General features: G+C 36.0%; 2 protein-coding genes across 2 annotated transcripts; one reads left to right on the top strand and one right to left on the bottom strand.

Moving 5' to 3' along the window:
• Positions 1-1,568: 1,568 nt before the first annotated feature.
• On the top strand, positions 1,569-21,851 carry LOC128993949 (uncharacterized). The gene is made up of 9 exons (XM_054418092.1): positions 1,569-1,714; positions 6,426-6,558; positions 14,339-14,589; positions 16,071-16,253; positions 16,666-16,841; positions 17,883-18,124; positions 18,391-18,473; positions 18,779-19,003; positions 19,313-21,851. Exons 2-9 carry the CDS (start codon positions 6,435-6,437, stop codon positions 19,541-19,543), a joined length of 1,515 nt encoding a protein of 504 aa, XP_054274067.1. The 5' UTR covers positions 1,569-1,714; positions 6,426-6,434; the 3' UTR covers positions 19,544-21,851.
• A 5,180-nt stretch (positions 21,852-27,031) lies between these two features.
• LOC128994083 (uncharacterized) lies at positions 27,032-54,138 on the bottom strand. The gene is made up of 6 exons (XM_054418321.1): positions 53,533-54,138; positions 51,209-51,460; positions 35,103-35,249; positions 34,211-34,325; positions 30,178-30,333; positions 27,032-29,838 (listed from the first exon to the last, which is right to left on the bottom strand). The coding sequence occupies exons 1-6, from the start codon at positions 53,845-53,847 to the stop codon at positions 29,195-29,197; spliced, it is 1,629 nt and encodes a 542-aa protein (XP_054274296.1). The 5' UTR covers positions 53,848-54,138; the 3' UTR covers positions 27,032-29,194.
• Between the last annotated feature and the right edge of the window lie 6,810 nt (positions 54,139-60,948).

The following is a 60,948-nucleotide window of genomic DNA, read 5'->3' as shown; positions in this document are numbered from 1 at the left end:
GTATCTTGATGAATTACTTTATTTGTGACAAACCAAGGTGCTTGTAAAATTTTGGTATTTACTCAGGGGAGGTATAGAAGAGGCTACGATGACAGCTGTGGGCTTCTTATTAGCTGAGGGAACGCCATTACCGTAACAAAACGGTCGGTAGCCATCGGCCTCGGTGGTCCAATGGTTAGCGTGCCGGGCTGATATACTGTAGGTCCCGGGTTCGAATCCCGCTGGTAGCATTAGCTTTTTGTCCAAGATTTTTTTATTATCATCAAGTTTGGTTGGTTTGGTTCGGTTATTACAGTTTAATTTTATTATTAAGTCATTATAAAATTTTAATTGAGCAAATTCTAGTTTTATATAATAAACAGAATTATTTTTCCGATTACTAAACTTTTGTTATATTATTTCTTTATCAGCAAGTTTGGTTAGTTCGGTTAGGTTATGATAGTTTAATTTTATAATTAAAAATAATAAAATTGAATTTGAGACATTTATAATTTTATCTTATGAACATAACTATTTTTGCGATTAGTAAACCTTCATTGCCAAAGTGCTCTCTACTACAGCGCTGTTCACGGAGGAATTTTGAACTAAATGCCTCATTCGTACCTCCCCTAAGTCAGACCCTAAAATTTTTCTCAGTGTTTTCGATTGAAGTGGTATAAATTGAATTTCTTGAAACACGAGATTGTATGCATTAGACCATATAAACCATAATCCCTTGTTAAAGTTCTAAGGTATGCACGACTAAACAGATATAGGATGACAAATTTGTTTTCGATAAATAGAAACTATATTGAAAATCAAGACACTTCAGTTAGTGTTAGGGAAAAAGTATCATCCGTGGTTAGTTTATTGCAGCTAACCCCTGTAAATGGCATAGCGAGAAAGTGGAATAAATTGAATTTCTACGAGATTGTATGCATTAGACCATATATAAACCATAATCCCTTGCATACTGTACAATATGTTCAGCTAACTTTTACTGGCTTGCAAGATAAACCAAATGACACAATACGTAAGTGTTGGTCTTTGGTTGCTTCGCTTATCAATCAATAGTCAACTCTCTTCTAACTCATTGTACTCAACCCCAAAACCGTTTTTTCGATCCTATCTATCCTCAGTTATGAGTTATAAAACAAAACAAATAACGTCTAGCAGTAGCAAACATCAACATTTTTATAATTAATTAATTAAAATAATGCCAATTTCTTCAAGCCACTTTTTGTTTAATTGATCTATTCTCGATATTCAATAACCTTGGATTTGAGTTATTTCAGGAACTCAGACAGAGAAGAGAGCCAAAGGCCAAAGTCAAAGCGCCATTTTAATTCTACAGTAACCGAGCCAAAGCCGGTAACTAAGATGACAATCGGTCTGGAATGGTGAATTCCGTTATCTTATCTCCTATTAATGGAAATATAATATAAAATTAGAAGCTTTACTAAATAGTGTAAATGTTATTAATTTGTTTGTTGCTGATCTAAAATAACTGTCCCTTAATTTATAAGATGACTTATTTGTTTACATTCTGTTACAATGCTGTGAGCTGCTCCACCAATCATATCGTTGCGCGGATAAACTGTTTGGATGTCCAGCCAATGGGAGATCTCGATTTAAAAATCGTACCTCTTTGTGTGTAGTAGAGGTGTATCTCTAGTAAACGAACCGCAATTTAGGTTACTACAATTGTTTAATTTTCACTTATTGGAGTCTTTAGGTGAGTGAACAATTATTATTTAACTAGGATATTTCAAATTTTTTCAAGAGATAATCTCTTATATTTTCTAGAGACCTGAAATTCGAGTGTTAACCTAGCTCTATAACCCTATTCTAGATTCCCTTTGTAGTTGGTATGTCTCTATACCATATTACATTCTCTTACTAGTTTTAATCAATTTGAAGCAACTTTATCAACGCCGTGATTTCTTATTCTACCAGTCGTTTAATATGCACTTTATTTTTCAAACATAGGAATTGTTATTATTTCATTGAGGCGGGAACATTTTCAAGGTCATTCACGCATAGTAGGCGAAGGAGGGAAAGCAGCATTCTTCCCATTCAAATCCGTTGCTAGGATACATTTGTTTATGCATTACACATTTTATGAAATATTTCCGTTTTAATAACTTATAGAGCATCTAAGTAACTTAACTTACCATTTCATGAATAGTTTTTCTAATAACACTTAACTCTATGGTCTAGCTCTTGTTTAATGTAATGTCCAAAAGTCATGAGCCTAAGCCTAGGCCTGGTCAAAATTATTATTCATGTAAACAATGTTACCTCATAATGGCCTCGATAGTACTGTACCTAAGTTTTATACAAAAGTAAAACTAGCCTAACTTAATAAAGTTTAGACAACTTTGAGTTTCATCTTTCATTTTAAATATTATTATTTAAACTCTACCTATTTTGCTTGTTCAATTTACTTATGGTACTTAAGATAGGTCAAGCTTAGTTTTGTATTTCTCACCCAAGCTAGGCAATTAAATCTTAGGAATGATATATCGGGCCTCGATCGTAACTTATGAGGTTCAATCGAATGAAACCATCACTGTATCAAAACAACAACCGAGTCAACCAATACTAACCTAACTTAAATGCCCATTTAAACTCACACGATCGAAAGTCTCGCCGGAACGATAACTTATACTTAACTTGTCGCTTAGGCCTAAGTTAGCGCTTTTCGGATGAAACGCAAACTATAGGTAAGTTACCGGTACCGTAAGTTTAACTTAACTTACTTTCCTTTTAAAGGGAACATTCATTATTATCAATGATTTCTTTTGGATCTGATATATTGATATTTTTGTTTTAAAGACCTTTCCCTCGCGGTGTATGTTGGTCCAGAACCGTCTCACCGCTAGGTCGGCTTGTCTCAGCGCAGGTAGGCAGAGCAGCAGACTGCACACTTGTGATGTTGACGTGTTCGGCCTGTCACAAAAACAATATACTCATCAATACTTACTTTTTGATCGGTATTCCTTCTGTTTTAGGCTAATATACCTTCAAACGCATTTTAAATTACAAATTAATAACTACCGTAACCTTGTTTTAAAAGGCAAAACTAATATCCTACATAACTTATTGGTTTAGGAAATGAAACTATTCTAAACTAACCAAACATAACTAATCTTAACCAAACTTGCTGTAGGCTAAGTTACGATTTAAAAATTCGGTAAGTTTTAATTATGTCGAACTCCAGTCAACGCTCTAAAAAAATTTTTTTTTATCTGTTCGTTTTTTAGTGTTGATTCCAAAAATGATAGGCCTACTTAGTAATTTTTTGCAAAAAAGCTCCGTTTTCCGGAAAAACTGAAAAAATGCTTTTTTACCCAAAATAAGTTAGGGCCTACATGTTGTGGGTAGGTACTCAAATTGTGCAGAATTTCACGACAAATTCAACGGTATATTTCTCATTATGATCCGACCAATATTAAGTTAACATCATAAAACGGAAAAAACAGAAAAACACCTTTTTGTTTGTTAAGTTAAATTATTAGGATAAACTTAGGCTAACTGAAAGATAACCTAACCTATACTAACCCAACCTAACCTAACCTAACCTATAGGCTACTATCCTAACCTAACCTATACTAACCTAGCCTAACCTAACCTAACTCAACCTAACCTAATAAAAACCCGTTAGGTTATGTTGGGTTAGGTTAGGTAAGTATAGGTTAGGTTAGGTTAGTATAGGTTAGGTTAGGTTAGGTTACAGGTTATTAGATGAATAGTAGGGCCTAGTCTACTTACCACAAACGAAGTTATGGTCGGGGTTCGTAGAGTTCTGCAGCGGCAGAGATGAAGAATAATGTGGCCGGTATTCCTCGGAGTATCTGTCTTTGAACAAAAATTCTGCGAGATACCCCAAAAAGTGCTTTGACGATTTGCCGTACTTAGGTATATGTTAGCATGTATCTCTCTCCACCGGTGCTCAATGGTGTTTTAATGAGCCCCGGACTCTGAGTCGACAAAGTTCCTAGAGTGGTTCACTGTCAGGTATCTAAAATGGCTTTTCAAGGTGTAATAAGCCCGCCAGCAATCTGTTATCACCACCGACCCTGGACGGACCCACTTCCTCACCAATTTCACTAACGTCTTTGTAGAACGGTCATGAACCGGTACAAAAAAACTCTTTCATGTGCCTTGTCACACCTCCAAGAACCCCCTGCCCCTTCACTATCCTGCCGCGATTGTATTTTCTTTTGCCAAACTTGGCTTCGTCAATTTCTACATTGCACCCTGGCCCTCCTATACGTTTCGCATTATCCACCTTCTATCAATGATACATGCACCTAATTTACAAACAAGAAAGAGGAAGTTACAAGCAAGATTAAAAACAAACATTCCATTATAAGGGACAGGGTTGGGGGGATAGGGCTAGGACAAGTTTTTTTCCGGTTTCTCATTTTTTTAATTTGTCGTGAAATTCCGCAAAATTTGAGTACCCACAACATGTATTTTCCGCAAAAAATGTCTATCATTTTTTAAATCGGCCCTAAAAAACGAACAGATTTAAAAACAAAATTAATTTTTAGAGCGTTGACTGGAGGTCGACATAATTACCAAAAATTCTGTTTGATAACGGAAAAGGCATTGGGAATAGGCTATCAATCAGAATTTTTTAATGTTAGGCTACAGCAAGTTTGGTTAAAAGGCAAGTTTAGAACAGTTTCATTTCAATATAATATTTTTTTATTGTTTGTTGAGACTGAACAATATTTATTTAGGCTGTACTTTAAGTAACCATGTTGGAGCAAAAAACAACTGTTTTAATTTACTTGTGCACCTGTTGCTCGAATTCGAGTGATTAGAAAGTACAGTAGACTCCCTCTTATCCGGACCTCCTCAGGCCCGGAAATTTATTTAAAATTAAAATTTTGAAAATTGAAAATTTTTATTTTTAAAACTCTATGCAAGTCTACAACTTGAAACTTAGAGAATTTGGAGTACACACCTATTGTTATCAGATAATAAATAACAAACACATAGTCAATTGCCTTTATGTAAAGAAAAATTGTTTAAAGTCAGTTTTTGTTACATCGTTGTGTTAAACTTAAAGCAGGTAACCTATATATTTAGTTAACAGGGGTTTTTTAACAGCATTTATTTCGGGTTCAATGATGAAATTATTTACAGAAGTGTTAACAAAATAAATAAGAAATTAACAATGAGAGCATATATTAAATGTGGAATTGACTCTAAAACTCAAGAATATCAAATTAAATTTAGACAGAATAGAAAACTAGTGTTTAATTGAATCAAGGAAAAACACAAAGGTTTAGGCAATAATCAAATATAATAACATAAACATATGACTTAAATAAAAATAATAGTCACATGCTAGCTTATATACAGATCATGAGTGAAAGTCCAACCATGGCCCCACTAGAAAAACAGACCATGCTGCAGGATCCATGACGTCACACTAGTGGAAATATTTCATTGATAAATTCATTGCCATCACCATTCCCTTATGTTTTAGGGAAATAAACAAGCTGGCTGTTTGTAATGGATTTTAATGGTAAGAGTTTAGTACAACTATCCACCACTGTGACGTAGTGTTGCGCTGCCCGTGCTGCAGCATGGCCTGTTTTTTTCTAGTAGGGCCTTGGTCCAACACTATTATTGTTAATTTATTGAAAAATAATATTAAACATAACATAACAAAAACAATATTAACATCGTGGGTTCGCCCAGACCTGAAACACCCTGTAACATAATTAATTTAGATAAAATAATTAGGTAATCTTCTTTCTAAGGCTTCCTTTATCCAATAGATCTTGAGGAAGCCTATGATGTATAAATATATTACCATATTAAAATTTAGATCTTTCTGAAGATATTGGTTTTTGGCGAATTTCCCATAGGGAATAAGCAGCTATTACCGTAGTACTCATGGTAAGACCTGGTATGTAACAAATTTACCTTTTTTGTTTTGATAACCTCAGTGGTCAAAAACACCATACGTTCATTAGCACGATGACTCTAACCTACTGTACCTTTGTAAAAATTATCCAACTTTTATGAAATTTGGTACAATTGTGTAAACCTACTTTTATTCAAACGAGTTCGCAAACGAGCGTGATCGAACCATGGATCACGCTCGTTTGCGAATTCGTTTGAATAAAAGTAGATTGAATAAAGGTCAAAAATGAGAGAATCTAATTTTTACCCCATAAAAATGGAAATTTATGGGGTAAAAATAAGATTTTCTCATTTTTGACCTTGATTTTTGAGCCCTAGAGAGTAAAAATGCTACTTTAGCCCCGCAACGCATGCATTAAAAAATGGCTGGTTTTGCTGCAGTATGACGAAAAACACTTTATTACCTTCCCTGTAGCAGCAAATCTAGGCTGTCCATTAGCATGCTCCTTATTTCCTGATTGATTTGATTTATACCTACACAGCAAATTTGTTTACAGGGAACAACGATGGAAATGGATCTTTTCTACATCAATGGTCAAGATGGTATTTCACTACCTGAAATGATTGATTGGGATATCAAATTATGTGATTCAGACATCAAAGAAGAAATTGGAGTGAACAATTTTACAGGTGGGACTTGTTGGCTTTTAATTTTTGTGGAAGGCCTTAAAAATTATGATTTAAAAAATATCTATAGTTTGTTTATTTTTATTTTTACATTTCAACGGACAACTCCATTTTTTCAGTTTTGAACAATAAGAAAGAAAGAACTCAAGATACTGACGAACATGCATATAAATGTTTAACAAAAATAAATATGCTTAAATATGAAGTATAGATGGCAAAGACAAATGACAAAAGAATGAAAATGAGAATGAAAAGAATAAAATTGTGGGGTCCCCTTCTACCTTTTTTTTTTTTTTTTTTTTTTTATAGCAATATTTATTGAAGGGCAGATAAGGGGATTACAATGGTCCCTATGGGTTACATGCAGTTTAGAATGATTTTGACATAGAGATGTATAACAAATGTTGTATAGTAATATTTCATTTGAAACAGCTAGACAGTTAAGAAGTTATGCAGAATGAAATGTCTTCCCTCCGCTGCAGTATCTCCTAGACAGACAACTCATGCAGACTGGCGATCCTCCTCTTGAGCACTGGTATATTGTCCAAGAAAAAGTCAACGACGTCGGCGACGCTATTACCAGATCTCTGAAGTCGGTACATCGTGTCGTTTGCTGCATAGTTGGTACGATGTTGCTGCCTAGCGAACAGGTCTCTGGAGCGAGTGGCTGAAGGGGTCCTGAACAGGATCTGGCTCAGCATATCGGGACAGTCAATCGTGCCGTTAAGGATCTTTGACAGCAGTACAACGACGGCTGAGAATCTGCGATCTGCAAGAGTTTGGAGTCCCAGATCACGAGATACTTCCTCGATGGGAACCTGACGATAGGGAAAACCGTTCCTGACACCCACCATTCGAAGAAATCTTCTTTGGATAGACTCTAGTTCCTCTATGAGAAACTTCTGGTGGGGGTTCCATACTGGAGAGCCATATTCAAGGATTTGGCGTACCAAAGCGCAGTACAAAGTCTTTAAGGCCGTGTCGCTTAAGCCTTTTGAGAAGCGGGAGACAAATCCGAGCATTTTGTTTGCTCTGCTGCAAATGTTTCGCACATGCAACTCAGGGTTCAATGAAGGTAACAATGTGACACCAAGATCCTTTACCTGCAGTACACGAGTTAAGGGTTCACTGCGTATGTTGTACTCGTAGACAATGGGGGAGAGATTCCGGTGGAAGGTCATCACTTGACATTTCTTCGTGTTGAGTTTCATCTTGTTCTCTTCGCACCAGCGGTCAATCACACACAGATCTTTCTGGATTCGTAAGCAGTCCTCTTCAGTGGATATGATGGAAAACAGTTTCACGTCATCAGCAAACAGAAGTGAATCGCATTGGAGAGCTTCAGGTAGGTCGTTTATAAAGAGTGAAAAGAGATAGGGTCCCAGCAGCGATCCTTGGGGAACTCCAGAGTATGAAATAAATTCTGATGAAGTTGCCGAAGCGAACTTGATAAATGACCGCCGGTTTGAGAGGTAGCTTGTCAGCCACTTAATTTCCATGCTTCCAAATCCTTGATCAAGCAGTTTTCTCAAAAGTAGTGTGTGGTCTACCGTGTCGAAAGCCTTGGAGAAGACCAGATATATGGCATCCAACTGATTATTGACAGTGAAGGCTTCCTGTATTTTGGATTGAAATAACGTTAAGTTCGACACAGTAGACCTCCCGCTTGTAAAACCGTGCTGCTGTGAGCAAATTAAGCCAGCCAGTTTATGCTTTAAACGGTCAAGGAAGAGGTCCTCAAAAACTTTGGCAATTGCAGGTAGAATCGAGATCGGTCTATAATTAGCAACATCTTCAACGGACCCTTTTTTGTGGAGGGGAACAACGTAGGCTGACTTTAAAGATTCTGGGAAGACACCAGATGACAGCGACGCATTGAAAAGGTCACAAATTGGCCCCGCCAACAGACCACCACAATATTTTAAAACCACAGGGGGAATTTCATCAGGGCCCCACCCTTTGGTCTCATCGAGCTTCCTCAACTTGCTCAATACTTCTTGGTGTGAGAATCCTGAAAATGCGGAGTTTCCAAGGTAATCACCACTAGCAGGCACAAATACCTCCGCTGGCTTCGCATACACTGAGGAGAAGAAATCCCTGAACAGTTCGCACATCCCTTGGGGCTCCTTGGATTCGGCGTCATTGTAAGACATGCGTGAGGGCAGCGAGGAAGAGTTTCTAATAGAATTTACGTGGCTCCAGAAGAAACGAAGGTTCACTGATACTCCCTGATCTACTCTACTTAAGTGCTGACGGTAGTCTCTCTTCGCAGATATCTTACAAGACGCTCTCGCATTTGAGAAACGAAGGTAATTGCAGGCTGTCGGTCGCTCCTTATACTGTCTGTGTAGAGTTTTTTTTGTAATTACCAGATCTTTTGTTTCGGCAGAGAACCATCTGGGAAATGGTGAAACACCAACTCTTCTAAATGGTGAGTTCTGCTTCACTGCATCAGCAATCGTAGAGAGGAACTTTTCGGTTGCTTCATTGAGATAGTTATTATCTGTTAGTATAGTTAGTATCTTGTCTAGTGCTTATCTTACTTTGTTAAAAGTAAAAGCTCTTTAGGCCTAACTAAAATTGATTTATGTTATTTTTATAGCTGTTGATAGGCTAACTTAGCTATCCAGTGCTTTGATTACGATACATTGGTAATTCTTTTATGAATTAGCCTACAGTAGACCCCCTCTTAACTGACCCTAATGGGACTGGACCTAGGTCGGATAACTCAAAAGGTCGGTTAAAACGGACAATCCCTAAAATCATAACATAATGAAGTGCTATTCATTTGGAATTATATAATCATTATTTTGGAGTCATACTTGATCAAATAAACTACTCTTATCTCTTTTTTCGTATTTTGATACAAAAGTCACAAACAAACACAAAACACGGTCTAAAGTCAAATAGGCCTACTTTCAGTGGAATATATTATAGGCAAAAGTCAATACAAATTCCTATTTTAAGAAATGTAGTACTGTAATGTAGGCCTAATTGATGCTTTCCAAATCCATCATAATACAGTACAGAACCTTTGTCGAAATTAAAGATACAAGCAACAATTTTGTTACAAGACAGGATGTTTTATTTATAGCCTCTCACTGGAGGCTCGAGGGCTGAGGCACAAAAACTATCTTGACCTTGGAGTTGTTAACCCTAGCAGTGGCCAACCGTCGTCTAGTGACGGTATGGGCCGAAATTATTTTAACGGTAAAAAAAAACACTTATAATCTACTCAGATGAAAATAATATATATACCATTTGAAAGATCACATTCTGAACTTTCATTTTATTACACAAACAAACCCTGTAGCAGGTATATAACAATGTCACGACGATTAGAAATCAAATGAATTTTTGGCGCGGCACGACTTTTGCAGCCGACACTTGGGAACTGGCAAAACACGTCTTGTTTGTCATTACCCTGCTCGGGTAATTTTCGTCTTGGGATGTTGCGGGTGGTACCACTGGATAGCCATTGATTTTATCTTCACTGTGGTAGTGATATTTAGAACTAAATATTGATTTGACAACCGGTACGATTTTATGAAAACAGCTGTTTTCGAAATTTATAACAAATGGCCAACCGTCGTCAGGTGACGTTATGGAAAATACGAATTACATACAGTGTAAGTTATTATTACTAGTCATATAATATGTCATATTTAAGAGGAAGAAATATAGATTGTGAGAGTGGCATCCTTGCGCTCAGGGTTATTTACTTCTGCTCACATGAAGACGACGGAATTGAGTCATTACTGCTACAGCTGTCTTGTGTATTCGCCATTGTGTGTTGTTGCCGGTGAGTGTTCGCTCTCGTGTTATCCGCGATTTATTATTAAATACGTTATTAGTTCGTAGTGTTAGTGTTAGTGAAGTTTCTGTGTGTGTATAACAGTAATTTTCATGCATTTTATTATGCATAAATATTACTGAATTGTGTGAAATAGTGTTCATAAAAGTTTGTATTTTGTTAGCATCATGTCCAAAAATGACGATTCTGACATTCAGAGATTGTTGTACGAGACGGACCTTAGTTCGCCGTGCTATATATGCTATATAATGATTTACCCAAGGTGTTATACATTTGTATAAAGGTAAATGAATACACTACAACATGTTTATATTGGTTTGGGTGTACAAAATTTGGTAAAAAAGTTATATACTAAATACTGTACACTCCATTTTCTCGAAATGCGCAAAGAATTCAAAACGTTCTCAAATTGATACATAATCATAGGTGAAAATAACTTTTTACCATCATACTTATGACTTTTTTGGATTCCTTACTTCATTAGCTTTACAAATATGTACATATCATCAGCCTACATAATGTTTCACAACACAAACAAACACTGTATAGTTTACACTTATTTGCGGTTTTGCGGTTATTGTATTATTATGTCCCTATTACGTACCTACAAAAAAAATATTTCTAACATGTTATACATTTTTATGTAGGTAATTAAATACACTACGTTAAAATAATTCAGTTGCAGAGGTAGACAGTGATTTTTTTACCGAATACCATGAAATGTTTAGTGGCCTGAGTGTCATTCCTGACCCTTACACAATAACACTTAATGGTGGCGCAAAACCATATGCAATAACAACTCCTAGGACAGTACCTTTACCCCTAATGTGTCAAGTAAAAAAAGAACTAGAAAGTATGGTACAAAATAATGTAATCACACCAGTTGAGCATGCTACTGAATGCTGCTCAGCAATGGTAGTAGTGCCTAAATCTAATGGAGATGTCCACATATGTGTTGACTTAACTAAGTTGAATGAATCTGTCCAGCAGTCTTATCATCCGATTCCCAAAATTTTAACTTCTCTCAGCTCAATCTCTGGAGCTAAATGGCTTTCAAAACTTGATGCAAACAGTGGTTTTTGGCAAGTCCCCTTAAATACAAATTCCCAGGATCCAACTACTTTCCTTACCCCTTTTGCACGCTATGATCAACTCTTTCTCAAGTTCAAGATGATTGTTCTATACAACCAGTATCATTTGTATCCCGAAGCCTTCTTCCTTCTGAAAAAAAAACTATGCAAACATCAAGAGGGAGGCTACAGCTGTTGCTTGGGCATGTGAAAAGTTTCAAGAATTTATTATTGGCAAGCGAATAATAATACAAACCGATCACAAACCACTAGGCCTTCTTCAAATTTTGAAATCTTGATGAATTGTCTCCAAGAATTCAAAGAATTCACTTGCGTCTCATGAGACATGATTTTTCAATGACTTATATTCCTGGAAAGCAGCTTCTAGTTCCTGATGCTCTTTCAAGAGCACCTCTCCCATTTTCAGACACTGATGACCGTGAGTTCGAAGAAGAAACCCCAGCGTTTGTTTAAATGGTTTTGTTGTCGATCGATATAAACAACTGCATAGTTGCTAAAGTATTGGAGGAGCAAAATAAAGATCCAACTATATGTGAACTGAAGAAAATAATCATCCAAGGTTGGCCTTCTAAGGCATCATTACGAGATGACCTAGCTAAAACCATATAATTCAATTAAGGATGAGCTAAGTGTTGATAATGAGATGATACTACGAGGTTCAAGACTTGTAATTCCACCAGCTCTGCAGTCTTGGGCACTTCAAAGCCTAAGGTCATTTTGGAATTACCAAGTGTCGTTTACGTGCAAAAGAGTCAGTCTGGTGGCCAGGAATCTCTTCAGCCATTGAAAGTATGGTGAAATCATGCTCTACTTGTATTAAACATTGAAGGAACAGCCATGAACCATTGCTTCCTACACCATTCCCTAACAGACCATGGAAAACTCTTGCAATAGATTTGTTCAAACTTGATGGCGTTTGGTTTTTAACTGTGACAGATTATTACTCCCAGATATTTTGAGATAGCCGAAATAGAGTCATTAACATCAAATGAAGTGATAATGAGATGCAAAGCCTTTTTCTGTCGACATGGCATTCCAGAAGAAGTTAGGTCTGACTTTGGGTCTCAATTTAAAGTCCTTGAAAATTCAGATTTCCGCCAAATTGATTCCAAAGAAAAATGTGGAAGACCCTTATTTAGCGCTTAAAAACCCCTCATTTCCTAGGACACTAGCCTGGAACTGTTTAGCACATTACTTCGGGCTAGGCCTTTTAAACTACGCCACTAGGGCTTTTCTTCTAGTTTCTTCCAATATCCAATATCCCCAATAGTTTGATCCCTGATACATGCCCGAAAGGTGTCTCGACAAAGACGACTGAGGTTCTAACGTCGAGGCGGATGGGCTAAGTTGGCATATGGAAAAAATTGCATGGTGATCACTGACAGAGTAGTCTTCGGAGACTCGCCAGTCAGTAATCCGATTGGCTAGGTCTTCAGATGCCAGAGAGATGTCAGGGATGGTCTCTCCATATCCAGGGCGACGGAAAGTGGAAACATTGCCCACGTTTAGGATATGAAGACCCAGCCTGGCTGCCATCTCTAAAACATCAGAGTGTCGGTTCTGATATTGCTCACTCAGAAGAAAAATATTGGCGCCTTGCTCGGTTGCGAATTTGTACAGCAAACCGTCAGCTGTCCTGCTCCTTTGCATGTTAAGCTGAAGGGCGATGATCATTTCTGGGTGGATCTTCTGCTGTGCTTGCTTATAAGCAGCACAACGGCTTAATCCTGTAGCGTGCTTGATGGCATCGTTCTTCAAGCCGGCCTTTGTGCACAGGACACAACATTCAGCGGAGCTGCATACACTAGCCCTGTGATTTTGGCGCTGCACTTATAGCACATATTGCTTCTGTCGGGACCTTTGCACCGATTAGCTAGTGGGTTCCACAAGAACAGACTTGACTGCAGTGGATACCTCTTCCTCAGTCGAGTACGTGAGTTTGTCGAGGTCTCTCACTTCCAATGTCGATTTTGGCTCGAGAATTCATACCTAGGCACTTGCACCAAGGATGGATTGCAAATCGGCCCCGAATTTTGCCTTCGTCCCAGAGGAATGGCCAAGCTCTACAAGGAGACAACCAGCTCTGGTTTCTCTGAGTGATTTCATGACTGCTCCCTTCTCTTCGGGCTTCGTCTTTTGACGTATCTCACCAAGGACGTCATCCAAAAGGACGTATGTCTTTCTGCTTGTCGGCTAGATTAGAAGAGTGTCAGGGCGTTGCTTAGAGGCTCTCTTCTTCTTGGGCTTTTTTGTCATCTCGTCACCAGGCTGGACAAAAGACTGCTGAGGATGGTTCTTCTGCTTGCCCTTCTGTTTCGCAACTGTCACCTACTCTCCTGGTTTGTTTCTGTCGGCCTTCATTTTCTTCTCGGTCACAGGCTCAGCTGGGCTTGCAGTTGAGGACTGAGACGTATGTTGTCGGGGTGAGGTCTGCGTCTACGAAGAGACGAGGGTCCTTTCACATGACTTCCAAGACTTGCGGAGGTGGAGGATGTGGTTAAGATAGGACTCCAGCTTGGTAATCCCAGTCTTAACGTCTTGGTTCAAGTTCCTCTGTCTGCGTGTGAAAGAATTGGCGTGAACAGGGGAGCGACTCAAACGTGAGCTCCTCCTGAATGGGCCCAAGTCCCCTTCAGGTGTCGTTTCTGCCTCTTTTTTGTGTGTTAGGTTAGGGAACCCGAAATCTTTTCTTGCACAATTGAAACGTTTTCTTTTTGCTTGTGTTCTGCAATTTTTTTTCAATAAATATAAATAAACAAATTAGAGTACAAAATAACCTTTATGTACATCTTAAAATTAAATTACATGCTATTGTTTGATAATGACTAGGCCTAAGTACTGTTTTTCAATGATTTTTAAAATACTCTATTATTTTTAGGTCTTGGATATGAGTTACCATCTCTGGATATTGAAGAAGATCCTAATCCGATGTGGACACAACATTATTCAGCCAATTCTAATTCAAGTTTTGAACTGGACTTCCTTGGGGAAGGAGCTTCTGCTTTGATGGTCAATCCTAGTAGTGTAGTGCCATTTCTATGTAGTAGAAGACGATTGGAGGTCGAAGAGACAAAGAGTTCAGAAGCGGAAGAATATTCAAAAGTGTCACTTGTAGATACCATATCTCAGGTTGGTCTAATTCTCTCTTTGTATAGTTTCAAGTGGTTTTAGAGAAGTAGCCTAATTAGTGTAACTTAGGAAGGGATAATGCAATTTAAATTGCATGCTCAATTTGATTGTCTCTTGTATACACTTTACATTGTGTGGTTCAATTGAGGTGTGAAAGTTATTGATCCTTTTTATTGTTTAAAAAATGTCTACCTAAGTGCTATTACCTAAAGCTAGAAAATATTACGCATGCAGAGATATAGCTATCAATAAACAGAATTCTGTTTTGAAGGAGCTGAGTGTAGATGTTGGTACCAGTACAATTGTTGTGTTATATAAACTTACTAGAACCAACTACCTAGATGTTAATATAAGTAGAATTGCTGAGTTATATACTTTTTCTCACCAGCAAAGTGAGGTGAATTTACATATTTCCCTATCTCTTTCTCTGTAATTAAATTTTCACAGATTTGCACCTGTTCGTAAATTGAAACTGTGTTGAAATATATAGTAGAAACTAACTAGCCTATTACTGGTAACATATTGATTTATCTAGAAAGCTACCGGTGCATTTATTTATTTTTTTATTTATTTACAGAATGCCATTACATCATGACAGGACATTTGTCAATTACATTTTAATACTTAAAGCTAACTTGTAATATTCAAATTAAAACAAAATAATTTTAATACTTAAAATCCTAACAATTTCCACTTAAAATTCAACATTGCGTCCCTTACATAACATCGTTGTGTCATCTGTAAACTAAAAGATATCCATTTTTGACACGTTTGGTAGGTCATTTACATAAATAAGAAACATACAGGGACCCAATATTGATTACTGAGGCACACCTACTTCAACTTTTTCCCAATTAGAATATACAGTATGTCCATATTTGACCATTTTAGTCCTCATTGTAGAGGTAATCTATAGGCCTACATTAAGCCCTAATAATTTTGTATATAGGCCTAAGTGGCTTCTGGTGTGTACAAGAAAGTTTGTGTGTTGTTTCAATCATTCTCTGTTGGTTCAATCCATGCCATCATGTCCGTTTTATCTGTTGTACAAAATGAAAGATATGTTCTGTTTGTCAAAAAAGTTTTAAAGAAAATCTGCAAGTATAATTTTTATGAGTCGGTAGCTCAGATGGTAGTGTCACGGGCATCAGGCCCAAGGCAGCAATGTTGTGGGTTTTTTGGAATCCTGGTACTTACCATTACATTTGGTCAGTACAGTTTGCCCTTGCAGTATACCATCTCACCATTTGTTTTGGTGGCGATTCGTCCCAAGCACAGGCCCGAGGCATATGTGAGCTGGCAAATACTAGGTTAAAAGAGGCTGCTAACATCTCATTAAAAAAATCACAAGACATTTAAACAATAATAAGTTTGATCACACAGTTTATTTTGAATTAGGCCCAACAATCAGTATTAAGTTAATAGTTGAATGTTTATATTGAATGGCAATTTTCTAAGACTTATTGAAAAATGTCTTTCAGGTAAGTGTCAAAAAAGAGTCTGTAAAAATGGAGGAAAAAGAAAATGATACAAAAGCAACAGTTATAAAAGTGGAAGAGTTTCTTGAAGAGGATGAAACAGTTGCAACTTCAGAACAGCCACAGGACATTCTATCGATGCCTATTGAGTTTGTTAATGTAGCGATGGAGAACAGTGCTATTAAGGTGAGTTAATTTTATCCTACTGAATAATATTTTAGTCTTACCACTGACTATTTGATACTGAAGTTGTATTTATATTCAAAGGTATTACATTAAAAATAAAGGTTAATATATACTTACAGCATACTTTAGATAGTCAGTTACTGGTATTTATGTATTTTTATCTATCTAGTAAGAATTAAATATTTGATGAAATTATACGGTTTAACAATTGGAGATATTTTACAATTCTGATTTCCCCTTTTGGAATCATCAGTATCTTTGTTAAGTTCATCATTAGTATTTTCCGGAGTGTAATGTTGGTTCTTACTTTTTACTGTATTTTTATGAGAGTGCTAGTTAAAACGTTTTGAAATCGTTGGCCTTAAAATTTATTTAGCAAGTCTGTGATGAACGATAACATTTTTGTTTGCAGGTTTTAACTCCATCAAAAAAGACTTCTCAAAAGCGCCAAGTGATGCCTTGCATTGCCGATGGAAGTAACAAACCCTACCCCAAACCTGCCTACTCGTACTCATGTCTAATAGCAATGGCATTGAAGAATTCACAATCAGGATGTCTTCCAGTTTCAGAAATATACAGCTTTATGTGGTAAGTATTGTTTTATCATGCAAAACTTCAATTTTGAATGAGTGGTGAGTATGAGTAATGTTTAGAAGTAGTCGAGATGTATCGTGCAGCTTTGCTACTGGCTAAGACTAGCTTAGCTGGTCCATTAGCCAGAATCATTAATTGTAAATTATCGGTCAAACACTTAGTTGTCAACATTTCTTGTCTTCTTAGCCGAGTTCATTCATTTAGGCTGGCATTAATAAAGGTAACATGCTACCTTTAAAGTAGTAAAAAATTCTGGCACGGCTTGTCAAGGAAACCAGCTTGACATTTTCTATAAGAAATCAGTGGAGTGTTAAAATTAGGTTACTATCACCTCCTAAGTTATGTTCTTACGTGTTGGTTGTGCATTATGTGGCTGGCCTACTAATGCATGTTTTTACAACATTAGCTACGAGTTCATAGGCCTAACAGAATAGAAAATGTTATGCAGTAAAGTATATTTTTTACAGTATCTTTTTTTAGACTACAATTGTTTATACAAATGGTTGTACACGGTTTTCCTAGTTAACTTGCCCGAACTTCCTTTTTACTAGCCGATCATGTTTTTTTTATTAAGGTTGTGGGGTGGGGAGTAGTATAACACCAACAATACAAATCAATCGGAACCACTCCAAAAGCGTGTAGTCAACAATTTGGATGGTTGGATTTTTTATGGAATCCAGGATATTTTATAGGAAATAGTCAGAGACAAGCCAAAATTTCACTATCACCATCGCAGGAAGATTTTACATTTGAAAATCTTACTTTCCTTGTGATAGCAGATGATAATTTTGGTGATTTCTGTGAACACAGGAGGCGATGAAGGTGTGTACTTGACCGCAGTAAAACTTTCAGGATTTAGCCACGATCACGGATTATGCCTTGTTTAACAACAATTAGGCCTACTATAGTTTTAGGGTTTAAAAATTCTTTCTTTAAGTAATTCAGTGGAGTTTGGATGGTTGGAGTTCCATTGTATGTCAATTACCTGAATATACGCATTTGGTACCGTATTTACATCTTGATCTTGTTTTACAGCCATCACTTTCCTTATTTCAAAACTGCACCAAATGGATGGAAAAACTCTGTGCGTCATAATCTTTCACTAAATAAGTGTTTTGAGAAGATCGAGAAGCCACCTAGCTCAGGGAATAATGGCTCTCAAAGAAAAGGATGCTTATGGGCTATGAATCCTGCTAAAATCTCAAAAATGGACGAAGAAGTTGCCAAATGGTCAAGAAAGGATCCATCTGCAATTAAAAAAGCAATGGTTTACCCAGGTAATTGAATTGTTTTAATTTGCTGATATTAAAGTCCAGTCTGCTTTTTAATAGGTAAGTCTAGGCTACTTATAATTCCCCCTCCCCACCCAAAAAAAAATCGACAAATAATAAAACAAGTACAAAAAGCTTGACCATTTCATGAATGTTTCCCCAATAAAATATAAACAAATTAAGACTTTTCTTCAAGTCTCTGGAACTAACAGATTCCTAGCAGAGAACGCGGATGTTTTTAATGCAAATGTTTAAAACTATTTAATTTTCAGATAATCTAGAGCTTCTTGAAAGAGGAGAACTGAAAGACGAAGCTGCTTTTGACAGTGAAGAAGTTGAAGAGGACACTGAAGAAGTAAGCCACTTGAGACCATTGTGCATGCATATTGCATATAAAAACAATATTTTCAATAATGCAGAAGCTATAAATTAAATTTAAGATTTTTGAAATCTGATTAAGTTAATACAAGAGGTAAATCTATGAATTTATGGTCCAATTGTTATACCTATGAAAAATTCAACATAACACAAACAGGTAGCCACCCAAGCAACAAATCAGAAATACTACTCTCATGACTGCAAGGATCTTTATAAAGAATGTGTAATCTTATAGTTTATACATCCGTTGATTCATCTTCTAGTAATATTTTATATATCCAGGTTAGAGAAGAAGAGGCAGAGGAAGATTTTGGAGTTGATGCTGAGGATGAAAGGATATCTCCTATAGATGATGATAGTGATGATGAAATATCAAGTGTTCCTCCCTCCCTCCAGCCATTTGAGCCTAAATTTGCTTTACTCAACCAAAGAAAACTCACAGCAAAGACAATCAATCAAGATCAATCAGAAGAACCGGCGGAAATAAGCGTCAACATGGACTTTGAGGTAGGTACCAAACCGTTGTGGGATTAAAAATCTTGTTTTGTAAAGGAAGTATGAAACACATTTGTCTCACTTTGTTATGGTGATTTCTCTGTTTTACGATGGTTTTATAAACGTAAACTGTGGCCTTTTGTGGAACATTTTTCTCATAATGAACAAGTAAAAACTAAATAAACTAAAATGTTCATCAGAATATTGCTAACATTCACCTTGTGAGTTTAGCCATTACTTAACTCAGTGTAATTGACTCAGATCCTAGTGTTGTTTAATGTTCACTGTCTTCCAAATTTGACACCTTATGTTATGTTACAGATCAGTGAAGACGTGTATGATGAGTTGGAAGTGTCGGACACCAAAGCACTTTTGGGCTTTGACGACTCTATACCGATCTACGCAGTCGACCCCACTGATGAGAACGTACTGATAGAACTGCCGATGGTGAAGAGACCGCGAGTGCAGGCCAATTACATCTGTCAACCAGTGCTCAACATGAAGAGGCACAATATCAGTGGGTTTAGATCTATTAAAATACAAAGTCCCTGAGTCATGTAACATTTCTTGTACAAAGACTGATCACTTTGAAATTTCTAAGTCAATTATCGTCAGTGGTAACTAGCTGCAGGTTCTGGTTTTTTTGTACAAAATGTACATAACTGTGTAGCATTAGGTAATTTTTAAGATCCTTAAGAATAGTGTTATTGTGATATTACTTGTGTGATAGTAATGTACAAGATGACATAACTTGTAAGAAATTTGTGTTCACTAAAAAAGTATTATTCAGGCCTGCACACTTAAAACATAGCCTCCTACTCTATTTTGAATAATTTAATAATTATTGTTAATTTTTTTTATTCAACTTCGTAAACTAAATGTTTACCTTCTGAACTATCTATATTTGCTTTACATTTACTTTTTAATTTATGAATTTGAGAGGATCAAGTTTTAAACAATTTTTTACACATAGATATTAGAGAATAATCCATGAACATGTTATTTTAAGTATTATTAAACTGAAAACTTTCAATAGTTAGGAACTGGATTGAGATGATTGTTGTGCAGTTAATGTGTAATTAATCACCAGGCAGATTTAGATTTGTTTTAAACCACTAAGTAAAGCAATCTTACACCTAAAAATAGAAAAAAATCTGATTAGCTACTAGATTTATAAAGCAATGAAACAATTAAAAAGGTATGTTGGAACATGGAGTAACCAAGATTGGTAAAACAGCTTCTTTATAAATTCTTTAAAAAAATGTATGTTTATACAATAGTTCTAATAATCCGAACCATCTTTTGGGGAGAAAAGCTTACTGTGTTAGGATTGAAACAAAGCTATGTGTGTTGAAATTCAAACCAAGCTATGTGTTCTGCAATTCAAACCAATGTGTCCAGCCAACCAGTAAACCAAGAAAACTATCGATTGTACATGAATTCTGTATAGCACCGAAAATTTGAAATAATCACCAACCATCACCAGTGTTTTTTGGATCTCTTAAAATCATCGTTGAGTAAGAAGATTGTGATTACGAGAAATGATCATGGTGTTTTGTGACTGCGGAAGACAATGACAGTGTTTTTGTGATCAGAAGCAATTTATGGCCATTTACACCGTATAAAAATACAGTGATTCTATTTTTTTAATTCACTTTTGCTGCATTTGGACTAATGGTACTGCGAACATGGTCTTGTCTTAATTAGTTCAGATCATTGCACCTATTAAAAATAATTAACGATTTTCTAGAGATTCTTGTCTTCCCCTTTAAAAAATTTATTCATTTAGATTTTCAAAATTTACATGGGTCATAGAAGACAACTTTGCACTTAATTGTCTACTTACACTTCAATACATGCTAGTTGATGAAGTCAGTAATACTTTGCATTTAGTGTCCGGACTGGTGCGATGGCATCGCTTTAGTTGTGTGTAAGTTTTGTGAAATTTCAAATTTGAATGAATCCTCCGAGAGGAAGACAAGAAACCAAGGAGAATCGTTGAGAATTTCTTCTTTGTCATTGAAGTTAAGAGCAAACAAAATTATTTACTATTAATTATTGGTGTCAGTAATTTGCTCCTTGACTAGAAGGAAAATGTAGTTTTAATATGGGGATGTTCTAAAACCGACTGATACTCATGCCTTAGAGAAAAACTTCCCTAGCCAGTCCATAACTAACTGGCTTCTTACCTGTGTCATTGTAAACGTTCACTTGAACTGATGGTCTAAGTAACTTTAATTCCATTGACCAAACTGAGGGGGTGGGGTGTAAGGCAAGTGTATGCTAGAGACAATTAGTGATTGTAAAAAAGACTATAGGCTTGGATTTTCTTCGATGTAGAAAACTAAAAATGTTGAAACAATAACTTTCCTATTAAAAAAAAATCCCAAATATTCAGTATTTGTTACCTTTAAAAGAACATCAACTTTCATTGTAGCAAAGAAATTGAGAGACTTTAAAGGCTAGTCATTTTCAGCTTTAATGTTTTAGCCTTTATTTTGTATTGAGTACTTAAAATTAACTGTATATTTGCCATTTGGTAATAATAAATTAACAAGCTATATACTTAAGTTTTCTTCGATATTGTGTTAAAGTATCTTTGCCAACTAACTACTTTCCTTAAAAAATAAAAATACATTTTTCAATCCCCTAAAGCCTATGGGCCCTAAAGCCTATTATATGTATGTATGCACATATAATTTAACATAGCATTTCTATATACACACTTTTTTCAAACTCTGTCCTATGCTATTTGAGTGGAAATGTCAATCATGACAGCTAGGTTAGTCCTATTAAATGTTATACGTAAGATACGTAAGATCAATAGGCCGTATCAACATAAAAATACTGCAGACTGAAAAATCAGGTTTAGGTAGGTCAACAAATGTGTTTCTCAGGATTTTCTTTAACTTTGTTGTGTGTTTGGAAGCTAGGTTGTGTGGTGAAAAATAAGTAATTGTCCATTACTATTAGACTAGTGAAAAACAAGATCTCACATTTCACCACCTATGAGAGGAGTATACAAGTGTATGTAATCTAAATGCGCAAGCAAACAAATCTTAAAATTAATAAGATGTGCCAGAACCAGAATGATAGTTAATTGTTGTGTTTTGTAAAAACATGTGAAGAGGATGTCGTAACTTTCTGTACTCTTATTTAAAGTCCCATAAAGGAAAACTGTCTCAAATCATGTGCAATAAGTTGATGTTTTAATCTCTTTACTTTTCTTTGATATAATCAAATTTTCAGTAACTTTATACAAAATTGTAAGTAGCCTAACATAAGTTATGATTTAGTTTATTCGGTTTTGTTCAAACAATCGATTATTATGAATTGTAAGATGTTTTAGAAACATCAAGCAATAACAATAGTTTATATCTGGGTGTTTTTTATTTGTCCATTCATATATTAAGTATTTTAATTTTAATTAACCTGCCATTTACTGAAAGTAGAACAAGTGTTAGTTCTTTGATCGAGGTGCATTTCCTTCTTTTTAATGTTTGTAAATGAGTGTTGTGAAAGATTTGTAAGTGTATGGTTTTACACATATTGGGAAAATGTGGTCAAGTACAAAACTATTTTTAAGTTCACCTCAACTGAAATGTAAATACTGAAATTTGTACTAATAAATTTTGTACTGTTCTATAAATTATAATTTCTTATTACTTCCTTACATTTTTATTAGAATTTTTCTCAAAGGGAGGACTTAAAGAAGAAAATAATGTGGTGATTATTTTACAAAACTGTTACACCTAGCCACCCAATAACAAACTGCTTTCACTTCTTTCTTCTGATGAAGTCCCCTTGTAGAGGCAAAATATAGCGGTTCCTGTTCCCTGGTCTAGGTCTTACTATGAGAACTACGTATCAGCTTATTCCCCATTCAGAAAATCTGCCAAAAAGATCTAAATTTTGAGCGGTTTTCAACATAATAGGTTCATTTACTAAATAAAGCAATTAAATACAGAAAATACAGATTTTAAATTTTTATATTAAAATAATTCATCAGAAGCACTCACTGTATACTGCTGATAGTATATTTCATTACTAGGACCGAAAGTAGCATTTTCCGGCGCACGCTCAAGTTTCATGTGTTCGGCTTTGCCTCAAACAGGAAAACCAAATGTCATATGTGAGGCGAAGCCAAGCATGTGAGAGTCATTTGCATGTACGAGGAAAATCTAAGGATACTTTTTAATTTCATCACAATGTAAAAAAAACGGTATCAGCATTCTGACACATACTTTCTCCCATAAGCTTATCAACAACCTTTATCATGGGTAAGCGATAAGAGTAAATATGATATTTTATAGTAAAAAAACACAAAAGTTGCAATAACTTTTGAGCCATAATTGTTACAGCAATGGGGTGTTGTACTATTTTTTTATAATTATAAGGACCATACCATATTAATTTTAATCAAAGCCAGCTTTTCCCCAAAAATCAGATTTTTTTGTTATTTTATGGGAAAATAACATCATTTACAATAACTTGTGAACCGTAATTTTTACGGAAATGGGATTTTTACCATTCTGTTCAGATTTTAAAGGACTATAACATACTAAATTTATATCAAAATCGTTCTGGCCATTTTCGAGAAAATCTTATTTTTCCACTATTTTATGGGGTTTTATGGGAAAATCCCCATTAAAAATCAAAATTTCAAAAAAGTAAAAAAATTTCCAAATTTTAAGGACCATAACATACAAAGTTGAATCAAAACCGGCTTTTTTCCTAAAATCCAATTTTTTGTTATTTTATGGGGGGTTTTATAGGAAAATAACATATTTACAATAACTTTTGTACCGTAATTTTTACAGACATGGGATTCGTGTAGTTTTGTTCAGAATTTAAAGGGCTTCAACATACTAAATTTTTGAACTATTTTTGAGAAAATTAAATTTTTCCGTTATTTTATGGGAAAATTCCGATTAACAATTACAATTTCAAAAAAATGAAAAAAACACCTGGAGATACCATGGATTAGTACCTACATACCAAATTTCACCAAAATCGGACTACAGGTGTGGTCTGTAGCTCTTTACACACCCAGACATCACTTAAAAAACCACTTTTTGGGGTTCAGGGGGACCCAAAACGGATATATCCACTCGAAAACTTTGACGAAACAATATTTTCTCCATATTCTATGCATAGGGGGAGAAAGTAAAAAACACATTAATAATAAATTCAAATTTTAAATCAATTAAAGTTTTAAAAAATCAAAATAAAAGAAAATTTTCCAAAGAGATAATATAATAACTTAAAACCAGAAGTTCAAGGTTATGTTTACTATAATGTTTTCATTGTTGGTGGCAAGCACTCCATTTGTACCGTAACTTGTTTGATGCTTTGAAACACACACATGTTTTAGTTTTAATGAAAAATCTACTTCTCAATCTACAAACGTATATGGTTTCATGATTATAGATTTCTCAGATAAATATATTCTTCACTTACTTTATTTGGTTTGCCATTTTACACTTTGTAACAGTCCTAATCTTTCTGTATTCCTTTTCATATATTTCCCGTGATTTCTCTGGTGAAAGTGGTTTAGTTATCTCTAAAGCTTTTTTCATCAAATCATCAGGAATAGAGCAATTTCTAACACATACTATGCTAAAAACACATCAAAACAAACTATAGTTCGGCCGCTTAGAAAGCGACCTCCTCCCGCATTGGTTTAGCATTAGCGCGCAGGTCGTTTTCTAAGCGGCTGAACTATAATTTCTGTTTCTGTGTACATTTAGATTGTGCAAAAATGAAAACAGCTGATTTAAATTATTAAATTAAATAGTAACAAAACACTAGCGCATAGTGGGTAAATGGAGAACTAATCGAGTGCGAGGGTAAGTACATTTAGAGAGAGGGAAAATCAGCTGTTAGGGTCGGGTTTTCCCTCTTTCTAAATTAGAACTTGGGAAACAACTACTTTCTTGGATATCAGCTGTTATCGAATAGCTACTTTTGGTGTGGAGTGATAAAAACATTATTTACAGCCTTTTTAAAGATGTTGTTACTACCAAATGTTAATCCACATTTTTTTATCTAGGTTCAGCCGAACATGTGGGATTTCCAGCACAGTAACCTGTAACCTGTTTTGTACAGTAGTCGCAGCTAGTCTGGGCGCGCAGCCACGCTACGGCGGGGGGTGTAGGGGGGAGTGTTTATTGCTCATTTCCAAAAACATCTAGCCCACACGGCTCTCTGGGGTTGTTCAGCGTCTCAGCGCTGTCTTCATGGCTTTGGCGTGAGGGACGGTTAGTACACAAGGGTCCGCACACCCAGACTAACTGCAACTACTGTACTATGAGACCATGCCTCAAATCACTGCTTATGCTTTTTTCGCAAATAGTCTGGCCAGTGGCCAGGCGGTCCTGGTGGTGAGATTCTGTGAAGAATAATGGATATTCATTGAGTGCAGACATCTGTCATAGGCAATAGGCCTAACTCCCATTTGCAATTGACATGGGGCATGGTCCTACTTGTGTAGTTCACAAAAGTCTTGCACACACCTATACTCTGCACTGCATTCTACTAAAAGTGCCGATCTTCTCTTGTTGCAAATTTTTTTCTAACAATTAACTTTTTGCCCAAGCAAAATGTATTTATGTGAAAATTTTCTTGAGCGTTAATAATAGTTGTAGTTTAGCAAAGAGAACATCTTGTTTAGCAAATGAAGAGCATGTGTTTATATTCCAACTAGAGGGTTTTTAAAATATTGTAGTTGTCCTACAGAAACTGGTTTCACAATTTGTGATGCAACACCTAAATATGCATACCAGGCAGTGGCAGTGGTGTTAATTACACTCCTGCACCGCGCCGAGGTCCAACCATCCAACTGTCACCACTCACCGCAATAGCGGAAAAGGTTCCCATTGCCACGGGAGGCTTTGATGTTTTTGTCTTCAAGAGCAAAGAAGATATTCAAGATTTTGCCACAATCGCGGAAAAAGATGTTTCCGTGACTGCAGGAGACGATGATGTCTTCAAGGCCGAGGAAGATATTCATGATTTTTCCGCAATTGCGTAACAAAGATTACATCGTTTACGTGACCCCGGGAGACGAACATGATGTCTACAAGGCCGAAGAAACATCCATGATTTAGGCACTATAAGTGACTTTTTCCGTGATCTTGGGAGACTATGATGATGTCAAGAGCGAAGAAGACGTTCATGATTTTGCCGCAATCGCAGAAAAATATGTCACCATTTCCGTGACTGCGGGAGATGAACATGTTATCTACAAGACCGGATAAGATATCCAAAATTTTCACTATTGAAAACAATGCCGAGTTTCCATGACCAAAAAACGGCTCCGAGAGTTTTTGACTTTGCTGCAATCACGGATTTTGCTGATATAAACAAATAAAACATAAGTGGTGATGTTTTTTTTTTTTTTCGGGAGGGGGGGGGACAAGAGGTACTCGATGTACTTACGCTACTGGCTAGAAGTATAAAGCTAGCATTTATGCCAATTGTTGTCATATAAACAAACATCATTGCACAACGGTTAATAGAAATAGGTAGTGTACACTTGTCCATGAGCATAGATCAAACATAGTTCGTTAGTAGATTTCCCATCCTTATGGAACAGCTGAAGCCAATTTTATTGTTAGTTCTGACCGGTTTTCTGTAGATGTCGTGTTTTGTTTACAATTTGTGTCTATTATTTTAGGGTTAGTTTCTAATTATTTGTGTCTCACTGTTTGGTTATATAGCTAGTGGACGAGTTATTGTTAATGATTAGATAGTTTTATTTGGTTAAACGAAATTTTAAATTACTGAAATAACAAGAAACAAATTGTAAACAAAACACGACATCTACAGAAAACCGGACAGAACTATCAATAAAATTGGCTTCAGCTGTTCCATAAGGATGGGAAATCTACTAAGGGACTATGGTTTTATCCATGGTATGAGTGAATGAAAAATATGGACGATTTTGTTCATAATTTGGTGAAGGATTACTGTTTGGTATACCTTATAAAGAACAAATCCCCTTTCAATTTAAGTTCAAAAAATTTTTATTTTCTAAGTACAATTTACAAATATACATTTAACAGTACTCATCAGCATATGCTTGTTGTGAAAGGCTTAAACACTTTATTTTCTTATCCATCCTATTAATGACAAAGGTACAGTAATACAAAGACAAATTAAATGCTGATGTTAAGTAGAACTAAAATGTAAAAATAACAGTGTCAACAATTTTCTTTAAAATAAATAGAACTAAAAATATTTAAGTAGCAAAAATGGTTTAGTATTCAAGGTCCAATGAATTCTTTTACAAGAACAAAATGTTTTCGAGAAAATATAGTTTTAATAGTATTTCATGCAAGGGTCACGTAAAGATAGTGTTAACGACAAGAGTAGAAATTTAAGGTAAGAGCCTTGGCGAGTGCCTTAAAAACCTAGCTACGAGTGTCGTTAAGACTATTTACATGAGTTGCATACACTACTTTACCTACGACAGTTTTTTTTATTACTAACAATCATAGCTCATAACTTCTAATAGAGGTTATGTTTTTGTTTACAACCTCTCATTGCAACTGACAGTGATTTTGTTGTACCAAACACTATCTGTGCCACTTATTAAGTTTAAATTGGCCTAAAAACCTGATTAGTTGACGTTTGAAGCATACAATTTTACTTCTTCTCCCTCAATCCTTGAACCTCATTGGTCCGTTACCCGTGATGTTAATTAACACAACAATGCTGTTAAGTGAATCTTTTCAATTCTAAGATTGGAACTGAAACGGCTAGTTTAAAAAAAAAAAAAATTGTCGTAGGTAAAATACCTTATTGGTAGCTAATACTTTAGTGTTAAAAGTGTATTTATCCAATAAATACAGTGGATCTGTGATAGTACAAACTTCAAGGGATCAGTTACACAATATGAACTAACCTATACAAAAACTCAATTAAGATAAGTTTGGTAACAAGGGTTTGTAAATTGAAAAGTCACACTTTTAGTGCAAAACCGTACTGAGAACACAATATGTATGGATTTAATATGAGGGTTTATTATATCTCTGCCATTACTTTTTTTAGTGAGAGTCAAAGATTTGAAGATTGGATTAGCTTTGATCAAGACACCACTGCTTGATTTTACATGCGTAATCAATGTCTAAGCTGACAACAAAAATTTAAGGTGAAAAATGACAATATCAGACATACGATATGAGATTCAGTATGAACGATCGACTGATGTACAAAACAAGGATGACAGGAAGAGAGCAGGCCAGGGAGTCGACCGGTCAACAGTACATGGGCAGTGTTAGGCAGTATTGCACCGCCAAGTATAGCGATGCCAGTTTTTCGGTGCCCAGTTGCTATTTATTTATGGCCCAAAAATATGAATTACCTAAAATTATATTTAAATTTACCATGGTATCTCGACATTGATTATATCATTGACTATTGACAGTAGTTCTTGGGATTAAGATAAAAATTTTAATTAATATCTACTGTTGAATAGTTTTATATCATTTCAATACTATAAGTTCATAGAGTCATAGAGGGTGGGAGGGGCAGTTACAGTGTTGTTTACAAGAGAGCTTTGAATTTTCTTGCGTTATGATTGATTTTTCATTACACTAATCTCAATACTTGTTTCTTGTTTCCATTCAATGAGTTTACTTTATACACACGCAGGGTAAAAAAAACTAACCATCAAATATAACTGATAATACTTAGAGGTGTAGAAAACAACTTAAAAATTATAAGTATTTGTACAAATATTTAAATCACGTATCAAAACAGTGGAACCTTCATCGCTCATAAATAATTTAGCTGTCTCTTTGACTGCACACATGGAAAGTAACTGCCTGGCAATGTTAACTGCTCTGTACCAGCCGGTACTTTGTAAAGCCGAGTAAAAAGTGAATCACAAGAGGCTAAATTCTGAAAATTAATAGAAAATCAGTTACAAGTGGTTCATATAAGGGAAATTTAAATTTGTAAGGGATGTATGAAATTTTCAAACAGCATTTTTCCAATGAATAACGTTTTGTGGACAATGTATTTTAATGATAAGACACATTTAAACTCTTGACCAATACTGTTGATGGAGGATCCACTGTATTATGTACTTAATCACCTCTTTTAGCCTGTGACACACCATTGTGTGTGACTTTTAGGGTGAATAACACAGATATTCAACATCACAGACCAATGAAAACAAAAGCTAAAAAAACCTTGCTAAATAGTTTTGTTTTTGGAGTCTTTTTCTTTCTCATATGAATATGTTCTATTTTCATTGTCAAGTGTGCGTACAACCATAGCCCCCTCTTGCATTTCACATTTGCTAATAACTGAAAGATTTTTGCCTTCTTTAACTTTGTCAGTGCTTCTTTTTTTCATCTCTTCCAATAATTTTTTATTTTCCATCATGTCCACAAATTGTTCAAACTCTTGTAAATCCTCCATCAATTTTTCATCGCTATCTTCATCTTTTAAGTGGTTATCACTGTCTTTTAAAATTTTCTCTGTATCTTTGTCAGTTTTATTTTTGCCTTTATCTCCTATTAAATTACTAGAACTGAACTTTTTCAAACCGTTCCAATTCATGATAAACAATGGTGTGTTGGTTTCTAAAAATGAAGAGAACGTATTGCTTTGTTGCGAATTTTCAGTTTCTTTGCGAGGGCATTCTTCAACATAATTCTTTTCTCGTCCAACTTCCGGCTCAGATAACCGGCTCCAAGTGGGTATCAAATGTATGCCAGTTATTGAGAGACTTAACCTGTAGTTGAAGACGAAAGCACAGATAATGATGATGAAGACAAGTGGAATGATGAATATGAAGGGTAGAGCGATTGGCTTTACATACCACGCCAACTGATCTAAAAACAAAAACACATCTTGTAAATTTAGTTTTAGTTAAAGGATAACACATTAATAATTTTAAAATTCGGTACCAATAAATAACATGACATGAAATATTCATGAAGTTAATGTCAATATCAGAAAATAGCATGATTCCAAAACAATTTTTAACTGCTGAGCACAGAATGAATAACTTTTAAAGTAGGTATATTTATGGTAATATATCAAACAATCTTACAAGAGTAATCATAGAGCAGAAAATCCATTCGTGGTTTAAGAACTTTTGTAAATAATGGGATAATAATTATTATTTTAGATCAAATGTTTGTTTGATTTGGGAAAAAAATATAGCTGACCGTTAATGCTGGTGACGAAAAGTCCATATGCTTTTCCAATATGTATTGCTGGATTGACAAGCATTGATGTAAAAGTGTGTGACAGTGCATCCACTGGAGATACTTTGACAATTGGCCGAACATCTCTTCTGATGTAGAACTCCTGGCAGTTGACTCCTGAAAACATATGAAGTTCAATATGGTTTTACGACTAAGGCGAGTTCTAAAGTCCATCTGGAGGAGGAGAGCAAGTTACTACCAATATAATATTCTATATCTCTGGATGAGGTAGCACCAGAATGGAGTTTGATTCTATCACATTATCTAGCATACAATAGATCTACTATGCATATTAAAATTTAAATGTTATGTAATATTAAACTTCATTTCAACAAATGGAACAAAATGTCAGTTTAACTATAAACTATTAGTTATAATTTTTACATTACTGTATGAAGTTTGTTAGCCAACATAAAGGTGGGGTCCAATCTTCACTTTTCAGGATATTTTTAACCACAGTCCGAAAACAGGTAATCCGAATATCCACACAATGTGAACAAGTTTAAGAATTTATTTTTAAAATAATTGGCACATAATGTTAAAGTATATTTAAATAAATTAACTAGAGAGAAATATTTAAAGTTGCATTTCTTAGTCCTAGGATGTTTTTATACCATTTATACTTGTATTCTATTCAATATTGATTAATATGCAGTAGACTTAGCAATTTATTGTTTACTAGTGTACCTGTTGCTCGAATTCGAGCAATTGCGAAGCATTACAGGCGGCTCAAAGATTATGGAAATACTCACGATCTACACAACAGTTAGATATAATCAAAATCTTTTGTAAATATCTTATCTTTTTTCAAAAAGCTGATCTTGTTTTTTAGTTTTTCTACAAATTTTTCCCTCTCATAGCCGCATTAGGTTGTCTATAATAACGATTATAAATGAAAAAAAAAAAACATTATTTCTTTTCTTCTACTTGGTTGTGTTCTATGTTTCCATTGTTTGCAAATCGGTTATTTCAATGATTGCTCAAGAAATGTAGCATATTGTTAATTCAGTTTTATTTTTAGCCTATATCAAATTGTCCAGGATTTCTCGCTTTTTTATATTGTAATAATTTCACCAACCCAAGTTTCGTCTACAGATGAAATACGCCAAAGAATATCTCCTACGTACAATCTCCAAGAAGTGGTAAAAAAGGCAGAAACCAAGCCATACAATAGATGTAAGTTAACTCCATGAGAAATAATTTTAAGAGTTACTGTGATATTAAGATTTTCCACTAATTTGGTAATAGAGCATTATATTGCAAAACATGACACGATGCAGAACAAAATCGATTTTAAAATCAGAAAAACCCATTGCAAATCCTGTACTTTATTTTGAAAAATTCAATAAATCACAATTTAAATATTAACAGCTGTTTCATTAAAAGGTAGTGTACAATATGCATATGGTCGTAATGTAAACAAATCTGAAGAGGCAACTTTAAAGGCTTCTGGGGCAGAGCCCCAAGGGAATTAACCTCGTTCCTCTTTTGATGGCTCATCTATAGACCAAAACCTTTCTTTAGAGACCCCTACCAAGTTTCTACGCCCAGCCGTTCTCTCACATTAGCTGGGACAAAAACCCAGTTTTTCCTCCATAAGAATAACATGGGATGGGAATTCAAAGGCCACTGGGGCAGAGCCCCAAGGGAATTTACCACGTTTCTCTTTTGATGGCTCATCTACAGACCAAGACCTTTCTTTAGACACCCCTACCGAGTTTCTACGCCCAGCCGTTCTCTCAATTTAGCTATGACAAAGAAAAACAGTTTCAAATTAATATATAGATGAGACATCACGGTTCATCATTTGGCAGGAACAAAACAGAACAAAAAATATCAGTTATTAGCTTGAAGATAACGGCAACGCTTCCGCTGACAATCGTATGTTCCTTTCACATCTGTTTTGATGTGCGCTATCTCACAATAAATTTCATTTGCTCGGGACTGATGACAACATAACAAGTAGCAGCCTGTGATTGGTTAGTTGGATAGTTTCTGAATCTATCAACATTGGATATTTATAGGAACGAGGTGTTAGCCCGTCCTACGTACGGGAGTAGTCAGTTAAAACTGTGTATAAATCAGAACAGCTAGCTTACACGTATAAAGACAAATTTTATAGCAGCCTACAGTAGAAAGAGTAATTATCAATTGAGAAAGTGTATAGGCCTAGTCAACGATATCACCTTCCAATTCCATCGCATACCTGCCTCTTCCATAATCAATATCAACACAATACAATTACTCATACTATACACAATTTCCAGTAGGTCTGAATAGAAACTTCCTAAAATAAAACGAAAACATCCAATTAAATTCACAGTACACATAATTATAACGTTGGTGTCCTGACATCATTAAACGAATCGTCCACACATATCCTTTATATCAATTTCACTGCATCAATTGCTAAATAAATAAGTGTAAACCAAGAAAAGTAAAAACAACAACATATAGTTTGTTTTGGTAAACAGCTGAGTCAAAAATAAAATAATTTTCATTTGAACAAAATAACTGGTCACATGTTGAAGGAATTTAAAACGTAAAACATGCTAGTAAAGCTAGTGACGTAATTAATTGTCTATGCTTATTATCCATTCCGTTATCACTTCTAATATCCTTAATAATTAAACCACCCTCATTGAATCAATGTACACCGTAATTCCCCATATTCATTTATTTAAACTATAAAATATTCAGCGCCTCCAAATGTAACCACAACTAAACACACGCCAAACAACTTTTTAGATTTCATAAAAGGATGGTTAGTCTAATTGCAGTATCCTAAGTCAATGATGACGTTGTGCTCAATCTATGTCATTCATATCTGTATATCTTTGGATAAAACCCGTCTGGGTTGTGGTGGTAATTTAAAATTGTATTCATGAGGATTCTTGATCTCCTTCTTTTTGACATCAATATTTCTGGGCCTAATCCAAACCATGTTTAATCATTCAAAAACATTGATTGTAAACAAACCAAGATGAATTAAAACGTGTAAAAAATGGATTTTCCTACCCTTTCCTAAAAAAGTTGAGCAGTATAATAATTTGCATGTCCTTTTTTAAGACTCGTGTACAGACAGAGCCTTGACTTGTATACATCGATGGTGTTACTTTTCTCGGTGGTCTACTAATCTTAAAAATCAATGACAAATCAGAGTCAATAAAATAACCTCATAGTTCTTCAGAGCATTTTTATATTTAACCAGCTGTTAGTTAAAAGAAAATTATGTTGTACTAAAACAAACCGAAGATTGCAAAGATTTTTATTTAAAAAATCCTTTGAACATCATAGTATTTTACCTATGTATATTAAAAAAATCTGTCATCCCCTTATCGAAGGATTGAACGTATCAATGATTAGCATTACACATAGTATAAATAAGTCAACCCTTAGTATGTCTTTTAATTTTATCCAAATGCTGAATTTGTGTTACAAACGCTGAATGTTTACAGCTGTTATGTTAAACAAATTATATTACACCAAAAGCTAGTTTAGAATCTTAGCGTCGGCTGCTAGACTTTTCAAAAATTAAAACTTAATTTCTAAATAACTGGGACCCTAAACTAAAATTATGGCTTGGACATTCCCTAGTTTTCAAAATTATCTTTCTTTCAACACAAAAATCATGAAAATCCGTCGAGTGGTTGATTCAGAATCGTGAAACAAAAAAACCCTTTTTCGTTTTAATATTATAGATGTTGCAAGCAAACCAATACCGGTAGGGCCTACTTCTCAAAATTAAAAACTTTTGTAACTTATTTTATGAAACATCTATATATAGTTTTTTTTTTTTTTTTTTTTTTTTTTACACAATAGAAACAAAGAAGCCTTAAACAACTGCAATAATTATACTGTCACATTTATAATTAAAAATAAATTGTATCCATAAAAATTTGATCCAAATCCCAATTCACAGTTTTTTGTGTCCCATATAATTTATTGCACATTCTACTAAAGTTTAGAAGACTTGTCCAAAACAATCACTTACCAAACATTCTGTAGTACATGTGCTCATACCAGACCATTGACTGAGCCGCTGCGGTACAATGTCTTGGAGCATTACCATTTATCACCAATTCTGTAAACCGTTTGGATTCTTCTTCCTAGAAATCATGTAACAAAGTTTAAATACTATTACCTACGACCATTATTTAAAGTTCAGTTCAGTTCTTAGAATTGAAAAGATTCACTTAACAGCATTGTTTAATTACTTAACAGCATTGTTGATTTCCTTAACAAAATGGGTAACGGACCAATGAGGTTCAAGGATTGAGAGAGAATAAGTAAAACTGTATGCTTGGAACGTCAAATAATCAGTTGTTTAAACCAATTTGTTTAATGAGTGGTGCAATAACTGTTTGGTACAATGATTCGTTCAATCACTGTCAGTGGCAATGAGAGGTAATAAACAAAAACATAACCTATCTTAGAAATTATGAGTAGTGATTTTTAGTAATTAAAAAACTGTTGTAGGTAAAGTAGTGTACGCAACTCACGTAAATAGTCTTAACGACACTCGTAGAAGTTTCATTTCTACTCGTGTCGTTATCACTATCTTTGCGTGATCGTTGCGTAAACTACAGTAGGATGGCACAAATTGTAGGTATTGTTAAATATGAGCTTTGACTATTAATACAACTAGGCATTAAATATCAATGTTGAAGTTGTGTCCAGTTTTATAATCAAAATGGGCTAGTTAAATCAAGCCACCAACAGACTGTAGTATACTGATTTGAGTGTCGAATACACCGACAATATACTTTCAACATTTAACTGATCGGACAACATATTGTAAGTTAGGCTACAGCACTTCAAACTTTCTACAACAGATCCTTAAGAATTTATCTACACGTATGATCTATCATACCCCTACAACATACCTCATACATTCTTATCCAGTTAAATCCAAATCCTGCCATGAATATAGTCAAGAACACAGTGAATAGAGCCAAGCGGTATGAATGTGAGTGGTATATCAGCCACAACGTGAAGAACACCAACAGCACAACACTTGAAAATACAGTCCACTGAAATAATAATATATATTACTTAAACAGAAGTTGATACAGTTTAGTTCAAAACATTAAAAAAATTAACATAGGCCTACTACATATCTACAATATTCATGATCTTATAAATCTAGAATATTCATGATATTATAAAATATAATTGTTAGACGTTCATTTTAAAATAGTTGTTTAGCCTCCGGATTACAACCATTAACTCAGCCTGGATTGTCAATGTCCCTTAGTGTTATTCGTGTTTTTTGTAATGTCTGTCCGTTCCGTGTTATCGTGTTTTGTATATGTTTTATTTATTGAACTCTGTTTGTTAACCACCTTCGAATGAAGTGATTAAACACCTTGAGGCTTGATGATGGTTCAGAAGAGCCGATACTAGTTGCCAAAATCAGCAAAGGATTACTATATGCAGGTATTGTAAACCATTTTAAGTGTAAGATGTTGCTATAGTGTTTAATTTTGACGGCAATAAATGGATTTTGAAATCTACTAATAATCTCTATATCTGTTTTAGACGTTGTAGGCCTAATGTTGAAAAATAGTTTAATGTTACCAGCAATTAATTGTTCCAAAAAACTTCAAAATCAGAATGTTATATTAGCCATATTTTTTATCAATTTGCAAAATATGAAAAGTTATGGCTACCCCTATACTTATAGGGATTTAAACAAATATATTTCACTAATAAGGTTTAAATTACCTGGCTTCTGTCATCGATCCTCGGTAGTTTATGAAACTACAGCTGTTTCATGCCTATCACTGGCACATCTTCAGGTTTGTTGAACGCCAGCTTCTTTATAAAACATCCCTCGGTGTTGAGTTCGTCATGGTTACACAAAAAACATGTTGACATTTACACACACGAAAACACGCACGAAACATTTAAACATTAATTAAAGAACGACTGCGAAACGTGATGCGGCGCCGGTGATGGATAAGTCGCGACTGTCACGTGTCGGCAGCGTTGACGTTGACCCCTACCCCTGTTCTATCCTTATCTTTTCTTTCCTTGGTTTGGTAATCAGATATCAGAATGGCTGTGTTGTAAATTATATTAGACTCGAAGGACTGTTTTTCGTTCAAAATATGATGTGGTTGTTCTTTTGATGCCTTATATATTTCGTATTCTTCTATTGTGTCCATATATCTGATATCTGATATTTCTGATATCTGATTACCAAACCAAGGAAAGAAAAGATAAGGATAGAACAGGGGTAGGGGTCAACGTCAACGCTGCCGACACGTGACAGTCGCGACTTATCCATCACCGGCGCCGCATCACGTTTCGCAGTCGTTCTTTAATTAATGTTTAAATGTTTCGTGCGTGTTTTCGTGTGTGTAAATGTCAACATGTTTTTTGTGTAACCATGACGAACTCAACACCGAGGGATGTTTTATAAAGAAGCTGGCGTTCAACAAACCTGAAGATGTGCCAGTGATAGGCATGAAACAGCTGTAGTTTCATAAACTACCGAGGATCGATGACAGAAGCCAGGTAATTTAAACCTTATTAGTGCTAATTTTAACGATCCAGAGGCCAACCATCATGAAATATATTTCCCTCGGCCTAGCCTATAATATAATAATAATAATAATTATTATAATTATAATATCTTCAATTTTAAACGTAATTAAATAACTTACAAGTTTCACATCAGACCTTTTATTTAAGTAGTGTGCCTTATGTGGTTGATAGTTGTGCCGCTTATGGTTTTCTCAAAAGTTCTAAGCCTTCCTAGCTTTATAAACATACTAGCTGCTGTATCCGTGGGTCTCAACGGAGAGAAAAATCAGTTTCACAATCATTGAAATAGATTTAAAATAATATATATATATATAATGACTTGATAATGTACTTAGTCTCCGAAACATGTCGTCATGAAAAATAAAATAATTACTAAAAGGGTACTTTGTTAAATATGTTTTTGATTTTTATTATATTAGTAGCCCTAAACATGCAAGAAAATAATATATGTTCCGTATTCAAGCATCTACGCAACCTAGGTGAATCCAGACTTCATTCATATTTTGTTCTGACCCTTGCCCTGTCACGTGATGTCTGGCAATTCCCCCCATTCCTCATGTACTCTTCAACCCGGCATCATGTTCTCGCCATTTTCCCTAGTTTTGTATTATAATATTCCCCTACTCTATTTGTGGCATATAAATTGAACTTATATTATCGTATGTTTATCTTATGTATTTATTTGTGACACACCTAACAAAAAAGTGAACTGAATAGTTAAAAACTGTATTCAAACTGTTCTTGGTGCAACTACCGGTCGCGTACGCGAAAGCTGGCCAGCAAACATCAAGTGCGTCAACGGTCTACTAGACATCACTTCAGTAAAAAGGAAGGTACCAAATCACATTTCTTCCTATTTAAAAGTTTATTATTTTGTGCTCACAGTGTGTCTCTAAAGCTGATCTTAACATAATATATCTCACATCCCTCATTTTTTATACAGTCCACCATATCGAAGTTTACCCCCCATTCGCTGGTCCTGTCGACCCGGACTACATTTGCCAATTAAAATATAATTGCTACAGTACAATAATTTATTTCTCAAATGAATGTTTATAATCAGTGTCACATCCCTAACTGGTAATATTTTGTCTTGTGAAACATTATTACGAACAATTTTAATGTCCATTCCTGTTTCATACCAGACAATTATTTTCATGTTCAATTTTGTCACTGCCACCTAAATCACGTCAAGTTAGGCCTACCTAGTTTGTCTTGAAATAAATCAAGCGTAGAAAATTTGTAGGATTGAATATTTATTCACATCTCATCCATAAAATCCTTTTAAATAATAAGGTCTCACAATCAATTCAGTCTTATTATTTGGGTTTATAAATAAAACTGCAAAGTTAGTTAGTAGTTATTTCCCTGAAATATTCTATCCCATTGTCCGCCATTTTGTAACAACGTTCTGTCCTTTGCGATACACCTTGGTAGTTGGTAGTTCTCAACTTCGCCAACAGATCGCTCTGCGCTACATGGCAACCAATAACCTACAAGATTAGTGAAACGGTGGAACTGAGGACGAACCAATCACCTGTCTGCTATTAAACTGAAAACTCAACTCATCAAAACTCTGTTCATCTACATCAGCTGTTTGTTTAAATATAACCCGATATTGAATTGAAACATATCAACATAACCTGCAAGTTTGTTTATGTTGTTGAAAAATGAAGACATTATTTATTTAATCAAATACTAATTGATAAGGGTCCTGAACTGGAGAAAACTGGTAATTATTGTTATTGCTATACTCTCTTTATTCATTATTGTAAATATTATTGTCAACAGAGATTATTGGTGATAATAACAAATTGATAATTGACTTCACTTTACTATTGAAGTTGAATTGCAAATTGATTTATGCACTTCAGTAGGCCTAGATTTATGAGATCATTATTAATTTAAGATATTGGGCTATTTTATGAAAACTCATCTATTCTTGTTGTGTGTTATTTAATTTGTTTGTTCATGATGAGATTCACTACCCTACAAAGAAAAGCAAAACTTGTTAAAAACAGGTTTCAGAAAATAAATAAATATTTGTCAAACCAACTTCCTCGAACTGAAGGTCAAGAATTGACTCCTGCTAATATACAGCGTTTACACAATTATAATGAGGAGGTCAGAGATCTATTTACTGACTTTAAAACTTTATTTAATAGAGTTGTGACTGATGACCCTGCTTCTGATTGTGATGAGGAGGAATCATTTTCAATGCATGATGAACTTTCTGACTTGTATGTAGCCCTTATAAGTGACATTAAAGTTCTTTTGCCAGTTGAACCTGTTGTAACACCTACTCCACCTCCAGCTTCTCTGCGCCTGCCTAAATTTGAGTTGCCTAAATTTAGTGGTAACTATGAAGAGTGGGTTAGTTTCTATAATATTTTTGAAGCCTCTGTCAATGCGAATAATTCTGTCTCCCCAGTGAATAAGTTTCAGTATTTGCTTAGTGCCCTGAGTGGTGAGCCCTTAGACTTGGTTAAGAGTCTTAATATTACTCCTGAAAACTATGTGGTAGCCCTTCGACTTCTCAAGGATCGCTATGAAAACAAGAGACGTATTGTCACTCAGCTTGTTACAAAAATTCTGGATTTGTCGCCCATTACTAGTGGTTCGCTTAAGAGCTTACAATCATTTCTCACTGTATATAAGGAAAATACTCAAGCCTTGAAAAACTTAAATCATGACATTACAACTGAAAACACCCTGTTAGTCTTAACACTTTTAAAGAAGATCCCAGCTGATATTAGAAAATCTTTTGAAGACTCTCGCGCCTTAAACAACGAGATCCCTCTTGTTAATGATTTAATGACCTTTCTTGAAATGGAATTCAAACGTTTAGAAGGTGCTAGTATTTGTCTCAGTTCACCATCTACCTCAAAGTATTCCACTGGCCTAAAGTGTCCTACAAACATAACTAGGCCTAATAAGTTTACGCGTGAAAGTAAGCCACATTTCACCAACCATACAAAAACTGCTCTAATCGCCACAACCAACTCTTGTAGATTTTGTCAAGCTGCAGATCACAACATATACAAGTGTCAAGCTTTCCTAGCTAGAAGTGTGAGTGAAAGATCTGAGTTTATTCGCAAGAATAGGATTTGTACAAACTGCCTCGGTTATCTTCATAACACACTCAACTGCCCCTCAAGTAAAGTGTGTCAGATTTGTTCCAAACATCACCATACTCTATTGCATGAGCCCACACGTAGTTCACTTCAGGCACAGTCAAGCTATCAAACTAAGCTGTCTCCTCAAAATAAGACCTACACACCTAATTCATCTTCAAAGAATACAACAACTATTAATCCTACTGCTTCTACAAACGTTAACGCTTTTGTAGGATTGTCTAGTCAACTCAATCCAACTAAAACCACAATCCTTCTTGGTACATGTTTAGTTCATGTCTCTTCACAACATGGTCAACATACTGTACTCCGTGCTGTGCTCGACTCCGCTGCCCAACTTACCCTTATATCAGAGAAAGCTATTCAACTCATCAACGCCCCATGTACTCGACTCCATGATGAAATAAAAGGAATCTCTGGTGCAGTTATTAATTCTAGAGGTATCGTACATGTCAACATGTCTGCGATCAATGGAAATCCTTTGGCTAAAAACCATCCTTGTATGGTTTTGAGTAGTATCACATCACCCCTGCCTCAGATACCAGTTTCACACCAGGTTAAGGAATCTTTGAAACATTTTATCCTAGCCGATCCCTGTTTCGATCAGCCTGGAGAGATAGATTTACTTATCGGTGCAGACTTATTTGCCCTAACCCTCACAGGCGAACAGCATAGATTAGGACAAAATTTACCTCAAGCTCTTGGAACCATTTTTGGTTTTGTTGTGATGGGCCTCGCTCCTGTAGCCTCTGTAGCAGGAAACTCATCAAACACATTTCCCATCTCACTCTTGACAACTCATGATTTGGACCTTCATAATTCACTTCAAAAATTCTGGACGCTAGAAGAACCCCCAATACGGATCAAGGCTCAGACTGAGGAAGATACCCTCTGTTTACAACATTTTGAAAACACCCATGGACGTGATGACTCAGGTCGTTACATAATCAAGCTGCCCAAGAAACCAAATCATTCCCCTCTTGGTGAATCTTGTACCAAAGCACAATTGAGACTTAGCTCGATGGAAAGGAAATTCTCTAATCAACCCGAGTTACAAAGGCTCTATTCTGAATTTATGGATGACTACATTGAATCAGGTCATATGACTATTTGTAAAGAACCTCCCACCTCTGAATACTATTATTTGCCTCACCACGGTGTCTTCAAGGAGAATCCCCCGAATTCAAAAATACGTGTTGTTTTTGACGGCAGCGCTAAAACTACTAATGGCATATCATTGAACGACATTCTCATGCCTGGTCCCAAACTTCAAAATGATATCAGTGATGTTTTATTGTATTTTAGATGTCATAAAATTGTATTCACCTGTGACATACGTCAAATGTATCGTCAGATCTTGGTTTCTGATAAGGACAAAAGTTATCAAATGATATACTGGCGTGCTAGTCCAGATGATCCACTCCAAACGTACAAACTCAATACAGTTACATATGGGCTTAATTGTTCCCCTTTTATTGCAATCAAAACCTTGCACCAGCTAGTTTTGGACGAAGGTCAACCATACCCACAAGCTTCTGATATCTTGACCAAGTCTATCTTCTATGATGATATTATAGCTGGAGCTGAAGATCTTGATAAAGCTATGTCAGCTCAAAATGAACTGAAAACATTGCTGTCTAAAGGCGGTTTTGAACTCCGTAAGTGGATCAGTAATGCACCCCAACTCTTGGATCAGATTCCAGTCGAACACAAAGAATCACCAGTGGAGTTGACTGATGGTAGTGAGGCCTTCTACAGTGTATTGGGTTTAAGATGGACCCCAGAGACAGACATGCTCTCATACAAAGTAAAGAATGTTGAAGTAGGCCACTTGCTAACCAAGAGAATGATTCTCTCAACAATCGCTAAACTCTATGATCTCCCAGGATTTCTCACACCTGTAATATTTTGGGCTAAAACACTCATTCAATATCTTTGGACCACAGGTCTAAAATGGGATGATCCAATTCAAGATGAGATAAGAACAAAATGGATTTCCTTTTTAGAAGAACTACCCGTGATCCAAAACCTAAGGATCCCACGTTACATCTTTACCTCAACTCATAAGCTTGCAGAACTTCATGGTTTCAGCGATGCTTCGGAGAAAGGATATGCTGCAGTAGTCTACCTCCGTGTGATCAACTTATCGAATGATGTTAAAATTAATCTGATAATGGCCAAATCTAAAGTCGCCCCACTAAAAAGAGTATCTCTGCCTCGTCTCGAACTGTGCGGTGCTCACCTACTTGGAAAGCTCCTGCAATACTGTTCAAATCTTCTTTCGTCCCACATTAAGATTGACTCGATGTATGCATGGTGTGACTCTACCATTGTTCTTACATGGATACGCACTCACCCCTATCGCTTAAAAGTTTATGTGGCCAACCGTGTCTCAGAACTACAAGAATTAATTTCTCCTGAATCATGGCATTACGTCAAGTCCCTAGACAACCCAGCAGATTGTGCAACCCGAGGACTCTCCCCATCTCAACTCTTAAGCCACCAATTGTGGTGGAAGGGACCTGAATGGTTATACTTGTCATCAGATCTTTGGCCAAAGCCCGAATTCAGTTTAATCACTGATCAAGACACTCTTGAAGTCAAACCAAATCCCTTGAATGTCCTAGTTAACGTTGAAAAGTTAGAAAATTACAGATTTGATTTACTTGAAAAATTCTCATGCTTTAGAAAACTTGTAAATGTCACTGCTTATGTTCTACGATTCATCCATAATATTTGTGGGAACGCCCGACTAGCTGGACAACTTAGTTATAAAGAGATCTCTTCTGCTAAAATGAATCTCTTCAAACTCATTCAAATTTCATCTTTCAAGGATGACATCACAGCTCTGAAAAAGGGCACTCAGTGCAGCTTAAGACTGGCTCGGTTATCACCTTACATTGACGATAACGGTTTGGTAAGAGTAGGCGGTAGGTTGAAACATTCAAACCTTACTCAAGATGCCAAATACCCAATCCTGTTACCTAAATCTCATAATGTTGTAAAACTGTTGGTCATGCACTATCATCTCAAATATTTACACGCAGGCCCTCAGTTGCTGCAATCGATCCTCACTCAAGAAGTATGGATATTATCTGCTCGTAGTGTAATCAGATCTGTAATCTTTAAATGTCAAAGATGTTTTAAGTTGAAACCTACAAATCAACCTCCACTTATGGGAGACTTACCCGAAACTCGACTACGGCCTGTAAGACCATTCTATCATACTGGTATGGATTATAGCGGTCACTTTGAAGTGAAAGTACACACCACTAGGAATTCTCAAAAGCTTAAGTCATACCTCTGCCTATTTGTTTGCTTTACCACAAAAGCGGTGCACTTGGAAGTTGTAACTGATCTCTCAGTGGACTCATTCATTGCTGCTCTTAAAAGATTTGTTTCTCGTCGTGGACTTTGTGCTCACCTATACTCTGATTGTGGAACGAACTATGTCGGTGCCTCCAAGCAACTGAATAAGACCTTCCAGAATTTCATTGATGAAAGGAATACTCAAGATGTTCTCACTAACTTCGCCCTCGATCATTCAATTAATTTTCATTTCCAACCACCAGCCGCGCCTCACCAAGGAGGCCTTTGGGAGAGTGCCATAAAGAGCTCAAAGTACCATCTCAAGAGAGTAATTGGAGATCAAATTCTAACACTAATGGAGCTGATAACTCTTGTCACGCAGGTGGAAGCAGTATTGAACTCTCGTCCACTAACAGCTCTATCAGCAGATCCATCTGACATCACAGCACTCACCCCAGGTCATTTTCTCATCGGGACATCTCTTGTTGCAGTACCTGAAGTAAATGTATCCGATATTCCTGACAATCGACTAAAGCATTGGCAAACAGTTCAGGCTCTACATCAACGCTTCTGGAGAAGGTGGCACCAAGAGTATTTGCACCAGCTTCAACAAAGGAAAAAGTGGATAAAGCCAAACAAGAATCTTGAAGTAGGCGATTTAGTCATTATCCATGACCCAAAAACACCACCACTTCTCTGGCCTCTTGGTCGCATTGTGAAGACATCACCTGGAGCAGATGGCATCGTTCGAGTTGTCTCCATCAAGACTTCGAGAGGAATCTTCTGTCGCCCTGCTACCAAGGTGTACCCGCTCCCCTAATCACAAAATATTTCTATTCAATGTCCTATTTCATGTTTATTTATATTTATAAATATCATATTTATCATATCTTATAATTAGGTGTGTCATCATTATCTATTGTGTATATATATCTACATTGTATTACTTGTGCACATTTATGAGTCAATGAATCAATTTATGAATCTGTTGAACCATGTATGGTTCAAGGCGGGCGGCATGTTCCGTATTCAAGCATCTACGCAACCTAGGTGAATCCAGACTTCATTCATATTTTGTTCTGACCCTTGCCCTGTCACGTGATGTCTGGCAATTCCCCCCATTCCTCATGTACTCTTCAACCCGGCATCATGTTCTCGCCATTTTCCCTAGTTTTGTATTATAATATTCCCCTACTCTATTTGTGGCATATAAATTGAACTTATATTATCGTATGTTTATCTTATGTATTTATTTGTGACACACCTAACAAAAAAGTGAACTGAATAGTTAAAAACTGTATTCAAACTGTTCTTGGTGCAACTACCGGTCGCGTACGCGAAAGCTGGCCAGCAAACATCAAGTGCGTCAACGGTCTACTAGACATCACTTCAGTAAAAAGGAAGGTACCAAATCACATTTCTTCCTATTTAAAAGTTTATTATTTTGTGCTCACAGTGTGTCTCTAAAGCTGATCTTAACATAATATATCTCACATCCCTCATTTTTTATACAGTCCACCATATCGAAGTTAACCCCCCAATATATATTATATATATATATATAATCCAATGTATGTTTGTTTGTTCTTCATGGACTCTGAAACCGCTCGACAGATTGTAATGACACTTTCAGGCATTATTAAGCATTATTCAAGGATGGTTTGTGTGAAGTTTGGTGCAGATCTGTCAAAAGGGCTCCGCCCCAGTGGCTCTGGAGTTTCCCATGTTAACCTTATGAGTACTCATATTTAAATGGGATTAAAGAATCTTAACGGCTGGTTCAACTAAACAATTTGATTCTGTGATGTTCAATAGCATTAACAAGTTAGTAGGTTTACCAACAGGGTGCAGCACTATTATTTTTTTAAATTTATGATAACATCTAACTTGCAACCGAAAGGTGAGTGAGCGGAGCGAACGAACTTCAACCCGGAGGCGAGTCAGCGTAGTGAACGAGCCAACCTGAAGGCGAGTGAGCGCAGCGAACGAGCTCCAACCTAAAGGTGAGTAAGCGTAGCAAACAAACTTCAACCAGGACGTGATTGAGCTATGCAAACGAGCTCATCTTGAAAATGAACGAGCATTGACGTAAAACCACATTAGGACAGGACGACGTCTGTCGGGCCAGCTATTATATCATAAAGTTTTAGATTAAATAATCCTACCTTATAGTTGTGTAAAATATATTTAATTTCCTCAGATCAGCTGTCTGAGATTGTGAGTAAGCACTTGGCAATTTTGTTTTATAAAATTTAAATGTCAACGCACAGGTAAACATTATGAACGTTCTCATGCTTCCATGGAGACCAACTGATATTTACTTTTGAAAACCTCACCTCAAAACTTTGGACATCCAAGGGGCGTAGCCCGAGAGAAACTCAGGGAAGTGAATAGGCCTTCCTAGATATGAGGACCATCTTTGTGCTTAGTTTTGGCTGTATCAGTTAGTATTTTACTGACAGCTTCCCAGACAAACAGATACCACCTCAATTTTATAATAGTATAGATAGATATAGATAGACTACAACAGGTCTACTTGTTGTACATTAACTGAGCTTAATAAATTGTTATACGTTGGCCTACGGAAATTATACGGTAGAGTTAAGAGGTGCACGTACCTGAAGTATAACGTAGACTGCGTTGTCGTCCTCATCGTCTTGTCTCCAGGGTTTGAACTTTGTACTGTGGACCTTTGATTTCTATGCTATTGTTCTTAACCATTGTAGTTGTCTACTTTACAACATCTCCCTCCGACTTATAAAAGAAAACTTATTCTTCTCAAAAAAATTAAAACTTGTTAGGTTACTTCACCTTATAAAAACATTTCCCTTCCAATATAAAACAAAAACACAAAACACATCTTCCTGGAAGGGAACTCTTTTTTTCTTCTTATAGATTCATTTTATCAGGCGCTCTTCGAGTCCTTTGGGACCGCCTGATAGCTTCTGTGTCTTCCCCTTGTTGAGGTTTTCCATCATTGAAATTTTGATTTAGTGATTTTCTTGGACTACCTAAATTTGCTTGAGGTTTAGGTGGCGATATAGTTGTTGAAGGTCTAAGTGGTGATTTGATTGATTGTCGATGTTTAGGTGAATGTTTTTGAGGAGATCTAGGCTCTGTAGGTTCTGTTGTTTGTCTGATTTCTGGTTCTTTTATTTCAGGCAAAAGCCACTCTTCATGTTCCTCTTCTTTTGTTAGATTCTTCCTTAGGTGATCAGCGTGAACAAATCTTGTGCGGTTTCCTTCCTTAATCAAATAGGTTACAGGGCTTATACATTTGATTACTTTTCCGGGTAACCAGTTCACTTTTTCCTTCCTCACCGAGCGAACAAAGACGTTTTCACCTACTTCAAACATTCGTGTTGAGCCTCTACGGTTATCAGCACTGTTCTTGATTACTTCTTGTTTCCGATTCATATCTGCTGACAAGTTAGGCTTCAGAAGACTCAATGGTGTTCTTGGTTTCATTTTTAAAAACATTTCTGAAGGTGTGCATCCAGTAATAGAATGAGGAGTGTTTCTGTAGGTAAAGAGAAAATTGTCTATTTTGTGTTGGATGGATCGATTAGGTTGATTTTTCTGGTCGTGTAGAAGTTGTTTTAAAAAGGTTTCCTTGACGGTTTGTACCATCCTTTCAGCTAACCCATTCGAAGCAGGGTGGTATGGAGGGGTGAGAACATGGTGGATTCCATTTGTTGTCAAGAATTCCTTAAACTCACTTGAAGTGAACTGCGGGCCTCCATCAGTTACAATTGTTTGAGGTAACCCATAGGCTGCAAAACATGTTCTCAAACGTTCTATAGTCTTCAAGGATGTAGTGTTGGACGACATATAAAACAGTTCAACCCATTTAGTACGACTATCTACTAAAATAAGAAAATCCTTGCCTTCAAAGTTTGCAAAATCAAGATGTAGTCGTTGCCAATTTTGACTAGGCCATGTCCACGGTTGAAGAGGTACAACTGGTACTGATTTCCTGGTTGATTGACAAATATTGCATTCTGCAACATATCTTTGAATATCCTTATCCATACCCGGCCACCAAACGTAGCTACGAGCTAACGATTTCATCCGTGATTCACCGGGATGCTCTGAATGTAGTAGATTAAGAATTTCCTTTCTGTGAGTCGGGGGTATGACCACTCGAGTTCCCCACAATAAGCAATTTAATTCTACTGATAATTGATGTGTTTTGTCAGTAAACGGTTGCAACTCCTCACTAACATGATTAGGCCACCCATGTAAGGTGTAATCCATCGCTTTTGACAAGATTGGGTCAAATTTTGATGCTAGGCCTATCTCTTTATGTGTTATAGGCAAACTGTAAGATGTAGAAAAGAAATTGATTTCTTCAGGTTCCTTCTGGTCGTAATTGCATGGCAGTCGGGACAAGGCATCTGCATTCGATATCTCCGAGCCTTTCCGATAGATAAGTTCATATTGGTACGCTGCCAAGATAAGTGCCCATCGCTGTACTCTCGCAGCTGATAGAGTTGGTATGGATTTGTTAGGTCCTAATATAAAAATTAGAGCTTTGTGGTCAGTCACGAGCCTGAACTTACGACCATACAAGAAAACATGGAACCGTTTCACAGCAAAAACTATTGCTAAAGCTTCTCGCTCGATTTGAGCATATTTGCGTTCACTTTGGGACAACGTCCGAGACGCAAAGGCTATGGGCCTTTCAGAGCCATCTGGCAAAACATGAGCCATCACCGCACCTACACCATATTGTGAGCTATCACAAGTTACTAAAATATCCAACTTTGGATCAAATGGCATCAATACATTGTTTTGTAGAAGCAACTTTCGGCTTTTCTCAAACGCTTCCTCACATTTGTCATTCCACTTCCATTGAACTCCGTTATTTAACAACTGGTGAAGGGGGTACAGCAAAGTAGACAGGTTTGGCAAAAATTTGCCGTAATAATTCAATAATCCTAAGTACGAACGCAACTGCGTGACATCATTAGGCCTTGGAGCCTCTACAATCGCTCTACTCAACTCTGGACTCGGATGGATCCCTGTACCATCCAGAAGATGCCCTAGGAATACAATACTCTTTTGGAAGAACTTACTTTTGGTCTCGTTTATTTTTACACCATATTCACTCAGCCTAGTTAAAACCTTATGAACTAAAACTATCATTTCTTCTGGTGAGTGACTTATCAATAGAATATCATCAAGATAGCAATAGGCATTTTGAATCCCTGACATGATTTTATCCATTACAGACTGGAATATAGATCCTGCACTAGAAATCCCGTACGGCAGCCGCTTGTAGCGAAACAACCCTCTTAGAGTATTTATAGTCAAAAGGGCTTGTGAAGATTCTTTTATTTTAACCTGGTTGTAGGCAGAAGCCAAATCAAGCTTACAAAAATATTTAGCGTCACCGATTTGAGCAAATATTTCATCTGGGTTCGTTAAGGGGTAATGATCTGTTCTGATACTCTGATTTAGCGTTATCTTAAAATTCCCACAAATTCTGACAGATTTGTCTGCTTTCGGAACAACTACAATGGGAGTAGCCCAATCCGTTTTTGTCACCGGATATATTACATCATTTCGTACCAAATTATCTAATTCCTTGTCTACTGCAGGACGTAACGAGAAAGGTACATTATGTGGTTTGCAAAACACAGGAGTAGTATTTTCTTTGAGCACCAACTCCACCTCTACATTTTTAATTTCTCCAAAAGCAGCGTCAAAAACACCTGCGTATTGCTTCTTTAATTCCTCTACGCTAGGCTTAACAAAATTCAGAACAGTCTTACCGTTCAGTTCGTTGACGACAGAGTCATCTTTGCATTCCTTCATTACTTTACTCCAATCCAGCTTCATTGCTTCTAGCCAGTTTCTTCCCATTAAAATTGGTTGGTCGGTCGAAGTACTTTCAATCACTACCATCGGAAGGACCATTTTTTTCCCATTGGAAATATTTACATCTGCCTGAAACTCGCCAAGGACATTAATTTTCTCACCTGTGTATGTCTTCAAACATATTTTGCTTTTTGAGAGCAGTGGGACAGAATCCTTAAATTTATCAAAATAAACAGAGTCCGGTAGCACGCTAACAACAGCGCCTGTGTCGATCACCATCTGTAAAGGTACATTATTTACACACATTTCAGCAACAAATTTATTAGGCCTACTTTTATCATTTGAGTAGGCAATTGTATACAATTCTAGTTGATATTCATCTTCTTGATTGATGTTTGCCTGTTGAACATGTGAGCAACTCTCCTGGTCGCCCTCTTCATCGCAGAAATTCACCCTGGAGCTAGGCCTATTTTTACCATGGCCTACATTTAGCCTATTTTTGTTCTGGAAACAAACAACAGCAAGATGTCCTTTACGTTTACATAAATTACATGTATAACCTCTATACGGACAATTCCTTAGATCATGTTCTTTTCCGCACCTGTAGCATACCTTTGAACTAACATTTTTGTCAGAAAAACCTTTCTTAAAACTAGGTTTAGAATTCTGTACAAATTTCTTAGGTTTAAAATTACTCTTCACAAAACTAATCTCACCAGACTGCTTCGTACCATCAATGTGAAAGAACCTAGTATTCTGCTCCGCATTCTCGACCAACAAGGCCGCTTCAATCGCCTTATCAAAAGTAAGCGATTCACCCTCTGCTAAAAGTTTGCTCTGAATGTGCGTAGACCTCAGCCCACATAAAAACCTATCTCGGAGAGCTTGCTCCAAAAATGTCTCGAATTTACAAGTTGCAGCTAGCTTCTTTAGTTGGACAGCATACTCAGAAATGCCCTCATTTTCCCTTTGGTTTCTTTTATTAAACAAAAACCTTTCATAAGTAATGCTTTTCTTAGGAGCATAGTGAGACTTCAAAACTTTAAGCAGATCAGAATAATCTTTATCTTTAGGTGCATCTGGGACCAAAAGGTTTTTTAATGTAGCATACATTTTAGGCCCCATAAGTGATATAAAATAGCCCTTTTTATCAGCATCCTTTACAGCATTTACAGTGAAGAAATTTTCTAATCGTTCAGAAAAATTTTCAAACGACTCAACGTCTGGGTCAAATTCAGACAACTTACCGATAATCGGTTTGCCAGCGGTAGCCATAGCCTACGATAATATTCACAATTTAGCATTTAAAACTGTACAGTTGAAAATCTTTACTGTAAAACACTTTTTTACTAGCATATTTCAACATTAGAATAACTTTTCACAACTCTCCACATGTGCTTTTCCACTTCCTTTTCAAACATGAAAATCGACAAACTCAGACTTGAAAAGTGCAAACTATGACTCATAGGAATTTTCCCCGCTTCTCCTTCAAAACCCTTGTTCCATTTCAACTCCACTATCCCTTTTAGTTCACTAGTGAAGCGAACAATCGTCTGAAACTGGAACCAACTGGGATACTTATTACTGAAACAATACTAGCTACTCAGTTGTACGTTACCGCTCATGCAACTGCTCCTAGATAACAGTTCTTCTCTCCAAACTAGAGCGTGTGTTATTGAATTAACTGCTACTTGCAAAGCCGTTATTTACTCGTAACCACTTGAAGCGCAACTACTCCTCTCCGGCACTTTATTTGTAACAGTTCTTGAACCCTGTTCCTTCTTCTACTACTTCGACTTGGACGAACTTCTAATGAAATGAAACTTCCAAAATGGCGGAACCAAACTTGAGACAATTTAAATATATTGAAAAATCGCACTAAAAATATTAACAGGAAAAACTTCTTTACATTTTAACATTTACACACGAACTGAACAATTTAAAACCTCGTCGCCAGATTTGTTGTACATTAACTGAGCTTAATAAATTGTTATACGTTGGCCTACGGAAATTATACGGTAGAGTTAAGAGGTGCACGTACCTGAAGTATAACGTAGACTGCGTTGTCGTCCTCATCGTCTTGTCTCCAGGGTTTGAACTTTGTACTGTGGACCTTTGATTTCTATGCTATTGTTCTTAACCATTGTAGTTGTCTACTTTACAACACTACTTACCTCAGGAGAACTTGTTACTTTAAAATATGTTTTCTTTAACAGTAAGGAAATATCAGTAAATCTATTATCAGTTTTGTACGGAGGGCTTCTTTTCTGACTAAACAATTTTGTTATAATATCACTGAATGTTACACTTGTTTGTGCATTATTTTCACTCTGTCCATATTCTCTTAGAATGTTAATGTCCTTTCCACTGACTGTAAACTCCAGAGTGATCACTTGATATACGGATTCATCTGCATTTTTGTCTTTCTGGAACATTGATAATAAGTTAATCAAGGCATTAAGTTATTACATATTTTTAGTCTAGTTTATTTATACGGTTAGAATTTCCTTAAAGTATTAACTGAAATTACTTGATTTAAAATTAAATCTGTAAATTCAATAGGTACTACTGTTCCTTACTGAACATTTAACAACACTAAAAACTTTATTTATTATCAATTGTAATACAAACATATTTTTAGAAATCATCTGTTTAAAGACAAAATGAAATATAATTGAACCTTTAACTATTGATATAACATTTTCTACAGGGCGAGTCAGCTAGACTAGTTTAGTAGTTGGTCTTCTTCAGGTTCCGGTGGATGTTTTGATGTCTGCTACCCTCACTTGGCCATCTCGTCCAGCGTACACAGCTTCGACTACACCCTTTGCCCCCCCCTCCCCCAGACTTGGTCATCTTCGGCAATTAGTACCACCTCTCCTTCTTTGAGATTATCTTGCCTTTCGTGCCACTTTGAGCGTTTGTTGAGCAATGAAATATATCCTTTCAACCAGGGCCGATTTACCGAATAGGCAAGGTAGGCACGTGCCTAGGGCGCGAGGCAATTGGCTTTTTTGGGGGGTGCCAAAAAATTGGAAAAAAGAAAAAAAATTGTGGCCGTTTTTGCATGCAATCGCGGTAAACTGATAATCCCTTGAGGCCATGAAGACACCTTAAAAGTCTCCCACAATTGCGGCAAGATGTTAATTATTTACCGCGGTTGTATATAGGGGAGGTCATCATCGTCCGTCTCCCGCGATCGCGTCAAAGTTGTGACTATTTCCAGCGGACGTGTGGACATAATTATCGTCTTCCTTGATCGCGGCAATATATGAACACATCCCGCGGTCGTGATGAGATTATCACCGTCTACCGCGAATGAGGCAAAATTGTAATCTTTTCCCGGGGTCGTGTGGACATTATCATCTTCTTGCGTGATCACGATAAAATTCTGATAATCCCTCACAGCCGTGAAGATATCATCGCCTCCCGTGGTCGTGAGGCATTGTCATCCTCTCCCGCCATTGCGGCAAATGGTAATCATCTCCCGCGGTCGTTTTGAGATCATCATCGTCTTTCACGAATGAGGCAAATTTCTGATCTTTCCCGTGGTTGAGTGGACATTATCATCTTACGCGATTGCGGTAAAATTCTGATCATCCCTCGCAGCCGTGTAGAGTAGACATCATTATTGTAACTCCCACGATCCTGTAGACATCGCAATCGTCCCCCGCTGTCGTGAAGACATCATATAATCGTCTCCCTCGGTCGTGAAGACATCGTAATCGTCTCCCGCGGTCGTAAAGACATCGTAATCGTCTCCCGCTGTCGTGAAGACATCGTAATTATCTCCCGCGATTACGGCAAAATGTTAATAATATCCCGCAGTTATGTGGATATCATTATCGTCTTCCGCGATCGTGGCAAATTTCTGACTGTTTTCCGTGGTTGTGTGGACCATGATCATATCCCGCGGTCATTTAGTCATTATCATAGTCTCGCGCGATCGCGGTAAAATCATGATCATATCCTATGGTCGTTTAGATATTATTATCATCTCATGCGATCGCGGCAAAGTTCTGATCATCCCTCGAGGCCTTGTGGAGACATATTATCGCCTCCCGTCTCCCGTGGACGTGGTCACGGAAACGTCACTGTTGTAAATTTACAATTCCAGGTAGAAATAGAAAATTAACACATAATTCCTGGTTCAAAAAAATTCACGCTTAGTTCCCGGATTTCCCGGTTGGTGGTCACCCTGTTATATATTGCAAAGGGGCGCTACTTTTAGTTGTGCCTAGGGCGCTGACATGGTCAAAAACGGGCCTGCTTTCAACCATCGCTTCCATTATTTGTCGGCATAATCTTGAGCGATTTTCCTTTGTTTACCATTAATGGCAGATGTTTCTCATTAATTGCAACCGATGGCATTAGTATGTCTTTACTTGGAGTTAACAGATATCATCGCCCCCCCCCCTTGGTCGATGCCCCTGAGGTACGGTACCAGTAGCTTACAAACAAAAATATTTTACATAAGTTAGGCCTAGGCTTAAGTTACCTGTGAATCCAAAGCATTCACAAACAAGTTGACAAATCGTCTCAAGAATGTTTCACTGCTACTGCATCGTTTCTGTAAGATGTGATTCTCCATGTCTGATTGTACAAATAACTTTGATGGATTTTCTCCAAATGTAGGCCTAGGCATATTTGAAGTTGAGCTTTCTCCAAACATATCAAATGGATCGATCCATCCTGGTTTAGGTGCAGGTATACTGTCAAAATCAAATGGGTCAATCTCTGAATTGCAAAAGCAAACTGAAGTAAATTCAGAAATTATTGCTAGAATAAACAACGTTTCAAAAGAGAAATACATAATTCGTCGTCTTTTTAAAAGAGTTTACAATAAATAGGCATAACATAAAGCCTGTAGCCTGTTGTGCAACGTGAGAACGTAGCCGTCAACCTAAAAATTAATTGCTAAGCAATATTAAACGGAATAGGCTCTACGGTGTTATAGATCACTAGAAATCAACCATGAGCATTATCAAAAATTTAAATAATTCAACTGCAATATAGCCTCCGATTGCTAGCCTAATAAAGGAAAATACACAAACAATAACAAAAGACTAAACTTGGTATCCTACTACTACTACAACAAATTACAAATTGCAATATTACAAACAAAACATAACAAAACGACAGACGAGTCAGACGACCACTCGACTGATAGTTTTTTTTTGTCTCTAGTTTGCTTAGCAGGCTTCGGTTTAACAGACCAGGCAGCCTTGATGTACACTGTATAGTTGTGATTGCTTCCAATTCTAATTAATCCTAATTAAGGTTATTTGTTAGCTTACAAACATTTTGTTATTGAACATAAATGTGCACAATCAATGTTTCATGTCAATATTGTCCTAGTTTTTGTTAATTTACCTAATTATGTATTAAAGATAGGATTTTCTAAAGGGTCAAGGGATTCTTTAGGATGGTAGAGATAGGCAAACTTCTTTCTTTTACTCCATACATCTTGGTCTTGATCTTCTTTGCCAGGGGTCCATCAGGCATAAACCCAGAAGATGGGAGGAGGGCCACGGATTAAGAAACCCAGGAGTGGACAACATAAATGTAATTCTAATAGTGTTTGTGTTTATTTGTTCTTTTAGATTGCTTTTCCTATTTCCTTCATATAATTGTTCATTTCCTTGTAAATATGATAATTTCCAGATTTCAGGACTTCTTGTAGGTTGTTTCTATAGGCCTACTTCCTATATTATGTTTCTTTAAGATGTTTATCTCTGAAATAATTATAATTTGGGCAGTCCTAAAATAGGTGCTACAATGATTCATCTACTCCTAGAGTGCATTTCAAGCAAAGTGTGGTAAAGTACATGTTCTTAGAATGGAGATACTTTTCACTCTGACATTGCCTAGCCTAAGTTTGCATATTCGTTATTTCCATCCTGTTGAGTAAGTATTCGCATGGCTCATTCACGTCCTGGTTGAAGTTCGTTCGCTACGCTCACTCAACTTGAGGTTGGAGCTCCTTCGCTGCGCTCACTTGCCTTCAGTTAGCTCGTTCGCTACGCTAACTCGCATCCAGGTTGAAGTTCGTTCGCTACGCTAACTCACCATTTGTTTGGAAATTAGCTGTTGTCAAAAATAAAAAAAATAAAATAGTACTGCATCCTGTTGGTAATCCTTGTAACGTTTATGCTATTGAACATCTTAGAACAGAACCAACTTGTTTTATTGAAACAGCTGTTAAGATTCATTAATTCCTTTTAAATATGAAAAATCATAAGATTAACATGGGGAACTACAGAGCCACTGGGGCGGAGCCCGAAAGGGTTTCTGAGATAAGAATATGCTTTAATGTTAATCGGGAATGTGAGCTATCTTCATGCCAAATTTCAGCCCAATCCGTCCAGTAGTTTATGCGTGATTGAGCAACACACACACAAACTCACAAACTTTCAGATTTATAATATTAGTAAGATAAGATATGTATATATACTATATGTATATATATCCTTGAACGCATTAACTTGAGTAATTTTCGTCCGATTTTGATGAAATTTGGTTTAAAGGTGTCAGGAAAACTTGACTAAACTTGAATGAGTTTGCGAACCAGCATGATCGGACCATAGATTTACTAATATCTCTCTAAACCTTTTAAAGAGCTTAAAAAAACAAATAATATAGTGTATCAAAGTGTTTTCACGGTTATTTGTAACAGAGAAGATTAAAAAAAAATTGTAAATTTAAAATTTCCATGTTATTCTTATGGATAGTGTTGTAAAATGTAGTTTGCTTGTTTATGGATATATTTTGATCTAACTTGGCAAATTTATTTATTGTATACTAAGCTAATAATATTTTACTAAAAACCCCCACTATAATAGTTTCCTTGCAGCAGCAAACCTAGGTACTCATCTAACCTAATGTTATTCAAATAGATTTAATTAAAAATCAATTCAGACAAATGGAAATTCGCTAAGTCGGCAGGTTTGCTCCGGCGGGGGTATTTATTTACTTTCCGGTTAGGGTTCACTTACTCTACGAATCATTGACACAATGAGCCTCCAAATATGTAATTCTTAAAACACATGGCTCACTTACTCTACAAATCATAGTCTATACGAGCTTCGTAAATAATATTGAAGGTTCACTTGCACTACAGGCTCGTATACTATACGAGCCGATCAAAAATATCAAATAAATTAAGAGGGTTCACTTACTCTACAGATCATAGTGCCTATGAGCCAAGCGTATGAATTCTTGAATAATTCAGGAATAAGCTCGTATAGTATACGAGCCAAAATACTGAATTTAAATAAATTACAGGAGTAGGCTCGTATACTATACGAGCCTATTTCATGATAACTATTACACAAATAGAAGACGGCTCACTTACTCTACAGTTCATTGGCACAATGATCTGTAGAGTAAGTGAACCCTCTACAAATATTATAAGGCTCACTTACTCTACGGTTCATTTAGCTACTCGTAGCGCGGTTTGCAGCGCATCGTTGCAGGCGTGTATGGTAAACCAATACCGCAGTTCTGCCGTTCTGCCTTACTTCTGCCGTTTACTAGTCTTGCAGCGTGAAAGAGAGCTTGTTATGTTAATGCATTGTTGAATTTTTAACTTGTGTACTCGTTGCTAGAAATCAAGCAATTATCAAGTACCGGTATTACAGGAGCTATTTTAAGAGTTATTACAGACTTAATTTTCAATTAATTAAAAAGACTCACGTAAAAGCTTATGCAACTAATGGAATTACTTACTGTGTTATGAACATTTCTATATAATTAAAGTTGTAAATATTTTAAAATTGTTTAGAAGATTGCCTTTTTAGTGTTTTCTACAAACGTGTCTCAACTTATACACATAGACTGGTGGAGTGGTAATTTATATTTCTAATCATTTAACTTTAAATTATGAACGCTTTCAGTCACGTGAAGTTGAATTAATTAAACTGACATTAGTTTTTACCATAAATGATAAACCTTTTGAAATTGACTTAATAGCTTTGTATAGAAACTATAAATATGATTTTTATTTTTTCCGCAATGATTTGCAACGTATTTTGAGTAATTGTAAAAACACAGCTATTATGTTAGGAGATATAAATTTATGCATTTTAGAACAAAATAACAGTGTTATTGATTATTTAAGTATAATGAACTCATTTGGTTTTGAGTCGTTTATAAATGAGCCAACTTGGGGGAGAGAAAATTGGGTAAAGTGTTTAGACCATGTATTCATCAGAAGTAAGACTAATTTAATTTTTCATAGTAATTTAGAAAACTATGACTTTACTGATCATGCTGGAGTTAATGTAAATTGCGTAACAAGTTGTGATAGTGCTTTGAAAGAGGAGTTAAGGCTGTAGATCATTCAATTTTAAAAAGAAGGTTGGCTGAAGTGAGCTGGATGCCAGTGTTTGATTGTGAGGATGTTGATAAATCTCTAACAGTTTTTTACGATATTTATAATAAATGTATTGAGCAATCAAGTTTTTTAAGGCCTATTAACAGTAAAAATAGGCATCGAACTCCATGGATATCGGACACACTAATTAAAAAGATAAATGAAAAAAACAGACTTCACTCTCGATTGAAAAAGCACTATGACATACATTTGTTTAATAGATATAAAGAACTCTCTAGAGAATGTTCTAATTTGAAAAGACGGGAAAAAATTAATTATTACTCATCTAAAATTGAAGCAGTAAAGGGCTGCATCAAAGTCTTATTGGAATATATTCAAATCTATTATGAGAAAGTCAAAAAATGAACTAACATCTATTAATATAGAAAATAAAATTGTACAGGTTGAGGGTAATGAAAAAATAGTTGTTGACTCATTCAATAACTATTTTACTGGTATGCCGGATAAGCTGATTAGAGAATTGTATGGGCCGGGATTCCCCGCCATGCCGGATATCGGTCTAGCGTGCAGCTCAAGGTTACGTTTATCTGAAATTACTGAGGTAGAATTAGAAAGTTTAATCTTAAGCAAACCAAATAAACAGTCTGTTGGCTTTGATGGTATTTCCATAAATACTATAAAAGAAAATGTTAAGATTTTTGTCCCAATATTACGTCACATTTTTAATTTATGTATAAAGCTAGGTTACTTTCCTTCTAGTCTAAAAACAGCACTAATTGTTCCAGTATATAAGGCAGCTGATCCATTGCAAATGAATAATTACCGACCGATTTCACTTTTAAATACCTTTGCTAAGCTGTTAGAAACTTGTGTGAAAAGCCAATTAGTTAAATATTTTTCAGATAACAATTTATTTTCAAATAATCAATTTGGGTTCATGAAAGGTAAAAATACTGACCTAGCAGTTGAAAGACATATAAGCGAGATAGTTAATCATGTTGATGAGCGTAAACCAACAATAGGAGTTTATCTTGACTTTACTAAGGCATTTCACTTAGTTAATCAAGACATATTATTACATAAACTAAAGTTATATGGAATTCAGGGAAATAGTTTTAAGTGGTTTGAGACTTTTTTAAATGAAAGAAAACGGATGGTTAAAATAAAAAACGTTTACTCAGATGTATGTTCTCAAAGGCTTGGCGTCCCTTAAGGGGGAGTGCTTGGACCAATTTTATTCACAATTTATATTAATGACATGTTATCAATGGATTTAAAATCGAAGATATATGCTTTTGCTGATGATACATCTTTAGTATGCAGTGCTAACAATTATGATTTACTGAGGATGAAAATTAATAATTATTTGGACGTAATATCAAATTGGGTGATAAGAAACAAATTAATCGTCAATACTTCTAAATCTAATGCAATGATATTTACTTTCATTTACACTTCATTTGACAGAGTCGTTGAAAGAAGAGATCGATCTACGTTGTCATTTAGTTACTTGTTTTCGTGATTGTTGCTGTACAAAAATTAATTTTGTTGATTCGGTCAAGTATCTTGGCCTTCATATAGATTCAGATTTAAAATGGCATACACATGTTAATCAACTATGTAAAAAACGTAGAAAAATTAACTATAATTTCTTTCATTTGAGACAGTTTATTACTCCTAAACTTCTTAGAACGCTATATTTATCCTGGTTTGAATCTACTCTTAAGTATGGTTTAATTCATTGGGGAGGGACGTTTTCAACAATACTTAAACCAATTGTAATAATGCAAAAACTTACATTAAAAACTATTTGTGGTGTAAAGAAATTTGACTCAGCTGCACCACTGTTTCAGTACTTAGACGTAATGCAGCTAGAGAAGATATATTTATATTCAAATAGCTGTAACCCGCGGGCTTTGTCCCGTTTAACTTCTTAATTTTCAAGATTATCTCGTTCGCATGGCTCAATCACGTCCTGGTTGAAGTTTGTTCGCTACGCTCACTCACCTTTAGGTTGGAATCTCGTTCGCTGCACTAACTTGCCTTCAGGTTAGCTCGTTCGCTACGCTAACTCGCCTCCAGGTTGAAGTTCGTTCGCTACTCTCACTCACCTTTTGGTTGCAAATTAGCTGTTGTCATGAATGTAAAAGAAATAATAGTGCTGCACCCTGTTGGTAATCCTTGTAACTTTAATGCCATTGAACATCATAGAACAGAACCAACTTGTTAAAATTGAAACAGCTGTTAAGATTCAATAATTCCATTTCTCATAAGGTTATCATGGGAAACTCCAGAGCCACTGGGGCGGAGCCCGAAAGGATTTTTGAAATAAGAATATGCCTATATGTTAATCGGGAATGTGAGCTATCATCATGCCAAATTTCAGCCCAATCCGATCAGTATTTTTCGCGTTCACTTGTCACAAACATCCAAACTTTCTCATTTATAATATTAGCATAGATAAAACATACGTTGGTTAGTCTATGATATTAGTAGGAAGTAGGATTTTATGTTATTACTAGCTGTAACCCGCGGGCTTTGCCCCGTTTAACTTCTTAATTTTCAAGATTATCTCGTTCGCATGGCTCAATCACGTCCTGGTTGAAGTTTGTTCGCTACGCTCACTCACCTTTAGGTTGGAGCTCGTTCGCTACGCTCACTCACCTTTAGGATTTGAGCTCGTTCGCTACGCTCACTCACCTTTAGGTTGGAGCTCGTTCGCTACGCTCACTCACCTTTAGGTTGGAGCTCGTTCGCTGCGCTCACTTGCCTTCAGGTTAGCTCGTTCGCTACGCTAACTCGCCTCCAGGTTGAAGTTCGTTCGCTACGCTCACTCACCTTTTGGTTGCAAATTAGCTGTTGTCATAAATGTAAAATAAATAATAGTGCTGCACCCTGTTGGTAATTTTTGTAACTTTAATGCTATTGAACATCACAGAACAGAACCAACTTGTTTAATTGAAACAGCTGTTAAGATTCAATAATTTCATTTCTCATAAGGTTAACATGGGAAACTCCAGAGCCACTGGGGCGGAGCCCGAAAGGATTTTTGAAATAAGAATATGCCTATATGTTAATCGGGAATGTGAGCTATCATCATGCCAAATTTCAGCCCAATCCGACCAGTATAGGAGTACGAGAAACTATACTGAGGGTATGCTTATGATACCACCTGTTATGAAAGACACAAGCAGGTTACAGTGTTACCATAAAGTAGTAAAATGTTTTAACTTTAATTTTAGAGTACTCAAAAATATGCAGGATATGAAAATTGAATTATATAAAAATAAATTAAAGGAATTGATAAAGAATAACTCAATCAAACAAAGTGATATAATTAATTATCGAATGAAGCATATCCCGTTAAACGATTTGTAAATATAAAATAGTATGTAAGAGTGAATAGCCAGTGAAGGGATGAACCATAAGTGTTTGAGAAAAATCTAATTAGATATAAGGTATCAGTGACAGTGAATTTAAAGTTAAACAGAAAAAAAGACAGTTAAAATAAAATGAACCTACTCAAGACAGTGTTTATAGAATATAAGTATAGTTTTAAGTTTTTCAACCACACGTGTT

This window comes from Macrosteles quadrilineatus, unplaced genomic scaffold (genome assembly GCF_028750875.1).
Source record: "Macrosteles quadrilineatus isolate MER2022 unplaced genomic scaffold, UCM_ALF_1.0 Scaffold_5__1_contigs__length_97177068, whole genome shotgun sequence".
Classification (NCBI taxonomy): Eukaryota; Metazoa; Arthropoda; class Insecta; order Hemiptera; family Cicadellidae; genus Macrosteles; species Macrosteles quadrilineatus.
This window is presented reverse-complemented; position numbering and strand designations above follow the sequence as displayed.

Excerpts from the sequence above, each read along its gene's own strand:
- LOC128994083 (XM_054418321.1), bottom strand. The coding sequence starts at position 53,847 with ATGTATTTCTCTTTTGAAACGTTGTTTATTCTAGCAATAATTTCTGAA. Across the intron at positions 35,250-51,208 it reads AAGTAACAAGTTCTCCTGAG|TGGACTGTATTTTCAAGTGT; the intron begins GTAAGTAGTGTT and ends TTATTATTTCAG. Across the intron at positions 30,334-34,210 it reads CATGTACTACAGAATGTTTG|GAGTCAACTGCCAGGAGTTC; the intron begins GTAAGTGATTGT and ends ATATGTTTTCAG.
- LOC128993949 (XM_054418092.1), top strand. The coding sequence starts at position 6,435 with ATGGAAATGGATCTTTTCTACATCAATGGTCAAGATGGTATTTCACTA. Across the intron at positions 6,559-14,338 it reads TGGAGTGAACAATTTTACAG|GTCTTGGATATGAGTTACCA; the intron begins GTGGGACTTGTT and ends TATTATTTTTAG. Across the intron at positions 19,004-19,312 it reads GCGTCAACATGGACTTTGAG|ATCAGTGAAGACGTGTATGA; the intron begins GTAGGTACCAAA and ends GTTATGTTACAG.